Below are 72,089 nucleotides of genomic sequence, written 5' to 3'. Positions count from 1 at the left end.
AGAAATAGATTAGGGAATGAATCCCACTCATTTCTCTATCACTTGCTTAATGTGCTTCGCATCTTCCTTTTATTAATGTTTTAAAGAGTTGAAAAAGAAAAAGAATGCAAAAGGGAACTAGATTTAACATTCTAATCTATGTTATTCTAATCTACAAATGGCCCTAAGGTCGAGGATAACTATCCTATCTCAATTCCTCTTAACAAAGAAGGAAGAGTCTAAGGGAACATGGCAAGCAATAGTAAGGAGTAAGCAACATCAAAGCAAGAAATGAGAGGCTAAGCATGGAAACAAGAGAGAGAAGCCCCAAGTCAGTAGCAAAACAAGGGATTGAGTGTCCCAAATCAAATACAAAAGCATCACGGTATCATACAAAAATATCCACAAGAAGTTACCAAAGTATCGCATGCGTCGCTACTTACCAATTAGCGGACAAACATCAATTAATCAAAACAAAAACAAGTGAACACATGGTCTAGGCTTGAAGTCAGTAGCAAACTCATTCATTTAGTTCCAATACCCTATGTTAATCTATATTAGTCAATTAGCATGAAACAATACAAAACTCTAACCAAAACTAGACAACACTAGGTTAATACTAGCTAAACGGTTTCAAATTGCGAATGAAGTTAGAAACATGCAATCAAATGGCACAAGTCAGTAGCAAATAGCCTATACTAGATGCCTAAACAACCACAAAGTCATGCCAAGAAGTTCCATACAAAATTACGGGTCATTTGTACAAGTTACGGTGCAATCATCAACCAAAAACAAGTTATTTACATGTGCGAAAGAAAAATCGAGTAAAATGGGAAAACATGATTTAAAATTTTCAATTCCAGGTTTTAGGACCTCTAAACATCCCTAATTATATGTACAAAAAGGAACCAACATTATTGCATGAATGCATTTCAAATTGAGAGCACAAACGTCGCAATTGTCTAATGGAAACGCATGTTAATCGAATTAAACAAAGCTAACCAAATACCAATCAAAACAAAGAATTAGGAGTTCATTTTTCTTACACACCATCATGGGTTAGTCTACAGCAACCATACAAAAATTGGTGGTTAAATTCTGTTCCTAAAGTGTTAAACGAAATTAATTTGCAAAATCTATCAAAACCAAAAGAAACATGAACATACCAACGTAAATGATTTATTGAAGATGGCAAAACAATTTCTAAAAATATACAAAAAATATCACAATTATGTACACACATGAAACTATCTAAAACATATTTTTATTGGTTTTTTATTTCAATTAAAACTGGTTTATGAATCAAAAGTTAGAGGTAAAACAAAATTAAAACAAAACCTAAATCTGCCTAACAGGAGGGGTGTAGTAGCAAAATCTGGCATGAGCTAATCCTTTTATAAGTAGCGCTTGGGCCCAAATATAGGGGGGTGTCGAAAGCATAGCGCCTGGGCCCAGTCCACATTCAATCCATTCTCTTTTATTCCACATTTTTATTTCAATCAGTATGTGCAATTATTTTTATAATATGGTTTTATTACGTACCCGAAATAAGAATAACATAGCAACCTAATGTCAACTGGGCATAGAAAAATTAAATGAAGAGAAGACAAAAGAGTATATTCCTCCAATCACCACCTGCCACGACTTGCTTCCAATTATTTGAATACAGACAAAAGTGAAAAAGATATTTGCATGGACCAATTAACAAACAACACGTGCGCAACATGTGACTATTACGTGAAACAAACCTCATCGCCAGAGGGATTATTTACTCATCTTCTCCGGTGATACCCCTTGGCCGGAGATAAAAGAAAATTTCCAGAAACTAAAAAAACTCCAACATCATTCTCCTCGGCTTTTCACTCTCATTCCGGATCTAAACTCAATTGAGACAAAGAACACCCTCAAAGTCCTAACCGGAGAGGATAAGCTAAGCCTTAGGTCATCGGATTTTACAAGATCTAGCTTTAAACTATCCTGAACAACAAATTGCGATCCACAGCATTAAGATACAGCGATTTTGCTTCAGAAAACGTATGCATATACTTTCAGTTATGGGAATCAGAACTTGCACGAACAAAAAACAACAAAGATCCACAATACGAACCCTAACATGGCAACTGCAAGTCTACAACGCTTAGAAAGATTCAGAGATCACACCTGAGAGAATTTAACGTTTCCAGAAAGCTCCTCTACGCTCTGTTGTTCTTGACGTGAATAGCGATGATTCCAGTCGATGCGAACCGCTTCGTTTTGCTTTCTTTGATTATGGTGGTTGATAGTGATCGTTGGGAGTTGGTTAGATAATGGTGACGAATCGGTTATAGATGAAGGCAGTGGTTGTTGATCGGAGAAGATGGTTATCGGTGGAGGAGATTGATGAAGATGGTGAAGGTTGCAGCGGTGGTTCACGGTGGTTGCAGTAGAGGTAGGTGGTGGTTGAAGAAGGTAGCAGAGTTTGTTACAGTTTGTAACAACTCTTAGGGAGTGTGTGAGGGATGAGGGAATCGGAGAGAGAGGAGAGATATGGCTGTGAAAAAAAGTGGGAGGAATGGGAGTGTGTGAGGGATGAGGGAATCGGAGAGAGAGGAGAGATATGGCTGTGAAAAAAAGTGGGAGGAATGGGAGTGTGTGCTATAATTCGTGAAGGGTTTTGATTTATATAGTGGGGATGCATGGGTATTATGGTGGAGTCGCATGTAGGGTAGCATTTCTCTCACAAACTTAGTGAACAAGATTCTCCACTTGTAGCAAATTTCCAGTATGCTTTTTCACGTGGGCAATGACTGCATGGCTCAACTAGGCAAGGTTGGGAAATTCCCTTCTTTATACATGCATGCTGCAGTAACGAAATGATGTCAACGCCTCTTCCACATGAGCTCATTTGGACGCCTATATCTCTTGCAAATCTTCACCATTCAATCTGTTTTTGGGTTTATCCTAAAGAGGACATGAAGCTAAGGAATTTTCATGTTCACATCACCATGAACCTATGCTTACAAGGGTGATAATTATGGCCTTGGACATGATGAATCTACTGCATAGGACATGTACACACGTGACTTGGATTTTGGGCTTACTTTCATGGCAGAGATGTGACTTGCTCAGGGCATGATTTTGAGACTTTATAGTTTGCTCGTCACCCCACTAAAATCCATGATTTTCATCTCATTGGATAAAGGACATGGAGAGGAACAATTCAACCCCAAGATTGATCCCAATGGAGATTTATGGGCCTCTAAAAATGACTTTGAATTCAGCACGCCACATGTTTGGAAAAATGCCTGCGTGTGGCCTGGATTCTGGCCCTCGTCTTAGGCTGCGCATGACTTAGCGAGGAGATGACTTTAAGGCTTCCTATCTCATGCAATACATCATAAATTTCCGTAATTCTTTGATCAATGGATAGAATACATGGAGTAGGATAGAAGCATACCAATATTGCATTTCATGGGCCCTTGTGCTTCTCTATAATCACCTTCAAAGTTAACACGCCACGTGCTTGATTAATTGCTTGCTCGTGCCCCACATTTGTGCCCAACAACATGACTTGAACAAATGTGATTCTGAAAACTTCAAACCTCAATATCTCTTGATCCAAGCTTCAAATGGAAAACTTTCCAACTACAAATTTGTAGAGGGCTATGATTTGAACACTTTTGATGTTGAGCTTGTCTTAAAATTCTGTCGTTTTCCACATGATAATTGAACCTGAAGTCAGCTGCCCAGCCAATTGGGAATTCACTCAAAAATTCTTTAAGTGTAGAACTTTCCTCTTTTGGCAAGTTCCCATTTCACCTAAATTTCCAAATTTGGCAGTTTTGATTATTTCTTGATTTTTCTCATTTCTTTGACTTTCTTTGACCGATTTTCCACCAAAAGTAAATATTTGAATAATTCTTCTCATTTTGACCCAAAAGTCAACTATTCTGATTTTCTCTGATTATTGATGAAATTCCCGATTAAATTTTCTCCAGTCAAATCCAGTCAAACGAATACATCCACGTAGTCATTATGAGAAGCTTTTCACACATAGAAACCACTCCTTAATCAAATGTTGACCAGAAGGTCAAATGGTTGACTTTGGTCAAAGAAACCCTGATTTGGGAGACCAGATGATTTGCAAGCCAGTATCCTTCAACCAATGCCTTGAATTGAGATTGAGAAAACCCTAATCCAGGAGGGCTTCCTTGAACATAGAACCACATGATTATACCTCAGTCTCCTTATTCTCTGATCAAAATTTTTGTAACAGAGCTTTTCTTGCTAGCCTTTGAATAGCACCAATGATATGAATGCATGAGCGTGAGTTATGACCTAAGTGATGTATGTACATGAATGCAAAACCTAAGCCAGTTAGAAGTTATAAGGTAGGACAAATTTGGGGTATGACAGCTGCCCCTATTTAATCATCTTATACTCGAAGGTGAGATTGGCGCCAGCCTTTCGAACATTCGAAGTAGAAGAAGATTAAATACCGAAGACCTGAAATTTGTCCCGAGGAGATGGAGTGGTCTTTATTCTTTTATTTTTGTTTTGATATCTGCTGGGGAAAGAGAATTGTTTTTTTCTTTTTTCTGGTGGAAAAGTTACAGTGAGTAGTGGTCGAATGGTGATAGCTTGTAACGTAGCCCAGGGTGCCAATACAAGGTTCTCAAAGGAAATGTTTACTACATGGAAGTGGTCGGAGCAGAAGTATGTCTGGTGGGAAGGTAAGATAGACAAGTGTTTTTAAAGGGGATACAGACGAGTATCGACAGAATGACACATACGAGCATCAAAAGGGGGATACATACGAGTATCGAAAGAATGACACATACGAGCGTCAAAAGGAGATACAGACGAGTATCGAAAGAATGACACAGACGAGCATCAGAAGGAGATACAGACGAGTATCGAAAGAATGACACAGACGAGCGTCAAAAGGAGATACAGACGAGTATCGAAAGAATGACACAGACGAGCATCAGAAGGAGATACAGACGAGTATCGAAAGAATGACACATACGAGCGTCAAAAGGAATTACAGACGAGTATCGAAAGAATGACACAGACGAGCATCAAAAGGAGATACAGACGAGTATCGAAAGAATGACACATACGAGCGTCAAAAGGAGATACAGACGAGTATCGAAAGAATGACACATACGAGCGTCAAAAGGAGATACAGACGAGTATCGAAAGAATGACACAGACGAGCATCAGAAGGAGATACAGACGAGTATCGAAAGAATGACACATACGAGCATCAAAAGGAGATACAGACGAGTATCGAAAGAATGACACATACGAGCATCAAAAGGAAGATTTAGATTTATGATTTTGGGCTATTGGACCCACTGGGGATTGGGACTTGGATTTGAAAATGGTGTGCCTGGACGAGAGGCGGGGGACGCACAACACAGGGGTTGGATCTGAAAAAATTTCCCGTACGAGGGAAGGGATCACGGAGACTAGGGACGACTAGGCTCGGCAATAAAGTGACAGTAACCACGGGGGATTACGGGGATATTGATGCTGACGAAGCATAAGAGTTACATTGATCCCTCAGGCCAAAGGCGGGGTGTAACTCTTCAAGAGTGGCAATCGTTCGAATTGCCACACACCAAGTATGGTTTATTCAAACGATTGAAAAATGAGATGGGTTGAATGCCCATCCTCATTCGCACTCTAATATTCGCGGCACACGGGAAATAACCTCGGAGACAACGATTCTGACGAAGAAAGACATTGCACCCGATCCATATTGGGGAGACTTCTTTTGGGGTTGAGGACACCAGGTATTGGCACCATGGCTGGAGGAGATTTGTAATGGAGTAGCAGGTATCAAGTGAAGTTTATACAGATGACAACTTCTGTGGGGATGCGCCATTGGCTTGATTTAGCATTGATTTGTATTATCTGGCTTATGCTTTGTATGCATGTTTGAATTTTCTATGGCGTAATGATCCGCTTTGACGGATATGCTACGCTTTTGAGGATGCAATGTTATATGCAGTGAACACTATATGCAGGATGCCAAATAAAGGCGTTAGTGAGGTAGACACCAGGGAGAATCCCCTTAGTGTTAAGGACCATGTGGAGGTGCCAATAGATATTGGACTTTGACTTGTAAGGGCACACTCTTGCTGTTGCCTTCCAGAACGTAGAATGACTTCGGACTTCTCACCATGTGCCACTGCTTGGAAGATTTTCAACTTGAGGAGATTCCCTCAATTCACCATGTTGGGGAGTATCCGAATAAGGGCACCAGGTTGGAGAAATGGAACAACTCTCAGGAGAAATAAACTTCTATGCTTGGGGAGAGACCAAATTTCTAGGAGAAGTAAACTCCTATAGTCATGGAGCGACAAAAAACTCAGAATTGTGCCCCAAGCTTCGTGACTTATGGAGGAATTTTCCCCAAAGGATCCTTGGAGATATTTACCAAATCTCGACGTAACTGCCCCAGATTGGTTGAACTTAAGAGAGATTCCTCGACATGATTGCCCCAGATTGATCAAAGCTTGAGGAGATTTATCGACATGATTGCCCCAGATATGCTGAATTTGAGAGGTGAAACCTCGATTCAATTGCCCCTGATTAGGTACATCTTACTAGAATCCTCAAGCTTCCATTGTTTTGAAGTCAAACAAACATGAAAACAACTTTACCATGCTCAACGGAGTCTTCAAACTCTTCCCCTCAAGGTAATCAAGGGAAGCATTAACTGTTCATGCCCAACGGAGTTCTTTGGATAACTTGCCCCTTGATGGTCAACATTTGAGATGATTAGCTTTTCCTCCTCGGAGTTCTCAAGTCTCTTGTACTTTGACATGATCAAGTTACTCACTGATTCTCATCCTGAAATTTTTTGATGTTTAAGCAGATGTTTTGTATGCAAAAGAATGTTAATTCTAAGAATGATAATTCTAATGCAAAGCCTATGTTAGTCTTGAAGTTTTAAAACTTTTTATGAAATGAGGTTGCGACCTCTTGTGACCGAATCACTAGTTGACACAACCTCGATTTTTGTGTATGGAAGATAAAGCAAAAGTACGATACCAACATGGATATGAGTCTCGCTTCATTGAGAGTCAGTTAAACGCTATCTCTTGGGAGTGCGCTTTCAAAAATAAACCCTACTTCAATTAGGACTTTTAAGGGTTGTAATCTGGCCGGGTTCACGGTTTTTAGAAAACAAAGGATTTTTAGGCTCAAAATTATTTGTACCCACCCCCTTCGTGATGTTCTCCATTCCTATGTTCAGTTAACTCGACACGAGTGTTCATCCCTCACAAGGAATTTGAAATGGTTGAGGAATCAATGAGGTTCTTTGGATATGGCGGTCGCTCACCTTTTCTTTCATTTTTGGTGTCTGATCACACGACTTTGTTCTTGCTTGGCAATTTTATCGTCTTTTTTTCTTTTGCCATTTTCTTTTCATCTTTTTTTTTTATTTTCATTATTTTTTCGTCATTTTTTTTTTGCTCTCTTTTTTTTTGAACAAGTCGTGTGACCTCGCATAGTCTTTGATTTGTTGGAGGTGATTGCGACTGCCTCACTCCTTTGATTTGATGAAGGATTACCATTGTGGTATCGTCATCTCTCGATCTCTTGATGGAATAAGGATAATCGTTGCGGTTTTGACATTCCTCAACCTTTTGAAGGATAACCATTGTTGTATCCTTAGATGCATACCCTTTTGGTGAGTTTTGAACACTCGATCAAGTTAAATGAACACTACCCTGCCCCAGGGTTAAAATAAGGGTTTTTTATGATTAGAAAGGAAACTCCTACTCCCAGGCTCAAAGGGATTAACGAGGGTCTATCTCCCTTATATCTCCGGTGTTTGGGGATTTGAAACAATGCCTGTACATCCTCAGTAGGGTTTTTTATTCAAAAACACATGATTAGAGATTTTTGCATTTTTGTCTTTCATCATTCTCCCTCCGCTCTTTGCCTAAGCAAGGGATTAGTAAAGTTGGTATCGTAATGCCAAAAACATTTTATGAGTGATAACGAATGGGTGGCTTCAAGACAAACATAAACACTGTATTATGATTTTCATTCAGAAATTAACAAGTTTTTACATGTTAGCAATGCTTAAACAAACAATGAAATGTTACAAATGAGAATGCAATAAAGAAACTAAATGAATGTCGTTGTTGAGGAGACTTGACTCCGTCTGGACTTATTGCTCTCAAATACTTTCTGCAGTTCCTTCCAAACTCTTCAGATTACTTCAAAAGAAAACCTCAACAAGTCACCCATGAGTTGTAAACTTTTGCCTTGCTTTAAGGATTCGAGCAATGCGAGTGATGCAATGCTCAAGATAAGAGTACGTCTTGCTTATCCCTCGTGCGGGAGCCCCAAGCATGGACGTTGGAGAAGTATTCGCCTTCATAAAATGGAATAACCTTGCATCGTCATCAGATTGAGGGGATCTATTTGTGGTGAAGAAGACCCAAAACACGAATCTTAACCAACTGAAAGTCTGACAAACGAGGAAGCAACTGGGCACAAGGCAATCAATTTGTTTCTTATATTTTTCTCTCTGTTAACAAGCAAGGGCCACTGAGAAGGAAATCATGAGAAAAGGCAACTGAGATATGAAGTAGAACCTTGAGGATGAGAAGCATTATGAAGAACACTCTTGATTACCACACGGAAGAAGATTCTGACGAAGTCACATAGGAATTTGTAATGCTTTTAGGGATTCGAGCAATGCAAATATCGCAATGCTCAAGATAAGAGTACGTCTTGCTTATCCCTCGTGCGGGAGCCCCAAGCAACTTCCACACATGTACTAGGGAGGATTACCACTTTAGCTTCAATATCCAAACCATTCTAAATGAGCATGAATGACCTTTGCGGTTTTTTGACATCAGGCACAAACCAACAAAGTATGAATCAATGAAGTCACAACCTTTTATGGATTCCAAACTTTCTTCCAAGAGGTGGAAACTTTTGTCAATTATGTGAATGCTCCTTACCAAGAATAGGAATCTCAACATTATTTCCAATATTTTGATTCATAAGACCTTCTCATGGGTGAGATTAACATTTGCATTTGGCCTTTGAGGAACTTGTCTCAATTCTTCTTGTCAAAGAGAAAAGGCTTGAATAACCTCCATACATTGATTCATGTTAGTCCTCATTTCTGTTCTCATCTCCGTCAAAACCCCACGGAGTTGTTCCAATGTTAACTTTTGAGCACATAGCGGTAAGAAGCCAATTGTCTTGTTGATGTCAAAGTCTGAGTAGAAAAGGCCCCCACAAGCTTCTGGTAGAACCATGAAATGCATGATAGTATGAATGCATGTTTCATTTATGAGAGATCCTAAAGTCTTTTCACACACTTTGTTTTTCTTTTTTGGAATCAAAGCTTCTCTTTTTTTGTATAGAATATCTTTTCTTTTCTTTTTTGCTTTTCTATTTCCTTTTTCTTTTTCTCCTTTTTTTTTGGAAATAGACTTTAGGATCTTTCATAAATGGAGTGGACAAAGCAATGATGTTATGCAATGCAAAAGCATGGGATCAACGGTCCATATAATCTTAGTAACCACCGTACAATCCTCTGAATAACTGATACAGCTCAAATGTCACAGGATCAAAGGTCCGACACCTCTTTGAATACCAGGAAAACCAATAGTCACCAACAGAACAGAATAGTCACCAACAGAACAGAATAGTCACCAACGGTACCTGCCATGTATATCCCACCCCACTCACAGGTGTAGTCTAGGTCAAGGTAGGTCAATGGCTTCCAGCGTTATCAGTTCTCCTGAAACACCATCATTGTCGCAAATACATGCCAACAACGGTATCTCATTTGAACCTCGACTGGTCGTGGGTCTCATGATCGCAATCAACAGAACCTGACATTCTGTTGGCGTCATGACTATCCACTCTGTCCTAGGTATCCTATGTGTCACTCTGGCCTGGGTATTGGGCCTTTTACCTCATATAACATCCCACCCAACCTGCAAACAGTGAAAATATGTGGTCCCGAAGGGGATCCCAATCCAGTCCAGATGCATGCGGAAAATAAACATGATATGCAAGCGGGAAAGTAAACAGGATATGTGAAACATAAAATAAATACATAAAATAAATAAATGCACGTATAGACAAAACATAGCACACCCAGTAAATAAACAAACAAACGGATAGGCTAGGATCGACTCGCTAAGAATGGACCAGCACAGGTCTAGCAACATCCCCAGCAGAGTCGCCAGCTGTCGCACGCTCGCGAAAAATGAACAGAGTCGCCACCAATATATTTATCCCATAAGGGAAAGGAATATCAGAAAACCTAACAAAGGAAGGAACAGGGTCTTGCGACCAGAGAATCAAGGTACGGGAGTCGGTTACGCAAGGGGAAGGTGCTAGCACCCCTCACGCCCATCGTACTCGATGGTATCCACCTATGTTCGTTTCTATCTAAAGGGTGTATAACTATGTCTATATCTAAATGCGAAATGAATGCAAAATGTAGGGAAAATAAAGAATTGTACTCGCACGGGCCCTACCCCGCTGCCTACGTATCCTTTTCAGGAATCAGAGTTACCGTAGCTCGGCTAAAGATTTTCTGTTTGTTTTTGTGTTTTTTAGTTGGGCGGAGTTAACGTTCGCGCTCTTGCATAAGGGATCGACCTAGGATGCGTACAAGCGGAAATGACATTGCCCTTAGGTGCCAACGAGGCAAAAGAAAAATAAATGCTTGGTTTGTGTCTTTTAGGATAGATGAGTGATGAACAGTTCCCAATACCGGGCCACTCACCACTTTCTCTACTTTGCTTTAGTCTGAACCATTGTTAGATGTTTTAAAGTGTTTTTGGTTGTGTATTTTTTTAAGGGAATTTACTTCACGATTCGAATCACATAAAATGTATAATGATCGAGAAGCAGATTAGGGAATGAATCCCACTCACTTCCATCCCATTATGTAATGTTTGAGAAACAGATTAGAGAATGAATCTCACTCATTTCTCTCCCATTAATTAATGTTTGAGAAACAGATTAGGGAATGAATCCCACTCGTTTCTCTCCCATTAAGTAGTGACTGAGAAACAGATTAGGGAATGAATCCCACTCGTTTCTATGCCACTAAGCGATTGAGAAATAGATTAGGGAATGAATCCCACTCATTTCTCTATCACTTGCTTAATGTGCTTCGCATCTTCCTTTTATTAATGTTTTAAAGAGTTGAAAAAGAAAAAGAATGCAAAAGGGAACTAGATTTAACATTCTAATCTATGTTATTCTAATCTACAAATGGCCCTAAGGTCGAGGATAACTATCCTATCTCAATTCCTCTTAACAAAGAAGGAAGAGTCTAAGGGAACATGGCAAGCAATAGTAAGGAGTAAGCAACATCAAAGCAAGAAATGAGAGGCTAAGCATGGAAACAAGAGAGAGAAGCCCCAAGTCAGTAGCAAAACAAGGGATTGAGTGTCCCAAATCAAATACAAAAGCATCACGGTATCATACAAAAATATCCACAAGAAGTTACCAAAGTATCGCATGCGTCGCTACTTACCAATTAGCGGACAAACATCAATTAATCAAAACAAAAACAAGTGAACACATGGTCTAGGCTTGAAGTCAGTAGCAAACTCATTCATTTAGTTCCAATACCCTATGTTAATCTATATTAGTCAATTAGCATGAAACAATACAAAACTCTAACCAAAACTAGACAACACTAGGTTAATACTAGCTAAACGGTTTCAAATTGCGAATGAAGTTAGAAACATGCAATCAAATGGCACAAGTCAGTATCAAATAGCCTATACTAGATGCCTAAACAACCACAAAGTCATGCCAAGAAGTTCCATACAAAATTACGGGTCATTTGTACAAGTTACGGTGCAATCGTCAACCAAAAACAAGTTATTTACATGTGCGAAAGAAAAATCGAGTAAAATGGGAAAACATGATTTAAAATTTTCAATTCCAGGTTTTAGGACCTCTAAACATCCCTAATTATATGTACAAAAAGGAACCAACATTATTGCATGAATGCATTTCAAATTGAGAGCACAAACGTCGCAATTGTCTAATGGAAACGCATGTTAATCGAATTAAACAAAGCTAACCAAATACCAATCAAAACAAAGAATTAGGAGTTCATTTTTCTTACACACCATCATGGGTTAGTCTACAGCAACCATACAAAAATTGGTGGTTAAATTCTGTTCCTAAAGTGTTAAACGAAATTAATTTGCAAAATCTATCAAAACCAAAAGAAACATGAACATACCAACGTAAATGATTTATTGAAGATGGCAAAACAATTTCTAAAAATATACAAAAAATATCACAATTATGTACACACATGAAACTATCTAAAACATATTTTTATTGGTTTTTTATTTCAATTAAAACTGGTTTATGAATCAAAAGTTAGAGGTAAAACAAAATTAAAACAAAACCTAAATCTGCCTAACAGGAGGGGTGTAGTAGCAAAATCTGGCATGAGCTAATCCTTTTATAAGTAGCACTTGGGCCCAAATATAGGGGGGTGTCGAAAGCATAGCGCCTGGGCCCAGTCCACATTCAATCCATTCTCTTTTATTCCACATTTTTATTTCAATCAGTATGTGCAATTATTTTTATAATATGGTTTTATTACGTACCCGAAATAGGAATAACATAGAAACCTAATGTCAACTGGGCATAGAAAAATTAAATGAAGAGAAGACAAAAGAGTATATTCCTCCAATCACCACCTGCCACGACTTGCTTCCAATTATTTGAATACAGACAAAAGTGAAAAAGATATTTGCATGGACCAATTAACAAACAACACGTGCGCAACATGTGACTATTACGTGAAACAAACCTCATCGCCAGAGGGATTATTTACTCATCTTCTCCGGTGATACCCCTTGGCCGGAGATAAAAGAAAATTTCCAGAAACTAAAAAAACTCCAACATCATTCTCCTCGGCTTTTCACTCTCATTCCGGATCTAAACTCAATTGAGACAAAGAACACCCTCAAAGTCCTAACCGGAGAGGATAAGCTAAGCCTTAGGTCATCGGATTTTACAAGATCTAGCTTTAAACTATCCTGAACAACAAATTGCGATCCACAGCATTAAGATACAGCGATTCTGCTTCAGAAAACGTATGCATATACTTTCAGTTATGGGAATCAGAACTTGCACGAACAAAAAACAACAAAGATCCACAATACGAACCCTAACATGGCAACTGCAAGTCTACAACGCTTAGAAAGATTCAGAGATCACACCTGAGAGAATTTAACGTTTCCAGAAAGCTCCTCTACGCTCTATTGTTCTTGACGTGAATAGCGATGATTCCAGTCGATGCGAACCGCTTCGTTTTGCTTTCTTTGATTATGGTGGTTGATAGTGATCGTTGGGAGTTGGTTAGATAATGGTGACGAATCGGTTATAGATGAAGGCAGTGGTTGTTGATCGGAGAAGATGGTTATCGGTGGAGGAGATTGATGAAGATGGTGAAGGTTGCAGCGGTGGTTCACGGTGGTTGCAGTAGAGGTAGGTGGTGGTTGAAGAAGGTAGCAGAGTTTGTTACAGTTTGTAACAACTCTTAGGGAGTGTGTGAGGGATGAGGGAATCGGAGAGAGAGGAGAGATATGGCTGTGAAAAAAAGTGGGAGGAATGGGAGTGTGTGAGGGATGAGGGAATCGGAGAGAGAGGAGAGATATGGCTGTGAAAAAAAGTGGGAGGAATGGGAGTGTGTGCTATAATTCGTGAAGGGTTTTGATTTATATAGTGGGGATGCATGGGTATTATGGTGGAGTCGCATGTAGGGTAGCATTTCTCTCACAAACTTAGTGAACAAGATTCTCCACTTGTAGCAAATTTCCAGTATGCTTTTTCACGTGGGCAATGACTGCATGGCTCAACTAGGCAAGGTTGGGAAATTCCCTTCTTTATACATGCATGCTGCAGTAACGAAATGATGTCAACGCCTCTTCCACATGAGCTCATTTGGACGCCTATATCTCTTGCAAATCTTCACCATTCAATCTGTTTTTGGGTTTATCCTAAAGAGGACATGAAGCTAAGGAATTTTCATGTTCACATCACCATGAACCTATGCTTACAAGGGTGATAATTATGGCCTTGGACATGATGAATCTACTGCATAGGACATGTACACACGTGACTTGGATTTTGGGCTTACTTTCATGGCAGAGATGTGACTTGCTCAGGGCATGATTTTGAGACTTTATAGTTTGCTCGTCACCCCACTAAAATCCATGATTTTCATCTCATTGGATAAAGGACATGGCGAGGAACAATTCAACCCCAAGATTGATCCCAATGGAGATTTATGGGCCTCTAAAAATGACTTTGAATTCAGCACGCCACATGTTTGGAAAAATGCCTGCGTGTGGCCTGGATTCTGGCCCTCGTCTTAGGCTGCGCATGACTTAGCGAGGAGATGACTTTAAGGCTTCCTATCTCATGCAATACATCATAAATTTCCGTAATTCTTTGATCAATGGATAGAATACATGGAGTAGGATAGAAGCATACCAATATTGCATTTCATGGGCCCTTGTGCTTCTCTATAATCACCTTCAAAGTTAACACGCCACGTGCTTGATTAATTGCTTGCTCGTGCCCCACATTTGTGCCCAACAACATGACTTGAACAAATGTGATTCTGAAAACTTCAAACCTCAATATCTCTTGATCCAAGCTTCAAATGGAAAACTTTCCAACTACAAATTTGTAGAGGGCTATGATTTGAACACTTTTGATGTTGAGCTTGTCTTAAAATTCTGTCGTTTTCCACATGATAATTGAACCTGAAGTCAGCTGCCCAGCCAATTGGGAATTCACTCAAAAATTCTTTAAGTGTAGAACTTTCCTCTTTTGGCAAGTTCCCATTTCACCTAAATTTCCAAATTTGGCAGTTTTGATTATTTCTTGATTTTTCTCATTTCTTTGACTTTCTTTGACCGATTTTCCACCAAAAGTAAATATTTGAATAATTCTTCTCATTTTGACCCAAAAGTCAACTATTCTGATTTTCTCTGATTATTGATGAAATTCCCGATTAAATTTTCTCCAGTCAAATCCAGTCAAACGAATACATCCACGTAGTCAGTATGAGAAGCTTTTCACACATAGAAACCACTCCTTAATCAAATGTTGACCAGAAGGTCAAATGGTTGACTTTGGTCAAAGAAACCCTGATTTGGGAGACCAGATGATTTGCAAGCCAGTATCCTTCAACCAATGCCTTGAATTGAGATTGAGAAAACCCTAATCCAGGAGGGCTTCCTTGAACATAGAACCACATGATTATACCTCAGTCTCCTTATTCTCTGATCAAAATTCTTTGTAACAGAGCTTTTCTTGCTAGCCTTTGAATAGCACCAATGATATGAATGCATGAGTGTGAGTTATGATCTAAGTGATGTATGTACATGAATGCAAAACCTAAGCCAGTTAGAAGTTATAGGGTAGGACAAATTTGGGGTATGACAACTGTTACCAATAAGAAGTAACTTCTGCTACAATCAAGGTCTTCAACTCCTTAGTCTCCAAGAATATTTCCTTATTTAGAAACAATATAAAGCTGTATATTCTTCAAATATTATGATTGATTCTTTTGACCTTTTAAACATATAATGCCTTATATGGTTGCACATTATTCCCTTCAATATTCCGCATCTATTAAAAGCGAACTGAATCTCACTAATCCATCTCAGCAGGCGCGATGTCAAGAGCTATTCCATAGGACATGTTATTCCAAAACATGTTTCAACATTCCATAGGACATCTTCTTGCTGAACCTGTTTTATTCCTATGTTCTATTATCACTTTTTACATCCTATTCTACATTATATTATTGCTGCTATGATTTGTTTTACAAAAATTAATCCAATCTTAAAACCAAAGAACTTACAGACGATGCTTCCACACCTACCTTTTGGATTTGATTTGTGATTATTTTATTTGTTGATTGGTGAAGCCATTCGCGAAGATCTCTGGGTTTCTTGCATCTTGTTAGGCAAAAGCAACAAACTTTCCCCATTTTCTATTTTTTCTGTTTATCTCATTCTTGCATAGCTGGAAGTTCTAACTAGTAGGCATTGTTTTCTGGAAGTCCTACCTTGTAGGAAATTTATTTTTGTGCTTGTAATCGAGTCAATAAAGTGGGAAGGGCCCACAATCGGCCCCATATTTAAAGTCCATTGGTGTTTCTTAGCTCGCATTACATGTCGATTCTTTAAATAAATACTCCTCCTCTTTTCAATTGAGTCAAAAAAGTGGGAAGGACCCGTAATCGGCCCCCACAATTTTTCACCGTCTTCACGATATTTAGCTCGTGTCTCTTAGACGTTGACGCTTTGAGCCTTCACTCAACTTGCTCCCTTTATGCTTGAGCCAATTCTAGTGGAAAAGAGTCATCGACTCCCACGACAATCCATCTTGGATTCTTGTTTGCCTTTGAAGTGGTTACTTCTTTGTTTTCATTACTTGTTCAAGTAATTGATTGGTTGATTGTGAGATGTTCACCTCTTATCTTGGAAGTGTTCACTTCCCTTGTTTGTGTTGATGCCATGTTCCCTAAGGATTGTGATTCCACCTTGTTCAAGGTGAATCATATAGACATTCAGATGTTTATCCATGCATGTTAAAATTAGGTAGACTTCCCTCTTATCCCAAACTTTAGGTCCACAAGCATGACAACAAGTAGGATTGAGTTTCCCTTTTGATTAGTCTTTTGCATTCGTGCTTCTTTTGTAAGTTCAAGAGTGCGCATAAGAGGGGGGAGGGGGGGGGGTGAATTAGGACTTTGAAAATTTATCAATTTTTAGAAACAAGTTATTCTAATTTTTCTGGTTTATGGCGAGATTATGAAAGCAATAAAGTGCAGAAAAAATAAAGGACACAAGGATATATCCTGGTTCCCCTCACAATCCGAGAGTACTCCAGTCCCCTTTCAACATGAAAGAGATTTTACTATTGTTTGTGACTTGTACAAGACCCACACAAACACCAAGAACAATCCTCTTGGACTAAGAACAATCCTCTTGGATTTTACACTAAGTCCACTAAGAGAACAATCCTCTCAAAGTGACGTTCTTGCTTCCAACAATCCTAGACGGCGAGATACAACCAACCAAGTAGAACAAGAAAAATAATCCTTTCCTTGCTACTCTCTTGTTTCCAACAATCCTGGACAATAAGCAATTACAAAACACTTTTGGAAAATATTTCAGTAGTAAAGTTGATGAACATATATCAATCACTGGGATTGATCTTCTCTTCTAAACAAGCAATTTATAATGACAATATAGTGTTCAAGTGTTTTGTGAATGATGGAGAAATTTTTCTGAATTGAATATGAAACAATATGTAGAAAAATATCAATGAAAATTTAAGTATCAAAATACTTGTTTGAAAATGAATGAGAATATGACTCCTAATTGTAATGGAGGATTCTATTTTTAATTTGGATTTTCATGTATTTATAAGTGTACTATACCTCTATGAAACATGGTAAATTTTGAAACATTTTCATGAAGGTTTGCAATAGTTTAGAATAACAATGGTTCATGAAAGAACATAATTTTAAATTTAGTACAATACTTCTTAAGTAAGTTAAAATAATCACTTGACTTAACAAAATCGCAACATTTTTCAAATTTCAAATTTAAAAATACTGTTTCAGAACATTGTAAATTGTGGCGGTTTTTGTTCTGTTATGGTAGGTCAAAATGCCACAATTCACCAAAAACTGCATGCTTGAAAAAATTGAAAATTTGCCTAATTATTTGACCCAACCTAATGCAACATCTATTGATTTATTCAAGTCAATATATTATATTTGAAAGTGATTTAACATGGTTCAAACATGATTAAAAAAATATATTTGAAAGTGATTTTGAACACAAATGACCAATGCATGCAAGTGATTTTTTGGAGAATAATTTGAGCTCTAAAATTATCAATATAATTGCATGCTTGTACCTTTATCAATCAAGATCCATGCTTAGTCTTCAACTTTAATCTTGAAAAATTTGGTGCTATCTTTTGCTCATGATAAGACTTGGACACTTGAATTGAAACATTTTTCTTGAAGCTTTTTCCATACTTTTTGACATGATTATTTGACTTTCACTTTGTCTTCATCAAAACACATTGGATGGAGAGTATTGAATTCACATCTTTTTCTTTTCAACTCTCAAAACATCTAATAAATAACAATTAGAATTAAACCACTACAAGCCTTAAGGAATGGAAAGGAGTGGGCGGGTGTAGTTCCTAGGTCTACCAGGACCCGCTTCACACTCCAATCCCGTATTTGCACTTTGATCACCAATGGGTCATTTTCAAGCACTAATACACCCTCTGCATCCTTCCTGAAAAAGATAACGACTGTCGAGTCATCCTCCTTCTCCGCCACCGGCTCCTGGGAAACATGCATTACGGCCCAAGTATATCTCTTACTGTTTGAACTAGCCTCACATCCGCAGCAAAGCCGCCAGGGATGGTGTTAAGTGTATGACGGGTTACTCGAGCTTCACGTACCTCATCGGTTCCCTTGCCTTTTTTCTTGAAGGCTTTTCCGGGTTAGAGTCATCCCTAGAAGGACTCCTGCTGCCAGACTGTCCTCCAACGTTCTTCACGTAACAAAATAGTCGGCCCCTCTAAAATTCGCCGAAACTTAATCGTCCCATACCGCCTCAGAGAGTAGCTAGGGATCTAGAAGCTTCTCCTCCGCGTCCTCTCTCCCAGACTTTTTGCCTGCAAAATCTGGACGATATATTGCAGGGTCTCATTGTGGTGCCAAAAAGCCTCTACCAAGCCCAACAAATGTGCTAAGTCCGGTGGATCGCCTTCACTTGACATCACCTTACTGGTAATGCTAGTGATTTCTTAAAGGTTTTCTGGTGTGACCTTAGGAGAATTTTACCAAGGTCGCACGGTGGATGCCAAATGTTCTTGCTTAACACTAAAAAGTTAGCTTCCTCAAGGAGAGCTGCAAATGTATGGATATTTTGTGTCTGTTTTGCGTGTTTTCCAGATGCCTTTCCCATTCAGGCGGATGCCTTTATATAAGCCTTACACAACTCTTTATTTCCCCTTTAAGGGAGTGCCCTTCTGCGTCCCTATTCCATTCATGGCCCTGTAACGTTTGTTGTTGCCATAAACACGTGTAATTAAAGGCTACATAATGTATGACTCATCATTAAGCTGCAATTACAACCCTTGCTCTTCCCTGATCCGGCTACATATGGATTACCCTAACAGGACGAGCATATAATCGGCATTACCATCATTTTTCCGGGCTTGGACTACACCTTGGCTTGACAACTTCCAACTATCTATACCTGGCTTCATACCCGACCATGTATTGGCTAAGTAGTCGGACCCGGTCACTACCATCAGTCTCATATACCAACCTACCCCTTATTCTCGGTCCGAGTTCTCACCCCGGCCATGTAAAAATATTTTGGGGTGTACCCATGGATTTTTTTTAAAGTTCGCCCATATGGTAAGTGAAAAATACATATTAACCCTTTCGAATTATTGAGATAACTTTCATTTAAATTTATAATTCCGTTCAAGCGCTTCATTTTATATATGTTTAATTTTTTGATACACTTCAAAAAATACCTATAATTATTCAATAAAAGATTATTTTTATTGATTTCTAATTTGAATTGTGAATTTTTCTTGCATAAACAAAAGCAATATAAACAATTTGATAGTAACTAATTAAAATATAAATATTAAGTTGTTAATAAGTTGTTAATAAGTTGTTAAAAATATTTAAATCAACTTAATTATTTAATAATCATAAACCTTTTTTATGATTAATATTTTTTTTTTTTAAATTTAGCTCCTAACATGCACTCTTAGGGTACATATTAGCGTAGTAAAGCTAACATGTGCCCTAAGAGCACATGTTAAGAAACACATTTATAGAAAGTTTGTCTTGAAACAAAGAAAAAAAATTTAAATATAAATTTTTAATAAAAATATTATACAATTTCCAATATTTTTTTATATTTAGCTCTTAACATGTGTCCTTAAGGCATTTTTATATTTAGCTCTTAACATGTGCCCTTAGGAGCAGTGTTGTAAAAACCGGACCGGTTGGACCGGGAACCGGCCAGGTTCGCTTGGCGGATTGCCTGTGTCGTCGAATCGGAGGAAACCGGTGCGAACCGGTGTCAACCGAGAAAACCGGTGGTTTGTGCGGACCGGTGGTTCAATTGTTTTTATTTTTTTAAAATTTTCTTTCACTCAAAACGACGTCGTTTTGAGTTTTTTTAAATTTTTTAAAAAATATATTTTATTTCCAGCACACAGCCACACGCATACCCCTATCTTTGTTTCAATCTGCAGAGATAAGCCACACAACAGCCATACGAAGAACAACAACAACCGTCTGCTAAAATCTCTGCCGCCGGCCGCTTTCTTCCCCTCCACCGCGCCTCCACCATCAATCTTGCCGCACCACCGTATGTTTTCCCATTGTTGATTATCATATGTGTTAAAAAATTAGGGTTAGTTTAAATTGAAAATCTGTGTGTTTGTAGTACAGTAGTAGTTTTATTCAATGTCAATATTGTAGTAGTTTTATTCAATTTGTGTGTTTCTTGATCGAAGAAAGACATAGAAAAAATTTGGTAACCATCTTTGTTTTACTTTAAACAACTACTGTGAATCAATCTGATCGCAGTGAGAAACGATTTCTCCATGTTGCATGTTGGTCAAACAATGTATGGTCGATATAATTATTTGAGTGCTGTCTGTTGTTACGTGAGACAGTGGCTTGCACGTGCAGAGCAAATAAGAGTGGTTTTTATTTTTTCAGGTTTTATAATGCTAGGGCACTATTATTATTAGCTTGAGTTAATATGTTTTCATATTTGCTTTATGAATTTACTCTAAGCCAAATCACTTTACCTGTCATTGTTTTCTTCCCTTTATTTCATTTTCTTTTCATCCTATTTCCAGCCTTTATAAATTTAAATACTAACCATCTTGGTCTCTCTACTATAAGTGAGTAAACTTGGTAGTAGTTTTATTCAATGTTTATGTAAGGGACATGCTTGTTAAAACTTAAAAGATTGACATGCTTGCCGCACCACCGTGTGTTTATGTATTGATGTATTTACTGTTTTCATTTTCATATAAGGGACATGCTTGTTAAAACTTAAAAGATAACAATTGTTTAATCTGAAAATAATTGTTTATATAATAACGATGTGGGTTCTGCTAATTGTTATATAATTGTTTCACTTTTAAGGGACATAATTGTTTAATCCCTATGGTTATATAATTGTTTCATATAAGGGACATGTTTATGTAGGTTATGCTAAAGTCACTTTTAATTCATCACATGTTTATAATTTATGTAGGTTCTAGACAGAGGAGAAAAGACTGATAACCTTCATCACCGGGTTAGTATGTAGTTTATGTGTCAAATATTATTTTATTTATGTGTCAAATATTATTTTTAGAGTAGAAAAATATATCATTCATTATATTTTTAGCATATATCAATTAGTGTTTACAGGAATATGGCATCTTCTGAAACACCATCATCACAACCACCATCACAAGAAGCATCTTCAGCTCAAAGTTTAGTTCAAAATAATGTTAGAGGGAAGACTGGTATAGACTGATAGAGGGAAGACTGATTCAGCTCAAAGTTTAGTTCAAAATTATGATAGTAAGGACTTGCGATCTAAATTAACTGCTGAGATGACTTCATTAAAAAATTGTGAAGGTAGTTTTGGAAGGACAACAACAGTAGAAAACTGAGATGAAGTTTTGCCAGGTAAATTAAATGATAAACTTTAAGCATTTTAGTACAATGTCAATATGTATTTTAAAATGTTTTCTAATTTTTTTCACATGCATTATTCTAGATCAATGGTGGGACACTTATGGAACCGAAGCGCCGAATTTGCAAAAGCTGGCTATTCAAATTTTGAGTCAAACTTGTAGTGCATCTGGTTGTGAACGAAATTGGAATGTGTTTGAACACATTCATTCAAAAAAGAGAAATAGGTTGGAGCATCAAAAGCTTAACGATCTTGTTTATGTTCGTTACAATTTACAGCTACAAAATAGGTATTGCACTTATTATGCTTTATATGCTATTGTTTTGATACTTGATGACATGAATATTGGTACTATGGTTAAGAATATATGATACGGTTTTATAGTTAAGAAATATGCTGTTGTTTGTTTATTAAGAATGTATATTATTGTTAGATTTGTTAAGAATGTTTGATATTTCTATGTTTGACATTGCCGTTAATGATTTGTAGAACCAAGAAGAAACAAAATTATGATCCTATTAATTTTGAAACACTTGGTGATCATTCTAATTGGGTGTTGGAGGATTCACCACCATTCTTGACCATTGAGGAGGTGGAAGCACTACGCAAAGATCTTGCTAGTATGACAATCCAACCTATTTCAAATGATATTGGTATGGTATTAATTTTTGTGATTACAATTATATTATTTTAATTTCTTAAAATATGTCAATTTCTAAATTATTTAAATTGATGTTGTTATAGATGAATTAAATTTGGATGAGGTTGATGTTGAGGGAGATGCACCACTTAACTCCGGAGAAAACAACCAAAGTAATGATATCATTGATGGGGAAGATGTTGCAAATGCGATTGATTTTGTTGGAGATGGTTTTGATATCGAAGGAGATCCCAACATTGAGATAATTTTACCTCCTTGGAACTAAATTTAATAGATATTTGAGTGTTTTGGTTCTAAAGTACTCAATTAGTTTATGTTGCAATTAGACTTTGTAATATGTACTACTTTGTTATGTGTAATACTTATGTTTAAATTTGAACTAAATTTGTGATTTTTAAGTGCTGAGCAAACTATATTTGTGCTTTTTAAGAGCCTTAAACTATATGGATTATTAGTATTTTCAGCACCTAATGCACAACTTCTGAATTTGTAATTTTTAATTTGTAGATTATGTTGTTAATGGATCAACTTTTAAGTGCTAGTTAAAATTTTTTAGAGATTGAATGATCCGGTTCGACCGGTTTTATACCTATATAGTTTTATTATAATGACAAGTTTAATCCGGTTTGGTCATGCGGTTCGACCAGTGACCCAGTGGTTCGACCGATAAACCAGTGACCCAATACTCTCACCGATTTGATGACCGGTCCGGTTTTTAAAACACTGTTTAGGAGGACACAAGTAAACATTACCCCTAATGAACTTGATCGGTTTGTTTCACATAGTCGCAAAACCGGTCCGGTTTTTTCTATCCGGTTCACTCCCGTGCTGAAACCCATTCTATTCATCAAAATCTCTTTCCCCAATACTCCTTCATTCTAACTTTCCATTTCTGGTTAAGAGTTTCTCTTCGAATACCAAATCGGAACCACCACCACCACCATGTCGGTGAATCTCACCGCGAACGCCATTCCGGCGATAATCAGCGGCGACATCAACGCGAAACCGCTCGTTCAAATTCTCGAGATTACATCAGTCGTAAGCAACAAAAACTCTCAGCAGCAGCGGTACCGCGTTCTCCTCTCCGACGCCGTTTCATCGCACCACGCTATGCTCGCTGCTCAACTCAACGACCTAGTCACCACCGGACGTATCAAGAATGGCTCCATCGTTCAGCTTCTCGAATACATTTGCACTATTTTCCAGAATCGCAAGTATATTTTCCCCCTTTCATGTTAAGTTTTTTGCTGGATTAAGAAATTTATGTTGTTATGATCATGTTGAGATTGTTGGAATTTGAATTTTATGTGCATTTCAATTTTTAGGTTATTACAGTTTTAAACCTCATTTGTAACAACTAGTGTAAGAATTGGGATACAGAACCTTGTTGGTGAAATGTGATAGCTGAACTAAGTTTTAGTTTCTTGTGATGGAGGAATTAGGATTGTTGGAATTTGAATTTTATGTGGATTTCGCTGTTTAGGTCGTCGCAGTTTTAAACCTCATTTGTAACAATTAGTGTAAGAATTGGGATACAGAACCTTGTTGGTGAAATGTGATAGCTGAACTAAGTTTTAGTTTCTTGTGATGGAGGAATTAGGATTGTTGCCATTTGAATTTTTTGTGGATTTCGCTGTTTAGGTCGTCGCAGTTTTAAACCTAGAACATTGTAGAAGTTGCATTTGTGAGAATTAGGATATGGAACCTTATGAGTTTTTTTTTGTTTTGACAAAAGGATATGGAACCTTATGAGTTAAGTATTAGTTACCTGTGATAGTTGAACTTGAGTTGAGATTATTGGAATTTGAATTTTATGTGAATTTCAATTTTTAGGTTGTTCTAATTTGAAAACGAAAGCGTTCTAGAAGTTGCACTTGTAAGAAATAGTGTTAGAATTAGGATATAGAACCTCATTGATGAAATGTGATAGTTGAACTTAGTTTTAGTTTATTGTGATAGTTGAATATTATTGCAATTTAAATTTAATGTGAATATCACTCTGTCATTCCAATTTTCAACTTGAAATGTTATAGAAGATTTATTTATTTTATGTAAGTTTTTGCTTCACGTGTCTCTTCAGTGAATTATTAGTGTTAGAATTAGGTAATGCTACGTCGTTGATGAAATTTGAAATCCTAGTGTATGGATGTTAATGAGTTAAAATAATGTTACTGATGAATTATTAAAGAGTTAAAATCTTACAGAAGATACATTTATTTTATACAACTCTTGGCTTCATGTGTCTCTTCGGTAAACCATTGTGTTGATGAAATTGGAAATCCTAGCATATGTATGTTAGAGTTAAAAGAATGTTATTGATGAATTGTAGCATAATTCACTTTAGGCTTATTTTTATTCTGTACAATTGATTTATGTGTTTTTGTGTTTGTTTTTCCTTGCACAGGATTATTATGGTCCTCAACATGGAATCCATAATACCTGATTGTGAGATCATTGGAAGTCCAAAGCCATTTGTGGATTCAGAATTACCAGTTCAGAAAGCATTGCATGATAACACTGTGGGAAGTTCGGTCAACAACAACAATAACAATTATAATAATAATAGGAATATTTTGGCTACTCAAAATACTGGTAGTACTAATGTGCAGAATTTCAGGCCAACAATTCAACCTTCATACAAACCTCCCCCGGTTTACAAAGGCCGCGGTGCTGTTATGAAAAACGAGGCGCCGGCGCGAACAATACCGATAGCTGCTTTAAATCCATATCAAGGTAGGTGGGCAATCAGGGCAAGAGTTACTGCTAAAGGGGATTTGCGCCGGTATAACAATGCTCGTGGAGATGGAAAAGTCTTCTCGTTTGATCTCCTTGATTCTGATGGTGGTGAGATCCGCGTAACATGCTTTAATGCTATTGTTGACCGCTTCTATGAAACAATCGAGGTTGGCAAAGTTTACTTGATATCCAAAGGTAGCTTGAAACCTGCACAGAAGAATTTCAACCATTTGAAGAATGAATGGGAAATTATGCTGGATTTAAATTCCACAGTTGAGCTTTGCCCAGATGAGGACGGTTCGATACCTAAACAGCAATTCTCCTTCAGGCCTATCAGTGACATTGAGAATGTCGAAAGTAATGCTATCCTTGATGTTATTGGGGTTGTGACATCTGTGAATCCTTCAGTTCCCATCTTAAGGAAGAATGGATTGGAAACGCTGCGAAGGATTTTGAATCTGAAGGACAATTCTGGCAGAAGTGTTGAGCTAACACTTTGGGGTGAATTCTGCAACAGGGAAGGACAAAAGCTGCAAGAGATGGTAGATTCCGGTGTTTTCCCCATTTTGGCAGTAAAGGCTGGGAAGGTGAATGAATTCAGTGGAAAGTCTTTAGGCTCTATTTCCACTACTCAGCTTTTCATAAATCCAGATTTCCCTGAGGCTCAAAGCTTACGAGCCTGGTTTGATCAAGTCGGAAAAGATTCTGCTTCTCTGTCCATTTCTAAGGACATTACTCATGGAGGACTGAAGAATGAGATACGCAAAACTGTGTCTCAAATCAAAGACGAAGGTCTGGGGCGTTCAGACAAGCCGGACTGGATAACGATAAGGGCAGCCATAACATTCATGAAGACTGATACATTTTGTTACACAGCTTGCCCTTTGATGATTGGAGATAGACAGTGCAATAAGAAAGTGACAAGGTCAGGAGACACCAGATGGCAATGTGATAGATGCAACCAGGAATTCGAGGAATGCGATTATCGTTACCTTCTCCAAGCTCAAATTCAGGATCATACTGGATTAACTTGGGTAACAGCTTTCCAGGAAGCAGGGGAAGAGATTATGGGGTACCCAGCAAAAGAGCTGTATGCACTGAAGTATGAACAAGAGGACGAAGAAAGGTTTGGCGAGATAGTCAAGAGTAGACTCTTCAATCACTTTGTATTTAAGCTGAAAATCAAAGAGGAATTATATGGGGAAGAACAGAAGGTGAAGAGCACAGTAGTTAAGGCAGATAAGGTGAATTATTCTGCAGAGAGTAGGTACATGCTTGATTTGATTTCCAAGTTCTGTAGGAAGTAATTGTAGCTTGGTTTCAGCGTATTTTCTTGTAATGAGCCATATCTGTTGGCATTAGTGCACACGCTTTTACATAGAATATCTATAGGTACATGCTTGATTTGATTTCCAAGTTCTGTAGGAAGTAATTGTAGCTTGGTTTCAGCTTATTTTCTTGTAATGAGCCGTATCTGTTGGCATTAGCGCACACGCTTTACTTAGAATATTTACCCAAAAAACTGCAAGTGATTATTGATTACTACATCATCTGAGTAATCATACTACGTTTATATAACTATAATCTACTTAATATCTGACTCTTTTTTAATTTTCTGTCAGCTATGTTTATACTACTTCATATTTAATTTTCTGTCAGCTATGTTTATACTTCATATTTGAATATTACATTTTGTGAAGCTTCTGCTTAAGTGGAGCTCAAGACTCGAATATTAGTTTACAGAGAGTTCAATTCATTACTGAAGAACTTTACAGATACATATCATGATAGGAGGATCAAAAGGCTAGGGGCTAGGCAGCACAACAGAAAACTTTCAGCGTCGCTTGACAGGATCGAAATTGGATACAGCAACGACAGCACCAATGATAACTAGAACCACGGCTCCACCAGCCGCGATGCTGAGCAAGAAGTTCTTGAGAGAAGGTGAAACAGCTGCTTCAGCCACATCAGGAGCCATCATTGAAGCTGTCAATGCTGCTGCTGTGAGTCGTGTCACAACTTTTTCCTTCATGGAGGCCCTGACTTGAAATCTTCCACTGCGTTTTGACGTTGTTATAGCCTTTGAAGACCGTAGAGGCAATGGATTGAAGAATACCTCAGAGCTATTCACCACCCTCTTCTGGTAGGTGTATGTTAGTGGCATTGACATTGAAACTGCAGAAGTGGAAGCCATTTTTTCCTATAGGATCTTTCTTTTACTCTGCTAGATATTAACTTGCTCGAAGCTTAGTGTATAGTGAGGAAATGGGTTTGGTATGATTTTGAGTTTTGCTTTGAGTGGAAAGGTGAAGGAGGCAGGCATGGAATGAGAGGTGGAAAATTTCTGCATATTTGCATGCATCTGATGTGGCAGCTTCTCTATTGGAAATTGACGGATAAGGTTATCTCATTGGTTCAACCCACACCTATTCTATTGAGAGTTTATTCTGATTTCTGAGGTCGTTGATTGGGTCTTAGGGTGTTTAATTCTCAAGTTGCATTCTATTCTTTGTCCATAGAAGTATTTATGCTCTTTAGTGGGGTAGCAAATAACAGGTTCTGATTTTGAATGGTTTGGTTCAAATTGGGTATTTGTGGGCACCACTTAAAAAAAATAGAAAAAACTATAATCACAATGATATAATATATCCATATTATCTTTCACTGAAAAGTGTTACTGACTGAACACATGTATGTAGTATGTTCTTTTTTTCTGTAAAAAAGTCGGATTTTTTAAAGTTCTCTTCATTGAAAATAATTATATTTGAGAAGTATTGTATGTATTAAACACAAATATGCTAGATTAGAGTCTTTGCACCATTAATATCTATATAGTTCTTTTTTAAAATATAATATGAATAAGCATATTTGGTGAAATTCATCCAACTTCATTGATTGATTATGGAAAATACAAATTTTACATATAGAACAAGTAATATCTATGCTAACTATATTACACAAGCCTTTATTTGATTATAGACTCTAATTAACTCTAACTGTCATAACAGTCATAACAGAAAGTTAGTTATGGTGGTTAGCACTTCATCTCAAGTTTGGTTTTCCATGTTGTTTGCATCATAAAAAGCTATATCTTGTAACACCTTCTCACAAGTTGAACGTTGATAAATATCAAGCATCATTAACTTGGATAGTAATCGATTGAAAGGTTTAGGTAGTAAGGATTTGGTGAAGAAGTCTGCTAGCCGATCCTTTGATGTACATGGCAGTAATTTCATCAATTCTTTCAACATCTTCTCTCTTACAATATGACAATCAATTTTAAGATGTTTGGTTCTTTCATGAAACATCAAATTTACTGTAATGTGTAATACATTTTGGTTATCACAATACAACACTGGTGTCTTTATGCAGTCGACCTTCAAATCTTTGAACAAATATACAAGTCATTGGAGCTCACATGTAGCAGCAGGCAGAGCCCGATATTCTGCTTCACTTGATAATCTGGATACAATTAATTGTTTCTTGGTTCTCCATGATATGATAGATCTCCTAAGGAAGAAACACTCTCCTAAAATAGATCTTATAGTATCAGAGCATCCCACCCAATTAACATCAGAGTATCCATATAATTTGATCTGTGAATCTCTTGGTAAGAATATCCCTCTGCCAGAACATGATTTCAAATACCTCAAGACACGAGTAGCTGCATTGAAATGGTTCATTGTTGGAGCAGATATGAACTGACTCAATTGTTGAGTGCAGAAAGTTATGGAGGTCTAGATACAACAGTATAATCATTGATGACCTTACTGGATATGACACTAATCATTGAAAATGTTCAACACACTTCTCATAGAAGCCCATGATTCTTGGCAAAATATCATTATTATATTTATATCCTTTGCCTATATGACATGAGTTGGAATTAAGACCCCTCTACAAAGTTGCATCATATTGATGTTTCCTTTGTCTAGAGCTATGAAGATTGATTTACTAAACACGTCTTCAACAAGGAAAAAGAGAGGAGTGGGTAGTGGATCACCTTGCCCCTCCCCTCTAATACAGTTGAAAAAATTCACATATTTTCCATTGATTAAGATAGCTAAGTGTGTTGACTTGAGGATTTCATCTATCAACTACAGCTACAGAATGTGTTATTGAATCTGAATTGGTCTAGGAAATAATTAATGAAATTATAGTCTGAAGTGTCAAATGCTTTCTTCATATCAATCTTCAAAGCTACATTGCCAACATAGTTCTTTTTGAGCTTAAGGATTTAATATGCGTCTTTCAATTATGTTTTTTTTGGGTTTGTCAAGCTTAGGTCGAAGTTTGTTGCAAGTATACATTGAATGTCCAATTGATTGACAATCAATCAATAGAACTCATGCAATCTTCCTTTGATGGTCTGTTGCTTGGCGACATAGAGTTTGCTAGAAAATTCTATAGGCAAATTGGTTGTGGTAGGGTCATTTAATAATTAAAAAATTATTCAATATTTCTTAATAATTACACAAATAATTTAAATTAATTAATATTTAATAAACAATATTTATTTATATTTTGATGTGTGTGCATTAAAAAAAAAGCGGTGAGTATCCGTTTGAAAACTATTTTTTTAAGAATGATGTTTAAATGATGGGTTAGGATGAGTGGAATGTGTAACTCAAACTTAACCCTAACATTAGACCAAGCCAATTTTACAAACCTAAACCCAAACATAATCATATTTCTAGGATTATATATTATTACTTTTAAAACTTTTTTATCAATTTTTTAAGAATATTATGTGATATTTTTTTAACTAAATTTGAGGGAAATAAATATTACTATCTCACCCTCAAATTATAAATTATTTGAACTATTTTACACAAATTAAAAAATATACTAAGTTTTAAGAAAGATAAAATATGTATTGTTTTAAAAAAACTATTTTTTTATTAATATCCTAAGAAAGATAAATTAAAAAAATTAAGAGTAATAAATAATAATATATATAATAAAAAATTATTAATGTTTAATTAGTATTTGAAAAAGTAATTTATAATTTAAGACCAAGAATTTATCGATTTAATAATTTTTTTGAATAAAACCAAAACTATATTATAAATAAAAAAATGTACAAATCAGGAGATTAGGCCTGACCCAGCCAAAAAAAAAAATCAAAGAAAAAATATAAAATTAAAGGAAAAGAGAAAAAGAAAACCAAAAGCAAAAGGCAAATAAATATCGCACTGAATATCCTGAGACCTAAGGGATGATCTTGTCGATCCGCTACTAAAATCTCAAGTAAATTTAAAGTTTGGAAGATCAAACTCATCTTTGAAAAAATCTTCCTAGATAAAGAAAGGCAATATTTTTCACCACAAGAAGGAAACTATTGAATGACCATGATTAACCAATTTTTAGGCGTAACTCTTTTCCTCTTTATAAGTGTGAGAATATACCAGGTTTAGCTGAACCCTTTTGCAACTATACCATCTGTTTCGGAGATCCTAAAGAAATATTTCCTCTTTTGTAATGCATTGAATTGATACTTGAGAATCACACTCTAACCACACATGTTGTCACCCTATCTCACTGGCTTTCTTCAAATCAAACAATATTGAAGTAATTCCCACTCTTAAGAGATCCAACTCCTCTAAATTAACTGAAAAACCACCATGATGATCTGTAAAGATAGCTCATTCTTCCGATCCAATATCTATATGTGATAACTTTCATCCAACCCACCCTAGGTTTCTTCCAATACACTGAAATGATCTCCGAAGCCTTTCTATATCGTCTCACAATTATTAGAAGGTTATTAAGAATTGGATGTTCAATACTACTGTTTGCAATCCATCTTGTTGAAACATTGAAGTTGGTCTTAGTAAGGGCCAAAATATTACTTACCACCATACTTAGATGAATTAACATCCATAAAGCGATCCTCATTTCTTGCTATCCAAATCCGATGTACTGTATGAATCCAAGCTGTCGGGGTCATATCTTTAAATTTTGGATGTCATCCAAAGTTCACCACTCTGAACAAATCCTCCATAGTATTAGGTATTCTTATAATTTCGAAATATTTGACCACATTCTTCCAAATCTCAATCGCAAAGCGACATTCAAAGAATAAGTGATTGATATATTCTCTAAGATGTTCATAAAGGCTACACATTAAAGCAACGACACATCTCGTTTTCATCAAGTTTTTCTCACAATTTCTTATGATTAACCTCCAACATCGGAATCAAAGTACAATATATTTTATTGTAAAAATTTAAAAAATTTGCTATAACAAAGATAATCTATTCGTAAATAAAGGGTAATGTTAACATCTGACATAAGGGCACAAGTTAAAAACTAAATGTAGTAAGTTTGTTTTGGAAATTGTGCCATGATGTTAAAAGATTAAAACTAAATTTCTTATTATTTGTTTCAATATAAATTTTTTATTTATGGGTTTCTTAACATGTGCCATTGGGGCACAAGTTAGTCTATCCATATAACTAGTAACAAACTCGTGCATACGCACGAGTTATGATTTGGTACACACATTTGTTTACATAATACATTTATTTTAAATCAAAAACAAAATTTGAATTAAATTTTTTGGATCATAAATACCATTTTCATGTATAAAAATATTTAGATCAATAATAATTTTTTTCCCGTATGCAAATATTATTTATGTTTAAGTTTCATTTAGAAAAGTATCTGGATCAATATTAAATTTTCGTATTTAAAAATATTTAAATTAATAAAAGATTTTTTTCCGATACACCATTTTTGAATCAAAATTTTTTGGATAACAAATATCATTTTTCATATATAAAAATATATTTGATCATTAATAGGTTTTTCCCATATACAAATATTATTTATGTTTAGGTATCATTTACAAAAGTATCTGAATCAATTGTAAATTTTCGTATGTAAAAATATTTAGATCAATAATAGTTTTTTTCCCATATACCTTTTTGGAGTAAATTTTTTTTGGATCATAAATACCATTTATAAAAATATTTAGATAATCAATAGATTTTTCCCATACAAAATATTATTTATGTTTAAGTACGTTTACATAAAAATATTTAGATCAATAATAGTTTTTTCCCGTATACCTTTTTTGAATAATTTTTTTTTGGATTATAAATACTATTTTTCCATATAAAAATATTTAGATCAATAATAGATTTTTTTCCGTATACAATTTTTTTTTGTTTAGGTATCATTCACAAAAATATCTGAATCAATAGAATTTGATATTAATAATAGTAGTATTTTACAATTGAATAAGTAATACACTTTTTTCCTGTGGATATATATATATATATATATATATATATATATATATATATATATATATATATATATATATAAATACACTTTTCTCCTATTTACATTGATAACATATATTTGCGAAATGACATCAATAATAAATAATTTTTCTAATATTTAATTGTATAAATTTCAATAATGACATATATTAATATAATAATATTCTGAATCATATAAATTAAAGTTAATGATAAGTGACACACATTTTTGTATTTTATCCAATAACACACCTTTTCAAATTTATTTTTGAATTTACTTTAATTGGAATAATCTTTTTTAAACTAAAATTATTATTATTTTCTTAATAAATATTGTATCTTAAAAAAAAAATTTTCAAATTATATTTCTTCGTTATTAATATTTAATTACTAACGTTAATTTTTAAAAATTAAATACTATTTTAAATATAAATTAATGATCATAATAATCTTTTTATTAAAAAAATAATTTTTTGGAATTTTTTGATTAATAATTTATTTGAAATAATAATAATAAAGTAATAAAAAGTAAAAATTGAGTTGGAAAGTGAAAAATGAGTTGGAAAAAACCAAAAAAAAAAATCTTTTTCGCCAAATTATTATTTTAAAATAGTATTTTTGTGATTTTCAGAAAAACAATTTATTATATTATAGATAATTATTAAAATAACACTGACATAGAATTCACCATAAAGAAAAAATCACGGACAAAAAAAAAAAGTCTTCACTCAAGTTTTGTTAGTCAAACATACAGTGAATCAGATTCTCCAAATTCAAAAGTTTCAAACGTTGAAGAAACTGTAAGCTATCTTTTTATTCTCTTTCGGTTACAAACATACGATGATACAAAAATCATTGTTCAAAATCTAGAAAGTTGTCTACTTCTGATGGAAGAACAAAAAACCGTGAAAAACAACAAAACGACAAATAACGAGGTTGTTCTTCGAATTTCAAACAACCAAGAAATCAGAGATTTTGAACGCACCCATGTTGGTGAAACCAGTTCTCATTCTAAAGGGTCTCATGCAGAAGAAGAACTCACAGAGCTTGAGAATCTCAGAAGCAGTAATGACCAAGTTTCCACAACCACTTTCTTGGGTCGGTCTGAATTCTCAAAGCCAAAAGCTAGAATGGTGGAACCACCATTTCCAAAAGATGCAAACTTTGTAGCAGACAAGACTCAAATCAAGAGTTCCAATTCTCCAAACAAGAAGATTCTTCCAAGGGATGTTCCTGATGGAATTGGAACTGTCATTACTCCAAGAACTCCGTTGATTGGTACTCCAAAGAAAGGAGAAGAAGAAGAGGATGATGATGAGGAAGAAGAAGTTTACAAGACTGCAGAAATTGAAGTGAGTAAGAGATCTGGTAAGAAGATGAAACTAATGAATTGGATTGAGTTGTTTGCATTTGTTTTAATTTTAGGGTTTTTGATTGCAAGCTTAATGGTTCATAGATTGCAAGATAAGAAAATTTGGAGTTTAGAACTTTGGAAATGGTGTGTGCTTACATTAGTTATCATCTCTGGTAGATTAGTCACTAGTTGGTTTATGAATGTTCTGGTTTTCTTAATCGAAAGAAATTTCTTGTTTAAGAAGAAAGTCTTGTATTTTGTTTATGGTGTTAGGAAGAGTGTTCAAGCATTTATATGGTTGAGTTTGGTGCTTTTGGCATGGAGTTTAGTTTTTCATCATGGAGTTAAGAGAACAAGAAAAGTTACTAGGATTCTTGGTTACATCACAAAAGCACTTGGTTCTTTTGTTATTTCGGCCGCTATATGGTTGGCGAAGACTTTGTTGATTAAGCTATTGTCTTCGCATTTTCAGTCGACTAGGTTTTTTGATAGGGTTCAAGAATCGATTTTTCATCAGTATATTCTTAGGACTCTTTCTGGTCCTCCTTTGATGGAGATGGCGGAAATGGTGGGGAAGAGTTCGAGTAGGGGGCGGATTAGTTTCCAGACGTTGGTTAGAGATAATGAGAAGAAAGGGAAGAAAGAACAAGCGCAAGTTATTGATGTGGAGAAGCTTAAGAAAATGAAACAAAAGAAAGTTTCGGCTTGGACTATGAAAGGGTTGGTTGATGTCATTAGGAGTTCTGGATTATCTACCATTAGTTATACGCCGGAGAGTATCTATGAAGAAGAGAGTGATGCGAAAGATAGTGAAATTACTAGTGAGTGGGAAGCAAAGGCGGCGGCTTATCGGATTTTCAGGAATGTTGCTAAGCCAGGAAGCAAGTAAGACTGCTTAATCTATAAAATCTCCCAGCATTGTGATTTACATTCATTTTCTTTGGAATTGTTTAATGTTGTCACTAACCATTGAATTCATTAGGTACATTGAGAAGGAAGATCTATTGCGGTTTATGAAAATCGAAGAAGTGGAAAATTTGCTTCCACTATTTGAAGGAGCAGTTGAGACTGGAAGAATTAAGAGGAAGTCTCTCAAGAACTGGCTGGTAAAGTAGCTTGATATTTATATTACATCATATTTGATCACAAGGTCTAGAAACTATGTAGCACCGGCATTTCAGGCTAAAGGTGTGACTGAGTGTCTAACTATTTGTGTCAGTGTCGGGCTCCAGATATATATTCAATCTGAAGTTATTGCTCAGTTAAATGTTACAATCACAATATTGCTCACATATATCATTCATGTTTGTAGGTGAAAGTCTACCTAGAACGCCAATCACTTGTACATTCACTAAACGATGCCAAAACAGCTGTTGATGAATTGAATAACATTGCTTCTGCAATTGTCCTTGTTTTGGCCATCATTGTGTTGTTGCTTGTGATGGGATTCTTAACAACCCAAGTTCTTGTCTTCATTTCATCACAGCTTTTACTTGTGGCGTTTGTGTTTGGCAACACAGCTAAGACAGTATTTGAAGCTATTATATTTGTTTTCGTGATGCATCCGTTTGATGTCGGGGATCGTTGTGTCATCGATGGTGTTCAGGTAGTCTTCAATTCCCAATATTATGGTTTTAGAAACCACCAATTACGGTTGCAGATTGCAATTTGAAACTATAACTTTATAACTTTAGTATAACAGCTCAAGAAGTACCGAATTGACACATTTTTATTACATATATACTTCACAGATGATTGTAGAAGAGATGAACATATTGACTACAATATTTTTGAGATACGACAATGAAAAGATATTCTATCCGAATTCAGTTCTTGCAACCAAGCCAATCAGTAACTTCTACCGGAGTCCAGAAATGAGTGATTCTGTTGAATTTTCTGTTGATGTTTCAACTTCAATACAAAGCATTGGAGCTTTAAAAGCTAGAATAAAAGAGTAAGTTTATACTAACAATGTTTTTGCAACAGACACAGACACGCAATTTTTCTGAGGTGTCGGTACTACAGAGATTTCTATCGCTAACAATGTGATATATAAGCACTAAAAGTCATATGAATTTTTTATTTGAACTTAATGTTGACATTTTTGTTTAACATTTTCAGATACTTGGAGAGTAGGCCACAACATTGGCGTCCAAACCATAGTGTATTGGTTAAGGATATTGAGAATGTGAACAAGATGAAAATGGTTCTTTACGTTACTCACACAATAAACTTTCAGAATTCCAGCGACAGGAACAACAGAAGATCTGAATTAGTTCTCGAGTTAAAGAGAATTTTTGAAGATCTTGATATTAAATATAATTTGCTGCCACAAGAAGTTCGTCTCAGTCATGTAAGATCACAAGACCATAAAGCACAGACAGTTTGATTAGTTAACTTGAGCGACAAGAAACATAGAAATAAAGAAAGGAGGAACAATCCATATTTAAATCAGTGTTAGCAAAATTAGTTAACTTATCGGCTATTTTATTTTGGACCTTTTTCTATCATTAAATATCAATAAGTAAATATGTTCTGCAGCAGTCAACTATTCGTATTTTATTTCTCCATTCACGTGACTCATTCATTGTAATATCGCTTTCTTTCCTTACTTGAAAAGTAACATGTTGTGTCATGTTTTTGTACTATTGTGGAATTTAGCTACATTCAACTGGTAAATTGCATTAAAAAAAGCCAAGTTGTCAATTGCTTAAAGAACTGTTGGGGATAAGAGTTGAGAGGAAGAGAAGAAAAGAGTGATTGAGAAGTATATGTGAGAGAATGAAAAGATGATTATTATTCATTGATCAAGAAGATAGGAGTTATTTATACACTAGGTTGTTACTTGTTCAACCTCTAACTAACAGAAACTAACAGAATTAGGTATACAAACTGATTCTAACTAACTCCTACTAACATAGCTTGAATTAAACTCACCATAGCTTTTTAATTCAAGCTATTAAGTGCTATGACTCCAAGTTCTTTTCTCAATTTTGTGAATCGTAATCTTTTAATGACTTTGGTGAACACATTAGCGACTTATTCTTTTGTTGAACACTACATCACTTTAAGATTTTGTTGGACACATTAGCATTATTGTGGGTAAGTTCTATGATTTTTGTAATTGACATAATTTTTGCTAAAACATGGTTCTTAATTGATGTTGAACAAAATGTTGTAACATCTTGTTCTGCTGTGATAACAGGTTCAACTGTTATGTGTTTTTGACAGATATTCGGCCATATGTTGTGACATCCTACACCAGAATATAAACCGTAAAAGATTTGGTTGAAAAATATGAGAATCTGGAATATTCAGATAATCACTACAGGCGCAGGTAGGGGTGGACAAAATAAATGGAACCGAGCGTAACCGTCCGACCCCATGCAAACCGAATGGATTCGGTCGGATCAACTTCGGGTCTCGGGTCCAGCGGGTGGCTTGTTCGGCTTTTATTGGTTAATAGCGGTTCGGTTCGGTTGGGCCAAATCAACCCAACGGAAACCGAATCCGACCGCAGATGATGTTATTTGTATTGTTGTTAACACTGGGCTGGACTGCGTAAAACTTGAAGCCCAGTATACATATCCATTAGATTAACCTAGCTATATATATCATCCTTAGTAACTTAGTAAGCAAACCCTAGCCGTTTCCAAATACAACTACTGGCTCTGTTTTTCTCTCCGATTCAGAAACTCAACAAGGTAGTATATCTGTTTGGTTCCTTTCTTCTCTATCTCATATCATTGATAATTAATTTTGAATGTATTTTTACTACCTTTCTCTCCTTGATTTCCACAGTCTAACCAATATTTCGTTTTCACTCTTGAAGATTCAGTATCCAGAAGATCTAATTACTTATTGTGAGATGAAGAATATGAACTTAATTTCAAGATGAAGAGGTTGTTAGAGAGAAACCACTGTAACTTTTAACCAAGGTATATGACTCTTGTTTTTTATTTTTGAATCTGAAATATTAAATTGATATTCTTTAATATGTGAGATATTAGCCTCAGAAGAAACTGTAAATCTCTTATTTAATTTTTTAATGTAGACCTGTGAACTTCTGAGCTAATAATCTTTTAAAAATGTTTCAATCTACTATCTACTATCTACTATCTACTATCTACTATCTACCATATACTAGAAAATTGACCAAAGTGACTATTGTGTCCTTTCCTCAAAATTAAATTGCACTGCAAAAAGGACATTATAGTAATTAACAAATAAACAATTTACTTTTGAGTTTATGTTCACAAGTGTTTGAATGTCATTGGTCCAATTTGAAAAACTTCCTCACGAGTCACAATATACTACTTTCTCTTTTCTCTCTCTTTTCCCTCACCGTACTAATTTCTCTTTTCCCTTTCTCTTTTCTCTCTGTATTCTCTTCTCTCGCAAACCCTAAATCATGGTGCCGTGAAAATCCAACCTGAAACAGACACAACTCTTCGTCTTCCCCCTTTCTCTCTCTCTGTTCCTCCGTCAAACCCTAGCACCCCCGTCATCTTTTTTCCTCCGTGAAACCCACAAATCGATCGTGAACGAAAGCTAAAGCACATCGAGAAAACAAAAAGTAAACAGACCAGAAGAAAGAAACAAGTAAGCAACAAATCTTTTCAAAGGATTTACATGATGCAGAGTATTAATGGTCTTCATCCATGAAAATAATCATTTCAAGGTTCTTTTTCTTCTATTTTTGTTTTAATCTACTTTTTTTTCTACTATTTAAATTTGAAAATTGAAATCTTTTCTGATTTTTTCAATTTTCATGGTTGTTGTCACAATTGAATTTACGATTCTTACATCTTTTAAGCTTGAGGAATAAATGTGAATATGTTAACTTTGATTTTGAAGGATGTATTGTTCGTGGATAATGGTGACCCATGGAATCCAAAGCCGGAAACTAAGTCCAAGGTGATGTCCACGTTTAAAGCTGTTCACAGGGTTTTGAAAAAAGATGGCATATTTATCTCAATAACTTTTGGCCAGGTTTGAAGAATGAACTATTTGTCTTATGTCTTATGTTTTATATAATGTTTAGGTAAACAAATTTCATTGTGTGTGATAGGGTTATGAATTTACTGTGACAAAATTCTTACGGATCATTATCAAGTTGTTACCTGGTATTGTTATCGCATCTACTTTTTGCTATATAGAGTTTTCTAATAATATAGATTACAGGTTTTTGTTCCAGTTTTGCTAGGGAATGTTGCAATAGTGGATGGAGAGTTAGAAAACAAAAGCATTTGGAGATGGAAAACTGAAAGAGCACATCACTGCAAAGTCTGGTGTGATGATTAAGAAGATTGGTGATGACACTGAATTCATCATTTTGGCAAGTGATGGTTTGTGGAAGGTATACAAGGAAAGTAGTGACTTTATATTAAGAAAGATGAATAATTTGGTTCTATTCAATGCATAAATTAATTTCATATTTTACTGATTACCATTTATCAGATTTTCAATGTTTACTAGATTTTTTCTGTTTTGCCTTCACTTGGTTCTATTCAATGCATAAATTAATTTCATGCTTTGATCTTATGCATTATTCTCCTTAATCTTAAATAGTGGACTTGAAATATGGCGTATAGAGAATCTTAATCCAATATTTGTCCCAAACTCCTCTTATGGAAAAAATTTCACTGGGGATTCCTATGTGATCTTAAAGTTAACCCATATTTTCCAAGTATGTTATACAATAGTTTCGTACAATGCTAACCTGCTTTTTTAGGAAGCTTTATTTTCTGGTGATGTTCTCAGAATGATAAAATCACAACATTAATATGTGAAGACTTGTGAAATTGATTTCATTTTTCTTTGGCAAACATTCATCGCGTAACTTTTGTACATTCTTCTGTTTGTTACAGAGTGCATCCTCGGTTTAAATTGATGATAAACTGTATTTACCAAACACACTATCCTCTATTGGTCATATATGAACACGAGTTTAGCTATAAGACATTATCTTCTTAGTTCGGATCATTTTTTTAAGGAAACATTCATTATGAAATCTCTTTAGTTCAATATATTATTCTACATTTAGTAGTAGTAGTAGTTATATCCATCCTTTTAGAAGAAATATGGATATATAAATCCTAGATTTGTTTATTGATATGTTGTCTCTTTTACAGATATGTTGGAGAAAATATTATAAGGCTTCACCGTATTGAAATCCTTGCCCTCATCGCATGACTGTGTAAAAAATTTTACACTCACAGTGCACTACCTTTAAGCTCTTTAATGATACGGGACACTACCCGTTAGATCCAAGTAAAAAAAACCATAAATATATCTTTTAATGATGAGATGGTTATTGACTTATAGACCGTCTGTGTCAATGTTTTTCCATGTCTAAATTATTCATTAACTTTAATTCTATTTTAAATAGATAATTTAAGATATAAATGTTTTTACCCGTGCGGGAGCACGGGTCTCTTACTAGTTTTAATTAAAAATTAGTATTTTTTGCTTGTCTGGTTTCACAATAATTTTGATGTTTATTTAATCAAATCTATACTATTTTATAGTTTTCCTTATTCCTTATAATTAAAAGCTGTTTCTTAAGTATTGATTTCTTTCTCTTTGAAACCATTGTTCAGATAACACTATTGCAGCTGGTTTTGTTCTATCCATCAGAGATTTTGCTGCTGGTTTTGTTCTATCCATCAGAGAAACAAGTTGGGGATTAGGAGTCATACATACTGGGCTTTGAATTTGCTTGAGCTTTGAATTTGTTTGAGTAACCATGGACAGTGTTAAATTCATACTCTATAGAATCATTAAAATGTTATAAATGGATTAAAAATCATGATTATAGAATCATTAAAATGTTATAAACCTATGAGTCGTTTAATTGTAAATTTTTGATTTATTTAACTTCAATAATGACTCTATCAGAAATAAAATAAAAGATTAAAAAAATCTCAATATTTATTTTGGACACAATTTTGAAAGAATAAAAAAGTTTAAATAAACGGATTATGATGGTGTTATAATGGTCCATGTAAGGCCCAATTCGTAATAAAGAAAGACCCAATTCGTAATAAAGAAAATTGTAAAAAAAAACTGTTTAAAATTCAAAAGTCCGAAATTAACCGATGTGTATAACCGAACCGACTTAGACCGGACCCGAAAAAACCGAACATTGAGCCGGTCGGGAATTGGGTTCATCATTTCCACCCGTGGGTTGGTCCGGTTTGAGGTTTTAGGCCCGGACCCGAACCGAACCGAACCGATGTCCAGCCCTAGGCGCAGGCAATCAAGGAATGATTAGGACAAATGCAGATTAGTCTCTGTTTTTAGAAAAAGAATCTTTGAGATTTCTTTTGGAAAACTAAGATTTGATTTGATTTGATTTGTTCCTAATTTGTGAAAAGATCTTGCAGCTGTTTTCAGAAAAGAGAAGATTGAATTCTGATTAAAGTCCAATCCCATTATGCAAGTATCTATAAAAAGGAACTTGGGAAATCTAGCTTGTCAAGCATTCACACAAGGAAAACCGTGGATGCAATAAGGGTTGTTGTTTTAGGAGTCTTCTGATACATTGAGGTGGATATGTGTTCTCACTCTTGAAGCTTTTAAGCAAGAGAGTTGAGTGGTTTTCTTGATCAAAGCTTTTAAGCTAAATCAAGTATTGTTCTTAGTTAGGATGCTTAACTAAGTATTTTTTTATTGGAAATGTGATCTTTCTACTTGGGTTCCCTTGGTCAAAGGGTGTCTGGCTGTTTTATCACTGCAGTGATTGGAAGTGGGATGACGATTTCTCAGGTCTAAATGTTGACTTCTAGGCAGAAGTAGCGATGGGTAGTAATTAGGCGAGAAGTTGTAAATTAGGGCTGTTTAGCTTTGAACCAATACTACTAATAGTGGACTTCCTTCCTGGCTTGGTAGCCCCCAGATTAGGTGTTGTTTGCACTGAATTGGGCTAACAATTCATTGTCTTATTGATCATTTTATCATTTACTTTCAATTTTGATAAGTGGGCTGTAAGTCGATAGATGTTATAACATATGTATTGATATTGTGTGTTGTTAGGACATCTGTTATAAGTGCTAGAATTTCATTGTGGATTAGTGATTGTATGAACTCTTGCTATATTTTTCAATATATAGAGGACAAAAACAACTTCTAATGAGAAACCATTAAAGAGGGGAGTAGGCTCCTGCGAGAACGATAGAGATGAACCACTATATATCCCGATGTACTCTCTCTCTCTCTCTCTCTCTCTCTCTCTCTCTCTCTCTCTCTCTCTCTCTCTCTCTCTCTCTCTCTCTCTCTCTCTCTCCCTCTCATTCTTGCATTTTAATTTTCTTAGGATATTGTATGCTTAGGTTATCAATTCTTAGCGTAGTTTATCGTTCATTTCAGTTGGTAGCGATTTATTACGTGATGTTAGGTTTCGTTAGAATTGGTAGCTAATTGAGCTTTAGTTTTGATTGACATTTGGAAAACTAGTGATGTCAGAATCCTATATTAATTGAATAATTGTATAAAACACATCTCATGTAATATAAAATTACTCAATTAATCATCGTCTTTAAACAATCTGTTAGATTTGTAAATGGTGTATTTTTAAACGTGGTTGAATTCCAATACAAGCATAAGATCTCTATTTTTGCTTTAAGACTTCCGTACATTTTTGTAAAGCCTCTGATATTCTATTAATAAAGGTCTATCCTCCCCATCTATGTTAGAAAAAGATTGGTTCTGCAGTACGTCTCTGAGTTTTGATGATAACAATGTGTATGTTGGTATGAACAATTTTGTTATACTAATGTTTGTTTTGTTGAGTACTTAACAAACAGGTTATGATTCTGATGAAAAGGTGTGGCTAAAACATCATAAGCCACCAGGTTATGTTTCCGCACTACACACGTTCTGATAAAGAGTAGCAAGCACTTCAGAAGCAGGAGCATCTGAAGTTATCACTCCGTTACGAAATCTGAAAAACTAGTTCTAAAGACTAAGTGCTGAAAGACTCTGAAGACATGGTTTTGAAGACTCTAAAGACTTGAAGCTCTGAAGACTCAAGTTTTTGAAGACAAAGGATTTTGAAGACCAAGTGCTGAAGACTCTGAAGATGTGACTCTGAAGACTCTAAAGACTTGACGTTCTGAAGAATTCAAAGCCTATTCTCTTTTCTTCCAACTCATGCCGTGAGCCTCTAAATTTCAAGAAGGAAAGAATATAACGTTACTATGTAGTACGAGGTATAAGGTACAAACAAATGTTTTGTTCCACTACCAAGAAAGGATGGATGTTGTGTACTATCTTGTCTCCCACTATGATCAAGCCGCCAAACTTCTGGAAGATCCATAACTGCCTTCCAACGGATATATTATTGTATTGGCTATATAAGGGCTTGAAGACCCAAAGAAGAACCTGTCAATTCACGATCATATTCAGTTTGTATAGACTGTTAATAAATTCATATTTATTTTAGTCTTGGATATGAAAAATCAAAGTTTACATCTAGCTTGTGTAGAAGCATTTTATTGTAAACAAACCCTGATCAAAGGTTGCTTGATTATTCCTTGAGCGATCGAGTGAAGGTCAGTAATCTCGAGAAGTCTAGGACTAGAAAGTCTTAGAGGTTGTTAGTCACAGGGGTGTGTAATACACTGGGAGAACTGACTTTTTTGAAATGTTGCGGATAGCAAGAGTCGCTACCGACTTTTATTTTATCCAATTGGAAAGGCAAAAAGAACAGGAAAGACCTTTTAAAAGACTTTGAGTTCGGGGGGGTAGGTTATACAAAGGGAAGGTGTAAGCACCCTTTGTATCAATGGTTATCCATGGGCTCTTAATTGCTTAGCTCACTTTTGTTTTCAAAATGTTTGAAGTGTAGTGTGTGAATAGTAAAAACTTTGTTAAGGAGAGCTTGTAAATAAGCGTAGCCTTGTTTTTGAAAGTATTTGAAAAGATAGTGTAAAAAAAGATTTGTGAATTTAAATCAGAGCAAGCAATTAGTAGCAACTACCCTAATTTTGAGATTTCTGTTCTTTAAGCTTTTCAGTTTGTAAGGGCTATTCCATACCATAAGGAGGGCAGGTAGTCCTTTCATTGGATTTGAAAAAGGTCATCGGAATTATCGTTCGCCATAAGACTGTCCCTACCATAAAGAGGGCAGGTAGTCTCAGGGAAGGATATAATAGTCATCTTTAGGCAACCAGTGAGGATACCTTAGCATTCGAAAGGGACGATCATCATTTAACCGAGGCAACATCGAAGGACAAGATTGATGATGATAATGAACTAAGGGCAAAATTGCTAAGGCATCCTCGTATTCGAGGGACTTGACTATTTTTTAGAATTGAAAGGCAACAGGAAACAAGAGAGATTACCCTAAAGGTGTGTGCGTGTGCAATCAATCATGTGGTTAATTCAGATATTTTATCTTGTAAATTAGTGAGATAAATCCATTTTAACAAGGCTTGCACTCCCTAGGATTACTAACCACATCAGAAAATAAAACAGAATTAAATGTCCTACGCTATTACAATAAACATCTGTAAGGCAGAAAATTAAAGGCAGGAAAATAAAACCCTAAGCTATTACATGGCTTTGGGGCAGTTACAATAAAATGAACAGATCAAAAATTAAAATGGTTACAACCTCGAAGCAGATACAAAATTATGAATAACTTAGGCAAACAATAAAAAGGCAAGGCGAAAGGCAAACCTTGAACGGGGAAAAGTTAACCATGGTTAATAAAAGAAACAGGTTAAAAAACCTAGACTAGGGTTTGTACTAATTATCTTGATCAAAGCCCTTAATTAATTAATTAATTAATTATTAGTTAGGAACCTAATTAATTAAAAACCTTAGTCCTGATTAAATTAACCTAAAATTAATTAACCTAATTCTAATTAATTATCCTAAAATTACTAATTAAATTAATTATCTAATTATCCTAAAATTAAAAATCTAATCAAAATTACTAACTAAAATTATTAATTACTTACTCTAATTGATTTAAATTAATTACCAAATAAAAAAAATTTAATTTTATTAAAAAGAGTTTTATTATCTTTATATATATAAAAAAATTAATTTTAAAAAAAAGTTTTTTTTTAGTTAAGTAAAAAAAATAAAGAAAACTATTAAAATCAAAATAAAAGAAAATAATTAAAAAAAACCTGGCGCAGGGATCCTGAGTGGCATGCTTGTGAGGTTCCATGGTGGAACGCATCTTCAGATGCATCAGATCAAAGGCTGGGGCAATCGAACGGTGAGGGAACGAGAGATTATCGTGCATACACATAAGAGAAGAGTACCAGCCACTTTTGTTCAGATCCAGTCAGCGCGTGGGGCCCCTGCGTCATGAGTAGCCAATCAAAAAAAGAGAGATGCATGTGGACTGTTGACCGTTCAATGATGATGCGCGAATACGTCACATGTGCCCTCGCCTGGTCAAATAGCTCGCAGTGGCACTGGAGTCAAACTCTGGTCACCTTCTCCAACGAGGCTGAACGTCAAACCTGCAAAAATCTGAAAATCGAAACTCAAGATTAAGGCTACCCCCCCTAAATTGGGGTATGCGAATCGATTGGTGCCATTAGTTTGTTATGAAAGTGCCTGTAACAGCCGATACGAAGGGCCAGAAACCTTATGCCCTAACAATGGCCAACATCCGTTCCTGCGTCAAATCTCAACAGCGAAGGTTCCAAACAGTTTTAAACACGATCATGAGCAATTATATACATGTATAAACCGATTAGAATGCATTTTACTGAGAGTTTTAAAATAAAAAAGATGTACAAACCAAGGTGCTTCGTGTGGGGTTCTTTCACGTGCTTTGTGCTTCAGTGAAGGCAGGGGAAAACTCCTGGGACCTTCAGGATTTGACTGAGACGATAGGTTTTGCTTGATAACAACTGGAATGCAAAATCTTGGATTGCACCTTCTTTTGAACTTTTTACAACTTTTGAAGCCTTCTCCTCTCCAATCTTTTTCGTGCCCTACTTTGTGATATTGTTTTGCTATTTATGGGTAAGATTTTTAGGTCAACAATTTGGAGAAAAATCCATGATTGGCAAGGTTTGAGATTTGATTTGAATTAAGTCCAAAACTTCTATTTGTGCACCATATTTTTCTATCTTCAAACCAAAACGAATTTTAACATTTAAATTAGATATTCTGCTCATGATTTGATTGGAAAATTAATCTTTGTGCATTCCTTGGAATATCTCCATTATTTATTTAATTTAAATTGAATTTAATTGAATATAATTCAATATAAAAGAAATAAAAATAATAGGAAATAAAATAATAGACTTAGGGACCTTTAAAGAGCCCATAATCATGTTTAGAAACTCAAACTTAGGCCCATTGATTCCAAAGTCCAAAATTGGTCAATTAGGGTTTTATGCAATTCTCGAAAATTGACCAACTTGTGCAAGACATAACTCATTCAATTTTTATTATATGAAGATGATCTAGGACTTTCTAGAAAGCCCAAGATGTCCTCTACAAGCCACTTTGGAACCTTTTTTGAATTTGAATATTTTTGTCTTGATGATATGGCTCCTCACAAAAAATATCTTTTTGCGAGCTTCTAGAAGGACCTGTAATGTTCTGGCTCATATATCCCAAATGAAGCATTTTTGACCTTGCCTTTAGAGAGGAAAAGTTGTAAGGAATTCAATTTCCTTCAACATAGGCTTTGGTTGAGAAATTTCTGATGTTCCATGTGAGAGTTATGGCTGGTCAAAGTTCAGTTGACTTTAGGTCAAAAAACCCTAATTTAGAAACTTTGAGTTATGTTGATTTCTGAACATTCCTTGATGAATCATGATCAACCCTTGATCAAATGATGAACGTTACTTCAAAATATTGATGTTGACCAAAAATCAAGAATTTTGAGTGTATTTTGACCACAGTTGACTTTTAGGTCAAATCAGTCGACTGTTGACCATTTGAGCTGTTTTGTGAATCAAAGCTTGAAATATAGTGGGCAAATTTTGGGTTATGACAGGGTGCCTGTGCGGATTTTAGTCATAGGGGTTGCTTGTGCAAGGTTGTTAGTCACAGGGGTTGCTTGTGCATTGTAGTTAGTCACCCGCGGTAGCTTGTGCAAGGTTAGTCATCGGCAGTTATCCATGTGATTGTAATCAGTTTGGTTATAGTGGATTAAGTCCTTGATTGAGAGAGGCGAAATCCTCTCGGAAGGGTGGAATAGACTAGCTTGATATTTGTCAAGTGAACCAGTATAAAAATATTGCGTTCTTTCTTTCTTTCCTGCATCTTCTTGTTATTATCAATAGTAGAAAGTTTGTTGTTTTAAAAAAGGGGATTGTTTTGTTAAAAGCACTATGTTTTAAAAACCATATTCAAATTCCCTTTCTAGTGTTTTTCACACCTTCACTCTAAACTGCTTCTCAACTCCATATTCTTACTCAACATAATTGGCCAAACCTCTTATACCATAACACAACTTTATCTCGATGTGATGTTGCAGCAAGACACCATAGTTTTGAGTTTTGGATACCACTACTACGAATAAGCTATTTTACCTCAATAGCATAAGGGTTATTACCTCAATTTTCTAGGTGGTGTAACAAAGGGTGTCGTGGTAAGTCTCAACCTTTCCCCTTGGTTAAAAGAAAACCAAGAAAAAAAAGGTTGAATTTGTAGTGGGTTTGATCTCTAGCAACTGCATATACATTTTTTTAAATCACCCTACTTTATCTCTCAGTTGTTATAATACTCAAAGGGAATATATATATATATATATATGTGGTTTAAATGTATTTTTGGTCCTTGTAAGTTAGCGAGTTTTTGATTTTCGTCCCTGTAAGTTTTTTTTGTCTGAGTCCCTATATTTCACATTCGCATTCGTTTTAGTCCCTAAAATCAAAATCCGCAGAAAAATTCACAGGAAAATCCGTAGGAAAGCTGCAGATTTTTCTCCGGATTTTGGCTTTAGGGACTAAACCGCAAGCAAAAAGTAAGATATAGGAACTCATACCAACAAAAAAAACTTATAGGGACAAAAATCAAAAACTCGCTAACTTATAGAGATAAAAAATGCATTTAAGCATATATATATATATATATATATATATATATATATATATATATATATATATATATATATATATATATATATATATATATATATATAAAACATCTCGTTTTAATAAAATAAAAGTTTTTTATTTTACATTTTTATGATATCAAACTATAAGTATAAATTGAAATTCTGGAACTTGCAAATAGATGCTAAAACTGATGTCCTAACACTAAAACACAATGTCAAGATAGACTTTAAGACATCATCTACTGACACAAAACTTTTACCAAATCAATTATTATGAAGAAGTAAATAGCAGAAGGTAAAAAATAAAATCAATTGTTAACCCAGTTTGGTACAATTCACGTACTCTAGGGGCTACCAAGCCAGGAAGGAAACCATTATGATAGTATTAGTTCAAACCTAAACAATCCTAATTTACAACTTATCTCCTAATCACTACCTTGTGCAACTTCTACCTAGGACACCATTAGATATGAGATCCCCCTTTCACTTCCCTCAATCAAACCCATGTGATTGTTAAAAGCAAAAATAATTAATAGAAGACATACTTCCAATTATACAGATTACACTCTTGCTTAAAAGCTCATGAGTGATACACAATGCAGAATGGAAAATCAGTCAAACTCTACGTATCAGAAGATACATGAGTGACATACACAAACACAAAGTACTCTAAAAGGACTCCCAAACCCTAAGACTCTTGAAACAATATTAATCCTTATTTTCTTCGTCGTGTATTGCCTAAGGTTTTGTCTTCTAATTCTTTAAGCCAGTATAATCATTGGGCTTGGATATTCAATCTGGCTATAACCTTCAGCAAATCAAATCAAATTAAATCATATCAAATCTAATCAAATCTTCAAACGCAAGGAAGATGGTTTTAATCAAATCTAGTCTAATCAAATCAATCAAGCAAATCAAATATTTTGTATCTCTTCTGCTTTGAAACAAATCTTCAGAAAAATTCAATCTTCAATGTGTGGCTTGATCCACAAATAATAAATCAAATCTTCTGGAACATTTGCAACTGATATTCCAGAATTAGAAACATCACAGGCTACAATGTCATAGCAGCATGTTTGCGGCATCTTGTCCAACATCTTGTTTTACCAAAAATGCAGCCAAAAAACCAAACCCTAACAATCTCCCTGTAACACACAAAATCTAACCCCACAATTAATATGGAAATCAGAGTGCACAAATCTCAAAGGCAACAACATATTCGAGGCGTCATATTTATCGACTCAAAACACATGCAACATAAAAGCTCATTAATATAGATACATAACACATATCCACGGAAGGAATCACAATTAAATAGTCATTCAAGTCAAACAACCTTAAAACATCGCAGCTGAATTCATAAACTCTTAAACTTCAAAACATAACATGTTTGTCAACATAACAACGACTAAACAGAATGTCTCCACAAGACAACAACAAAATCCAACTAAACATAACAACATAAGTCAAAGCAAACGACAATTCCCCCGAGTGCTAAGTATCAGAGCATAGACACAACGACTTGAGCTATAAGATAAACGGATACTCCACGTCGTTACCTGCACGTTACAAACAAAGGGTAACTTTCAAACAGAAGGGGTGAGATATCAAACAATATAAAGAAACATATGATAATATTCAAAGTAAGGAAGGATCATACATAGTTCACCACTTCTGAACTTACAATAACTTACAACAACTTTCATCACAATCGCGACATTATTAGTCATTCTCAACAACATAATCAATTTCACAACTAAACATCAACACATCACAACATTCATGTCACAATCACAACGAATCAAATGCAACTCAATATGCAACTTCATGTTATGCGTATTCATGTGGTACCATTTGGAGTAAACTCCCAACTTAAAAATTTGTCGTTCGGGCCAACTTAAACATTTCCATGTAGGCCAACTTAAACAATTGCCATTTAGGCCAACTCAAACAATGCAATGGATGCGACTCAATAATGCACATCCACAATCACAACTTAAACAACATAAACAACATAAACAACATAAACCACATTGACTAAACAACATCAACTCAATGTCGAATTTCAACGACAACAACAACATCAACGACATCATATTATTCATAGTAATTCATCGTGTCTCAACCACATCCTTACAGTATACAACTTACACAATATTCAACTTTGCAAAAATATCATCAATCGACAACATACAATTTCAAGAAAAGATTCCAGAAAGGTTTTCCAAAGGTTATCAATCATTTCCAATAGATAGGCATTGATTAAAGCTTCACGGAGGTTTAAACAACAGCGATAAAAGGTCTGCGTAACCACACTTCCACCACCCAAAACCATTCTCAAACAACAATTAAAGGTATATACAATCAATATCTAACATCATTCATCAACAACCATCATCTAAAACATGATTTCAAGCACAATTTCATGGAAATCCAACATAAACCCTAAGATTCTAGAACACACATTCAAGGTTACTACACATACAATCTAACCCATCCTAAACATCATCATACAACCCTTTATCATGAAATAATCTCACCCTTACATTGGGTTTGGATTGAAGACAACTCTATCTTCAATAGGAAACCTAGCTTTCTCCTCTTCTCTTCTTTCTTTCTCCAAAAGAACTTTAACTTTTTGTTCCATTCAATCTTCTTATTTTGTTAAACCCTTACAAATTCTCAAATTGCTAATGGGCTCTAATTAGTGTTACAACAAGAAATGTTCTGATCAATATTCTTAGTTTTGATGATAACATTATATATGAATTTTGTATAAGAGAATGTGGTACTCTAATTATTCACGTTTTCTATTTCAGGAAAAGTATAAAAGAGTATGCACAAAATCAACGCTCAGAGGCTCTGAACCAGAAGTTCTGGAGTGCTTCATCAGAACATGGTCTGGCAGACATCACAAGATGGTTATGTAGAATTAGAACATGATCTGGAAAGCATCAGAAGATGGCATTCAGAAGTAAAGCTCTGAAGATCTGATGGTATCACGCTCAAAGCACTTCTAAAGTCTGAAGACAGAAGTTGCATCTGCACCAAAAGCTGAAGACTCTGATATTCAAACGTTCATTCTACATATTCTGAGTCCAGAAGAAAGTATAAGATGAAAAGGCTATAACGTCAAATCTCTGACTGACAAAAAGAACGTTAGAAGCTACAAAAGGCAAAGTCAGTAAAAGCAATGGAAGCATGGCTCGAGGTAGTTGACAAAAGAGTGCAACATTAAATGCAGCAGTGTACTATTCACGCAAAGCATTAAATGCTCCCAACGGTCACATTTCCTCCACGCCTATATATAGAAGTTCTGATTCAGAAGCAGCTAACAACTCTTGCACAAAAGAACCAAAACGCTGTCAAACTGAAATCAAACAAAAGAAAAGAAGAACTTCATCTTCAACCTCACAACTTTGTAATATCTTAGTGAGTGTTAGATCTTAAACTAAAGAGAAAAATAACTTTGTGAGTATAGCTTATTAAGAAGCTTTTGAATCTCTTGTAACATTTATTTTACATTGATTGTAAAAGGATTTCCTAGAGTGATCAAGTTGTGATCAGAATACTCTAGAAGACTTAGAGGGTATCTAAGTGGAGAACCATTGTAATCAGTTTGATTAGTGGATTAAATCCTCAGTTGAGGTAAATCACCTTGTCAGGGGTGGACTGGAGTAGTTTAGTTAACAACGAACCAGGATAAAAATAATTGTGTTATTTATTTTTATCTACCATTTTGAGAAAGAACCCTTATTCAATCCCCCCTTTCTATGTGTTTTTCACTCCTTCAATTGGTATCAGAGCGCCGGTTCCAGGTGCAAACACTTAACCGTGTTAGAGAAAAGATTCAGGAGAAAAACACAAAATATGGTTGAAAGAACTACTTATAATCCTCCTCCTGAGCAAAAAAATGGTAACAATGGAAGCAGTAGCTTCAATGGTTACAATAGACCACCAGTCTTTGATGGTGAAAACTTTGAATACTGGAAAGATAGACTTGAAAGTTACTTTCTATGTCAAGATGGTGATCTATGAGATTTAGTGTTGGATGGTTACAGACATCCTGCGAATGCTCGTGGAGTCAAGATTACAAGACAAGCTATGAGTGATGACCAAAAAAAAAAGAATTCAAGAATCATCACAAATCAAGAACTATATTGTTAAATGCTATCTCACATGCTGAGTATGCCAAGAATCTGAATGAGGTGTCTCTTGAAGAGCTAATAAGTTCCTTGAGGAGTCATGAGATTGAGCTAGATGCAAATGAGCCTCAAAAGAAAGGTAAGTCTATTGCTTTAAAATCTAAAAATAAACACTGTGCTAACGCTTTTCAGGCAGAAGAAGAAGAATTTGACCAGTTAGAGTCAGAAGAAGAAGAAGATGAATTATCTCTCTTATCCAGAAGGGTGAATCAACTATGGAAGAGCAAGCAGAGAAGATTCAAGAACTTCAAGAGACCTGAAAAGGGAGAATCTTCTGAACGTAGAAGATCTAGCAAGAAGAAGGTACTGTGCTATGAATGCAAAGAACCTGGACACTACAAGAATGAAAATTCAAAGCTTCAAAGGGAAAAGCCCAAAAAGAAGTTTGAAAAGAAGAAAGGCATGATGGCTACATGGGATGACTCTGATTCATCTGATCAAGAGTCAGACTCTGAAGATGAGCAAGCCAACATGGCACTCATGGCAATAGTTGACGCTGGTGAAGAGTCTACTTCTGATTTAGACTCTGATGAGGTATTTTCTGAACTCACTAGAGATGATTTAGTTTCTAGCTTATCAGAACTTTTGGAAGTCAAAAGTCAACTTAGTATCAAATACAAAAAGCTCAAAAAGCTCTTTGAATATGAAACTAAGAGACTTGAAATAGAAAACTCTGAACTAAAGGAAAAAGTTTTAAAATTAATTAAAAATGCTAAAACATCTTCAAGTTTAGAAAAGTCTATTCCAAGCACTAACAATATTCTGAAAGAATATGACTTGAGCTTCAGAAAGTTCTTATCTAGAGGTATAGGCAGAAGTCAGCTAGCCTCTATGACTTATGGTGTAAGTGGAAACAAGATAATAGGTATAGGCTTTGAGGGAGAAACCCCATATAAACTTGAACCTGTTGATGAGATGATTATCAATTACAAACCTTTGTATGAACAGTTCAAGTATGGTCACTCTCATGATATCAAACACACATCACACTCTAAGAGTTTCCATATTACACACAAAAAGAAATATGCTGTTGCTCATTCTGGTAAATCTTATGTGAAATCTCAATTCAATCAGAACTTGAGAAGGACTAACCCCAAAAGACCCAAAAGAATGTGGGTACCTAAGGATAAGATAATTCCTGTTGCAGATCTCCTTCACAGCTCAAAAGAAAAACATGTCATGGTACCTGGACTTTGGGTGCTCACGTCACATGACGGGAAGAAGGTCTATGTTCCAAAGTTTGGAACTTAAATCTGCTGGAGAAGTAAAGTTTGGAGGGAATCAGAAAGGCAAAAATCATTGGCTCAGGAACCATATGTATTGGTAATTCTCCCTCTATAACTAATGTTCTTTTAGTAGATGGATTAGCTCATAACTTATTGTCCATAAGTCAATTAAGTGACAATGGTTATGACATAATCTTTAATCAAAAGTCTTGTAAAGCTATTAGTCAGAAGGATGGCTCAATCCTATTTATAGGCAAGAGAAAGAACAACATTTATAAGATTGATCTTTCGGATCTTAAGAACCAAAAGGTTACTTGCCTTATGTCTGTTAACGAAGAGCAGTGGGTCTGGCACAGAAGATTGGGTCATGCTAGTTTGAGAAAGATCTCTCAGATTAACAAGCTCAATCTGGTCAGAGGACTCCCTAATCTGAAATATAAATCAGATGCTCTTTGTGAAGCATGTCATAAAGGTAAGTTTTCAAAACCTGCGTTTAAATATAAAAATGTTGTCTCTTCCTCTAGGCCTTTAGAACTTCTGCACATTGATCTTTTTGGCCCAGTCAAAACAGCATCAATCAGAGGCAAGAAATATGGATTGGTCATTGTAGACGACTATAGCATATGGACTTGGGTAAAGTTCTTAAAACACAAGGATGAGTCACATTCTGTGTTCTTTGACTTCTGTAATCAGATCCAATCTGAAAAGGAATGTAAAATCATAAAAGTCAAAAGTGATCATGGTGGTGAATTTGAGAATAGATTCTTTGAAATTTATTTCAGAGAAAATGGTATTGCCCATGATTTCTCTTGTCCTAGAACTCCACAACAAAATGGAGTTGTAGAACGAAAGAATAGGACTCTACAAGAAATGGCCAGAACCATGATCAATGAGACTAATATGGCTAAGCATTTCTGGGCAGAAGCAATTAACACAACTTGTTATATTCACAATAGAATCTCCATAAGACCTATTCTAAATAAGACTCCTTATGAATTGTGGAAGAACAGAAAGCCCAACATTTCATATTTCCATCCATTTGGGTGTGTTTGTTATATTCTGAATACTAAAGATCATCTGAACAAGTTTGATTCCAAAGCTTAGAAGTGTTTTATACTTGGATATTCTGAACGCTCTAAAGGCTACATAGTATACAATACTGAAACTCTGGTAGTTGAGGAATCAATCAATATCAGATTTGATGATAAGCTTAGCATTGAAAAACAAAAGTAGTTTGAGAATTTTGCAGATATAGATATCTCTAACTCAGATCATGAAGAACCCAAGGGAAATGATGATGCAGAAGATCAAGTTGCAGCGTCTTTAGAGAATCTCAGAATATCTGAAGAGCAAACACTCAGAAGATCTTCTAGACTCAACTCTGCTCATCCAAAAGATGTTATTATTGGAGAGAAAGATGATCCCATCAGAACAAGAGCATTCCTGAAGAACAATGCAGAATGTCAATTTGGTTTAGTGTATTTGATTGAGCCAACTTCCGTTGATCAAGCTCTGGAAGATGCTGACCAGATAATTGCTATGCAAGAAGAGTTGAATCAGTTTACAAGGAATGATGTTTGGGATTTGGTTCCAAGACCTAAAGGATTCAATACCATTGGAACAAAATGGGTTTTCAAAAACAAGCTGAGTGAGAAAGGTGAAGTCATCAGAAACAAAGCCAGACTGGTTTCTCAGGGCTATAGTCAGCAAGAAGGTATTGACTATACATAAACCTTTGCACCAGTGGCCAGGTTAGAATCTATTAGATTGTTAATTTCATTTTCCACTCAGAATAACATCACTCTGTATCATATGGATGTTAAGAATGCCTTTTTAAATGGTTATATAGATGAAGAAGTTTATGTCCACCATCCTCCTGGTTTTGAAGACTCTAAGTCTCCAGAACATGTTTTTAAATTAAAGAAATCATTATACGGTTTGAAGCAAGCTCCCAGAGCTTGGTATGAAAGATTAAGTTCTTTCCTTCTGGATAATGGTTTCACAAGAGGAAAAGTAGACACAAGTCTCTTCTGTAAAACCTTTAAAAAGGATATGCTAATTTGTCAAAATTATGTTGATGATATTATTTTTGGAACATCTAATGCTACACTTGGAAAGGAGTTTGCTAAGTGTATGCAGGCAGCATTTGAGATGAGCATGATGGGAGAACTAAAGTACTTCCTAGGCATTCAGATCAATCAAACTTCTGAAGGAACTTATGTTCATCTGACTAAGTATGTCAAAGAGCTTCTAAAGAAGTTTAATCTATCTGAAAGCAAAGAAGCAAATACTCCAATGCATCCAACTTGCGTATTAGGTTAGGATGAGGTAAGTAAGAAGGTTGATCAGAAGATCTACAGAGGTAAGATAGGATCTCTTCTCTATCTGACCGCTTCTAGACCTGATATTTTATTCAGTGTATGCTTGTGTGCTAGATTCCAATCAGATCCTAGAGAATCTCACTTAACTGTTGTTAAGAGAATTCTTAGGTATCTGAAAGGTACTACTAATGTTGGTTTAGTCTACAGAAGATCTGAAGAATACAACTTAGTAGGATATTGTGATGCTGATTACGCTGGAGATAGAGTTGAAAGGAAAAGTACTTCTGGAAGCTGTCAGTTTCTGGGAAGTCATCTGATCTCTTGGTACAGAAGGAAGCAAGCCACAATTTCCCTCTCTACAACAGAAGCAGAATATGTTGCTGCTGCTGAATGTAGTACACAGATGCTCTGGATGAAGAGTCAACTAGCAGATTATCAGATATATGAGAGTAACATTCTTATCTTCTGTGATAATACTTCTGCTATTTGTTTATCTAAGAATCCTATCTTACATTCCAAAGCTAAACATACTGAGATCAAACATCACTTCATTAGGGACTATGTTCAGAAGGGTGTTCTTTCTTTAAACTTTGTGGATACAAAACATCAGTGGGCTGATATTTTTAAAAAACCCCTTGCTGAAGATAGGTTTAAGTTCATTCTGAAGAACATCAATATGGATTTATGCCCAGAATGAAAGGATGAGAAGATCTGATATATGGATTAGACTGAAAATGTTTATTTATTTTCTTATCAGATGTTTTGTCTTTGTATAATCATTTAGACACTCTGATTCTGTTATTTCTAACGTTTCACATGTCTGAGCATGATATAGAACTTCTGTTAAAGCAAAATAGTTGTCACCAGCTATTCCAGATGATGACCACGTGTTCATTCTGAAAGGACAAGCATGCGTGCAGTTAATGAGACACCGCCCTAGGTAACTGTGCAAATCTTTTCAAATCTCACGCTTCTCCACTAACGTCTTTCAACATTAAATGTAAATGATTTAGTTTCTGTAACCGTTGCATTCAGAATCTCATTGCATTTTGTTTTCACGTCCGTGTCTATATAAACACATATCATATTCATTTTCACTCTTTTCACTCCTTCATCAATCATTCGTTATATGCATTTTTGTCTCCTCTTCTCTCTTCATAAAAACCCTAAAAGCAAGAAACCCATAAATCTCAAGCATTCTTCAATGGCTTCTTCATCAAAATCTCCTCAAAAGGAAATCACCCAATTCATTTTGAACCAATTCTAAACCCTAAACCCCTAAATGTTATCTTCCCACCAATTCCATCAGAAAATATCTTCTCCACTAATCAACCAACCTCCTCTATTCCTAAACCAATCTCACCAATTGCTGACCCCTCATCACCATCCACATTTTCTGATCCACTCGTTGCAGTCATTGACTCTGACAACGAAGCAGAATCTTCACCCCCTCCATCCTCTTCAAACACTTCTTCTTTGTTTGATAGAGTCTCTGAACCTTATTTCATCTCTCAACCAGAATCTCCAATCATTCGTTTCAAAATTAACCCTCCTAAACCTTTTGTTGATATACGTTTTGAATTATTAAAATATAAGGTCAGAACAAGGTTAGATTATCTGAAGGTTGCCCATGACTCCAAGCTTGATCACGTGGCTGCTGAAAAGCTCTGGACGACTTTTCTTGAAATTGAGCAAGCAGAGTTTCTGGACCTCCAAAAGGATTGCCTTGCTGCTGCTCCTGGTCCTGCTGGACTTGCTTTGGAGTATATTGCTGGCATATACTCTCATCCTATTTCTGACTGGAAGCCTCTGGAAGAAGCTCCCTTCATTGATGAAATGGAAGTGGATAATCCTTTGCCTCTGGTTGTCTGGAAGCCTTATCCATATTCAGTTCTGACTGGAGACTTTAAGACTTCGTTTGACTGGTTCCGGGAGAACCCTCTAGAAGAGTATCCTGATTTGGTGTATCCTCAGATTGAGTATCCTCCAAAAGAAGACCCTGCTGAAGAAGAGCAACAAGTTGTTGAAGAGCAGCAGGCTGAAGAGATTCCTGTTGAAGAGGAACCAATTGCTGAAAATCAGATGATTCCAGCTTCTGATGTTCCTACTTCTTCAGCAGGTCCTTCTACTTCTGTTTTTATGGAAACTCTGAAGGAACTCCAAGTGAACCAAGCTTTAGTGTTCAGTCGTCTGTACAAACAAGATGAAACCAACAAAGAATTCAGAACTTGGATGTAGAGACAGGAAGAATCCTCCAAGAAGCCAGATGAAGACACTACTGAGATTAAGAACCTTCTGGCAGCTTTAGCCTCTAAGCTTAACCAGTCGTAGTCTGTGTCTTGTGTCTTAGTTGTTTTTCTTTGTTTTTGCATCTGTTTTGTTGCATCTGCTTTGTACTCTCTCTTATGATTAATCAATGAAATATATTTTCTTTCTTCACTCTGTGTGTCTTTCATCTAAATCTTTTATACTTTTTGATGTTATGACAAAAAGGGGGAGAAACGTGCTAATTAAATTGAATTGATTTATAATATCAGTTGCTGGGCTTAAGTCTCAATATTCCTAACAATTATATTGCAAGTCTTTTGTCTCTGATAGTTTTGCAGGAATGTGATACTCTGAACAAGCTCAATATGGGGAGAAGAGAATATGGGGAGAAGCATATCTGGAGAAAATCTCTCAAAGAGTTGAAGCAATCAAGCTTAATGTTCTGATACATAAAGTTTCAAGCTCTGATACAAGCTATGCTTTAAAGTGCTCTGATACAAACCTTGCTCTGATTGCTTTGATACAAGAAGTTTCAAGATCAGAAAGAAGCTATGCTCTAATACAAGAAGCTATGAAGCCCTGAAACAAGCAAGCCTTCTTGATGCTCTGATAAAGCCAAGTGCTCTCAAAGAGAAATTCAAAGCTCTGAAGCTGTCCAATGGAAGCTCTGAATTATCTGAAATTTAAAGTTCAACGTGAAAGTCTCGACTGAAATGGAAAAATACTCATGGAAGTCTTTTATTTACAAAATCTTCTAGTATTAATTTCAGGGGGAGATTGTTAATCTCAGGGGGAGACATATTCACACACTCTAATTAATATTCTTTATGCTATATCTGCGTATTGTCTTTTTCATCTGATATGCTGGATACAAATTCATATCAATTCTGTATGTTTTTGTCATCATCAAAAAGGGGGAGATTGTTAGAACAAGAAATATTCTGATCAATATTCTTAGTTTTGATGATAACATTATATATGAATTTTGTATAAGAGAATATGGTACTCTAATTATTCACGTTTTCCATTTCAGGAAAAGTATAAAAGAGTATGCACAAAATCAACGCTCAGAGGCTTTGACCTAGAAGATGGTTCTGTAGAATTAGAACATGATCTGGAAAGCATAAGAAGATGGCAGTCAGAAGTAAAGCTCTGAAGATCTGATGGTATCACGCTCAAAGCACTTCTAAAGTCTGAAGACAGAAGTTGCATCTGCACCAAAAGCTGAAGACTCTGATATTCAAACGTTCATTCTACATATTCTGAGTCCCGAAGAAAGTACAAGATGAAAAGGCTATAACATCAAATCTCTGACTGACAAAAAGAATGTTAGAAGCTACAAAAGGCAAAGTCAGTAAAAGTAGTGGAAGCATGGCTCGAGGTAGTTGACAAAAGAGTGAAACATTAAATGAAGCAGTGTACTATTCACGCAAAGCATTAAATGCTCCCAACAGTCACATTTCCTCCACGCCTATATATAGAAGTTTTGATTCAGAAGCAGCTAACAACTCTTGCACAAAAGAACCAAAACGCTGTCAAACTGAAATCAAACAAAAGAAAAGAAGAACTTCATCTTCAACCTCACAACTTTGTAATATCTTAGTGAGTGTTAGATCTTAAACCTAAGAGAAAAATCACTTTGTGATTATAGCTTATTAAGAAGCATTTGAATCTCTTGTAAGATTTATTTTACATTTATTGCAAAAGGATTTCCTAGAGTGATCAAGTTGTGATCATAATTCTCTATAAGACTTAGAGGGTATCTAAGTGGAGAACCATTGTAATCAGTTTGATTAGTGGATTAAATCCTCAGTTGAGGTAAATCACTTTGTCGGGGGTGGACTGGAGTAGTTTAGTTAACAACGAACCAGGATAAAAATAATTGTGTTATTTATTTTTATTTACCATTTTGAGAAAGAACCCTTATTCAATCGCCCCTTTCTAAGTGTTTTTCACTCCTTCAGTTAGCGCCTCTTAATTACTAACACCAACTTATGCCCAATAACTACTAACCTCACTAACTTATGTCATTTACTAATAGTTCCCAATAAATAACACTAAATCACTTAAAGATATAATTAACACATAATCAAATAAATAATTCACATAACATTCAATCAAATAAAGCACGTAAATAAAACGGTCGTTACACTCCTCCTTTGGCAATATTTTGGCTAAAACAATCTTTGCCCAAAACATCCAAAAAGAAAAAACTTGGAGAGATACACAAAAACATTATTTCAAATATTTTCATAATGCACAAACAAAAATATGAACTACACCAGTTTACACAAATAGAGGCAACAAAATCATTCAAAGTTATATGCAACAACATCATACAGAGAGATCCATCCTTACACGCATATGGAGAGTTGACATTCTCCTTCAAGTTCCAGAGACCAGACATTATGACCTCCTGTCTAACATCACAGAACCATAAATATAGTACACATGCACTATGCTCCCCATGTCACATTACTCCCATTGTGTTATGGAGCCAAAACTCCCCCTCAAGGGTACGAATCATGAACTCTCCAAGTTCACACAGAAGTAGCAGCAACTCCCCCTCAAGGGTACAAATCATGAACTCTCCAAGTTCACGCCAAAGTAGTAGAAACATCCGTAAGCACAACACAAATCAAGCATGATAGACAGTCAAGTTCCCCTAAATAGTCGCCACCTATTCTACCAGGGCGAATAGGAAACCCTACGCAGTTAAGAGAATCTGGGTAAGATTATTATAATCGGGTCAAGGGAAGGTGTTAGGCACCCTTAATCATTTCCTAAGGTTTTGAATGGAGAGGCGGAGGTTTATGGCTAAAATTATAAAGGTTTAATAGTTAAGGAAAATAAATCGGGAAAAAATGAGATTTATGAGGAAGGGGACTCGCCTTGTTACCAAGTTCCTACATACCTCCTTATGGAGGATCAGAGTCAACGTAGTTCGGGACAGGGTTGTACATCTTAGAATTTGATATGAAGTGGTTTGAAGGTATTTTGAGTTACCTTATCGTAATTTTGAAAAGCCAACTTCGCAAGACATTTTGAATTACCTTATCATAGTTTTGAAAATCTCAGTATTGAAGAGATGAGTTTTGAATGTTTTAAATGGCGTACAACCCTGATTTAATATGTTACCGTTAGTTGCGATGATCAATAAGTTTGATCACCATAGTTAACAGATTGAATGAAGGATTAATAACCATTCTAATCGATAGATTCAATTATCACGAATAGCAAATGAATGTATCTTAAATGATTATTAATTTATCGTTATCCCTCATAATCAATAGATTTGATTATTACACGATAACGAATTGAGTATGCTAATCATTGTAACCAATAGATTTGGTTAAAATCATTTAGCAAAATAAATGAGTTTTATTATTTTATTTTTCACCAATGCGACTATTAGATATAATCGGATCGAAGAGAAGGATTAATGTTTTTGCCAAATGGCTAATGTGATTGGGCAAACCCTAATACCTTGGTAATCTTTCTAGGCTTTTTTTTTATGATTTTTAACAATTAAAATTAATTAAATCAATTAAGTCGAATAGTCGAAATAATCGAATAAATCGAGAAAAATCCTAACCCTAGTCATTAACCTAATCCTAATTTATATTCTAACCTTAATTAAAATAAATTAATCGAATTAAAATATAATTAATTAATATTAATCTAAATAAGTAAATAATAGAATAAAAAATAAAAATATAGAAAACCTGGCAATCATCCTGTGTGGCGCATTGATGAGTGAGCATGGTGAGCCTTCAGCCTCGTGCGCGTTAGATATGGATCTGAGCACGATCCAGTGGTTGATAACGAGGGTGCATGATGGTCCTATTTTGGTCGTGAGCGCTGGATCCACGAGTGACTTAGAACCAAATGTTTTTTGCAAAAATTATGTGTCTCCCGCAGGTTTCGAACTGACGCTTTGGAGTATGCACACTCCTTCATCTGGCCAACTGCGCTGGAGTTGTTAGTTATAACTATAATGAAACGAATGTTATATAATAAAAAACAAAAAAAATTTTGAATTGCAAGAATTTACGCGCCCTAGCCCCTTCTTCTTCTTCGTTCGTTTTTCAGAAATAACAGAATCTTTGCCTACGGTGGTTTTTGCCGTGGCCAAAAGTTCCCACCCTCCAAACCTGCAAAACCACGCAAATCAAAGCAAACTAATGATCCAGATCAGTCGTAGACGACACCACGAATTCAACGGACCCCTTAATTTGGCCTGAAATTGTCTCTAACCAGAAGCCCCAATTTCGACCTTAAAAAACCTAGCCATGGCGAATCACACCATCTGCGATGAAACTCCAATCGAAAGGTACTAGAGGCTTTCAAACAAAGTTCTAAACACAATCTCATGTTCAAGATTAGTTTATAATGCGTATATGAATGAATTCGGATTTAATTTTTTTAGAGCAAACCGTGACTTATGAGACGATATTCAGCGTGTCTTGGTCGATGATGGAGATTGGTTTTCACTCAGAAAACTCCAGGGAATCGATTTAGATGTTTGGTTTGGCTCAAATCGAGCTGTATCTCCAAGAACGGTTTAGATTTTTTTTTGTTTTGAGATAACTCGGTTAATGCCTTTTCTCCTGATTCTTCCGCCCCCCCAAAAAATCCCCTGCACCTGCAATCCTTACATATATATATGGCATTAGTTTAGGTTAACAAAATTGAGATGAATCTTTACATTTATCATGGAGGGATTTGATTTGCAAATCATGTAAAAACTCCCTTATTTGGTCCAGATTTTGCCAGAGATTCAACTTCACGTTACTTGCAGCATAGTTGGGACCTCAAACAGAGCTTAAGTCCAAGCCCGTGTATTTTAACTAATTTATTTCATATTTTATCTAATTATTCTTTGAATTTTATGAATAAAAATAAAAAATAAATTAATAAATGGGAAATAAAATCATGACAAAACATGAATGAACTTAGAGGGCCCATATGAGGCCATACACATGTAGGGATGTTCAAATAAACCGGTTATTGGATTTATCCATATCCATATCCATAACCGGTTATTAAAAACCGGTTAATTATCAATATGGTTTTAACCAAATCCATATTTTGGATATATTATTAATATGATTTTAACCAAATCCATATTTTGGATAACCATATCCAACATAAAAATCGAGTTTTATTGAAAAATCGAGTTTTTTTTTTAAATACGAAAAAATCGAGTTGGTTGGAAATACGAATAAATTCAATTTTTTGGAAAGACAAAAAATTGAGGTTTTCTAAAATAAATATTAAATCGAGTTTTTTTTCGGAAAAAAAAATGAAAAATTGAGTTTTCGGAAACACGAAGAATTGAGTTTTTCAGAAATATGAAAGAACGAGTTTTTTTGGAAAAAAATGAAAAATCGAGTTTTGTTTGAAAAAAAAACAAAATAATCAAGTTTTTTTGAAAAATCAAAAAAATCTAGTTTTTTCGTAAACACAAAAAAATTGAGTTTTTTTCGGAAACACGAAAAAATCGAGTTTTTTTTTCTCCGTAAAAACAAAAAATCGAGTATTTTGAAAAAACAAAAAATTCGAGTTTTTTTGAAAAATCGTGTCTTTAGAAAATATGAAAAGTCGATTTTCCAAAAAAAATAATATTTTAATAACTTAATTTAAAATTAAATTTTTAAAATAAAAATTTTAAATTTAAAACCGGTTATAAAATTTGGTCATGGATATCCGGTTTATAACCGATTTTAAGAAAATAAATCCGGTTATGAAAATTGGTTTTAAAATCCGGTTATACCAAATGGATAATATATGGATATGAATTGGTTATGGATAAAAACCGTCCATGAGCATCCCTATACACATGTTTAGATATTAAAATTTAAGCCCATTAGCCCAAATTTACAAGTTTTCTCAATTTGGTCCCTATGGATTTTTTCAAAATCGAGTAACTTGCACCATTCATAACTTGCTCAATTTTCAACATTTTTAGGTGTTCTTGGACTTTTTGGAAAGCTTAAATAGTCTTCTAAGCACTCCTTTGGGTTTCATCTCTATTGGAGTTTCCATGCTCATGTTATGGGCTTTTGAAAAAGATGACCTTTTAATGACCTTTTTTGGAGGACCTGTAATGTATTGGACCATATCTCTTGAATGAAGCATTTTTGGTCTTGGCATGTGAGAGACAAAGTTGTAAAGAACCCAATTTCCTTCAGAATAGGCTTTGGTTGGGAAATTTTTGATACTCCATGTGAAAGTTATGACCAGTCAAAGTTGAGTTGACTTTTCCTATAAAAAAACCCTAATTTGAACCTTTCGACTTTGTTCATTTCTGAGTTTTTATTAATGGATCATGATCAACCTTTGATCAAATGATGGATATAGCCTCAAATACTTGATGTTGACCAAAAGTCTTGAAGTTTGATTGTATTTTGACTATAATTGATTTTTGGGCCAACCTAGTCGACTGTGGATCATCTAAGCATTTGAATGAGCAATCCTTGGAATTGAAGCTTGAATTTTGACATGGAGATGCTTTGAAACATATGAGACAACTTGAGATCCATTTGAGGCCTTAGGAATTCATACCCCTTTGATGAAATGCCAACCCTAGTTTTGATTATGAGGAACTTTGACTGATAGAACCCTGAGTGCTCTTGGGCGATTGAAGAACCTTTGATTGAATATAATGAAGGATAGAAAAACACTTAGAAAGGGGGGGTTTGAATAAGTGTAGCTTTAAAACTTGTAAGATAAAAACAGTTTGCACAATGATTTTTATCCTGGTTCATTGTTAACTAAACTACTCCAGTCCACCCCCTTGGAGTGATTTACCTCACCTGAGGATTTAATCCACTAATCACACGAGATTACAATGGTTTTCCACTTAGACAACTTCTAAGTCTTCTAGAGTATACTGATCACAACCTGATCACTCTAGGAACAATCTGCTTAGATACCCTATAAGACTTTCTAGAGTATTCTGATCAACAACTTGATCACTCTAGTTCTTACAACTTAATGTAAACAAATTCCAAGAGTTACAATGCTTCTAATAATGCTATTATCACAACTGTGATTTTCTCTTAAGTTTAAGCTTAATCTCACTAATATATTACAACAGCAATGTAGTGAGTTTGATGAAGTTTGAGAGCTTTTAATTTGAACAGCGTTTCAGCAAGTTGGTTCAGAGTTCGTGATTTGTTACATAGCTTCTCATCAGAACTTCATATTTATAGGCGTTTGAGAAGATGACCGTTGGGAGCATTTAATGCTTTGCGTATTCCGTACAACATTGCATTTAATGTTTCACTCTTTTGTCAACTACCTCGAGCCTTGCTTTCACTGTGTCTACTGACGTTGCCTTTAATAGCTTTCAACATTCCTTTTGTCAGTCAGCGTAGCCTGCCATCTAGTACTTGCTTCTGATCTGATGTTTGTGTGAACAACGTTTGAATATCATCAGAGTCAAACAGCTTGGTGCAGAGCATCTTCTTGTCTTCTGACCTTGAAGTGCTTCTGAGCGTGATACCATGAGAACTTCAGTGCTTCTGCTTCTGATCTCAAGTCCTTCTGATGCTTCCATAGACCATGTTCTGATTCTGCTTGACCATCTTCTGATGTCTTGCCAGACCATGTTCTGATGTTGCATGCTGAACCTTCTGAGTCAGTGCTTCTTGCGCTGATTTTGTGCATACTCTTTATATAATTCCGGAAATGGAAATTGCATAGTATTAGAGTACCACATTATCTCATACAAAATTCATATACATTGTTATCATCAAAACTAAGAATATTGATCAGAACAAATCTTGTTCTAACAATCTCCTCCTTTTTGATGATGACAAAAACATATATAAATGATATGAATTTGCGATCAGAATATCAGACCTCTAAAGACAATTACACAGCTATAGCATAAGCATATAAACATAGTGTGTGAATATGTCTCCCCCTGAGATTAACAATCTCCCCCTGAGATAAATAATCTCCCCCTGAAATAAATACTGGAAGAATTTTATAAATAAAGGACTTCCCTGAGTATTTTCCATTTTAGTTGAGACGATCACATATGCTTAGATCTTCAGAACATTCATAGCTTCTGATTCTTGCTTCCATAGGACAGCTTCAGAGCTTGAATTTCTTCTTGAATCATTTGCATGCTAGATTGTATCATAACATTGTTTAATGTACCAGAGCATCATTAGAGCATCTCTACATCCTGAAATGTTACAGAATAAACTAAACGACAACAGTCAGAGCATGAATGAATCAGAACATAAAATATGTATCAGAACATATAATATGTATCAGAGCAAAAACAATAATGTTTCAGAGCATATTTAGAACTAAAACATGCATCAGAACATATAAGGAGAAAAATGTGTTAGAGCATATTCTATCATCAGAATATCAGAACATTCTTCCTTCTTGCTTCTGATCTTGAAGCTTTACAGCACTCAGCTTGCTTCAATTTCCATGAGCTTGATTCCATACAGAATTGCTTTTCCTCATGTCTTTGCTTCTCATGTTGAGCTATTAAGAAGATCTTCACTTCCTGCAAAACACTCAAAGACACAGAAACTTGCAATTTCTTGTTAGAAATGTGGAGACTTTCTCCCAGCAACTGATAATATAAATCAGATCATTTATCACATTTTTCCCCCTTTTTGTCATAACATCAAAAAACATAAAAGATTCAAATGAAAAGCAAACAATATGAGAGAAGGAAGGATAATTTTCATTGATTAGCAAAGGAGAATCATCAGAAAATACAAAAGAGGATGCATAGAAGACAGATGTAAGAAACAAGGAGAAACTACTAAGACACAAAGACTAAGACGACCCTAGCTTAGACATAATCTTGGCCAGCATGTCATGAATCCCAGCATTGCTCTCAGTCTGCCTCTCCATGAAAGTGCGGAACTCAGCATTGGTAGTATCTTGCGCGTCCATGCGAGAAGATAGTTCAGCTTGGTTCTTCTGAATAACCTCTAGAGTCTTCACCAGAATAGAGGGTTCACTAGAAGAAGCTTCACAACTTCTGTTCAGAGGGACAACATTCTGAACCGCAGCTTCCATAGCCAGATCATCACCTTGATGTTCCTCAATAGGAATAGTCCCAGCAGGATGATCTTCAGCATCAGCTTCTTCCATAGAAGCATCTCCTTCATATTCTGCAGCAGGAAGATCAGAATCTCCATTCTCAAGAGCTTGAAGAATGGCAGCAAGATTCCTTGGAGCAGAAGGACCTTCAACTTCTGGCGGGTCAACAACCTCTGGAATGACCAAATTGGGGTCTTCCTCAGAAGGATTTTCCCTCAGAAAGTCAAACAAGGACTTGAAGTCTCCAGTCAGAACTGGATACTTAGGTCTCCATACCACAATATCCCTGCAAGGGTTAGCTTCCATTTCCGCAGCAATTCGTGCTTCTACAAGTTCATTAGTGAATTCCTTCTCTTCAAAGATATATCTCCCTCCAAGACGACTGAACCAAAAATCTTCATAGGGTCTCAGAATTCCACAAGGTCGTGGAGCAAGTTCTACACAAATTTCCTGAAGTTCTTCAAAATAAGCACCTGCTTTTCTTCGGAAGATTCTCCCGAACTTTCGCATAGCAACATCATTTAATTCAGCATGCTCAACTATCCTGAGAGTATCAAAAACTCTTCTGATGTTCCTCTTTACCATTTCATAGATTACACCAATAGGGTATGCTCGGCGGGATTTTATTTTGGTTATGGGGGAATCTGGGTTTAGGACAGAATAGGGTTGAGGCTCTCTATCCAAACGAAAAGATGATTCTGCTTCATTCTCAGAATCTAACACTACCATCTCAGCTTCAGGACGAGGCTTGGGTGTGTAATTGCAATCACGGAGCAATTGCTCATGTGATGCAGAATCTGGAATATCTGATACAGCAGAATCATTTTGAGAGGTGGAAGGAATGGGTTCATAGTTTGCATGAGGTGGAGGTTGAGAAGTGGATATATTTGTGTGAGGTGGAAAGAGAGTTTGAAGGGGTGGTATATCAAGGACAGGGTTTTCAAGGGCCTGGTCAGAAGCAAGGTTGGTTGAGGGTGGAGATGAAGGAATGGGAACATTTGTGATGGGTGAAAGAGGAGGAGTAAGAGTTTTGGTTACAGGAGAAGAAGGAGGTGTGAGAACATGGATGATTATGGGTGATTCTGATGGGGCTTTTTCTGGTTGATTTACTGGTTTAGGTGTTTGAGCAACAACTATTGGTGCAACTTCTGAACGTAAAGCAGGAACAGAATCAGGTTCAGAGAGATGTATACCTTTGGACACCTTCTGAACATCTTCAAACACAGCCTTCAGCTTCCTCTGCTTCTTACTCTTCTGCTCTTCCACAATCTTTGCCTTTCCAAGAGAAATTTCTCTTCTTCTGGCAGATTTCAGTCTCTCATTCTCATTATCAGCAACCTTCTGACCTTCAACTACTTGAGTTGTTGGTCCTTGAATAGTTCCTTCTGGATGATTTACAGCTTCTGCTTCTTCTTCTTCATCCGAATTATTAATGATTAATTTTCTTTTTCTTGTCTCCTTCTTTTCAACAGCCTTTTCACTTTCCACATTCTTATTTTTCATATTTCTCTTTTTCTTCTTCTTCTTCTCAGCAGTCTCTTTTTCATTTTTCTTATTTGCAACAGAAACAACCTGAACTCCTTCAGCAACATCTTCTTCTTGAGCAGCTTTCTCAACAATAGTAGCAGCAGCTACACTATGGACTACCTTCTCCTGGTTATCAGAAGGATGATCAAATTTTCTTTTTGTCCTTCTTTCTGTCTTGACAACCGCTTCAGGGGCAGCTTCTGAAACTTCTTCTGAAGCAGCAGGCCTGGAAGTGGAAACTTTCTTGCGACCACCCTTAGCAGGAGCAACTTTGCCTTCTTCTTCTTTGAGTGAGTTCAGATAGATAGTTCTGACTTCTGGCAGCTCACTTCTGAAGAAAGACTCAAAGTCAGCAAGAACAGGATCTCTTCTGCTTCTTGCTCCAGGAAGAGGTTGAGGGGTTTGAACAACAACATCAATAACACTCATCTTTCTCAAAGTGAGAGCATTCAAGCAACTTCCAGTATTAACAACAAGATCTTTGATTGTCCCTTGAGCTTCCAGGTCCTCAACAATCTTGGAATGAACCAGAAGATTTGTAATAATTCTTCCAAAAGGAATAATAGTACACTTCTTCTTTCTGAAAGCATTTCTGGAATCCCTCACAGCATTCCACATGTGGTTGAAGATTATGTAGATAACATCAACCTTCTTCTGAGTGGCAATGCAATACAGAATGTATTTCTGCTCATTGTTGACAAAATCTGCAGAATGGGTTGCTTTCCTGTGATAAAAACACCCCAGAAGAATCTTGGTCCAGATTTTGTAGAGATCCTTCATGCCCTTGACACGATCAGTTTTCTTCACATCTTTATAGAGAGTAGCCAATACTTCATCCCATTCAGCCCTTAGATCAATTTCATGAGCACCCTCAGGGTTTCTTAGATCAAACATCATTCTCAGGATGTTTTCAGTAACAACTACAAACTTCCCATGGACAAAGGACAGAATAGATTTAGGAGCAACAACAGCATGCACCCAAAATTCCTTTACAAGATCTGGGTAAACCGGTCCACAGATCTCAGCAAATAAAGAGGTCCATCCTTGAAAGATGATATCTTCTTTAAGATGATACCCATGTTCTTCAAGACTGTCAAAGTCTACCATAAGTTCACCGATAACTTCTAACTCCTTTTTGGGAATAGAGCAGGAGATAACTGGAACAAGTTCCTGATCTTCTTCTTGAAGATGGAGAGGAGCAGATGAACCGGCGTTGCGAGATGATGAGGCAGCCATTGAAACAATACTGAGATTGCAAGAACAAATTCTAGGTTTGCGCTTAGGGTTAGAGAAAAGGGCAAAGAGGTTACAAAAATGCATGCACAAGGAGAGAGAGAATGGGAGAGAAAAAGATAAACGTTATGATTTGAAATGTATTTATAGAGACGGATTTGAAAAAGAATGCAATAAAATTATGAGAATGAACAGTTACAGAATCAAATGAAATCAACTGCATTAAATGATGAGTGACGTTAGGTGAGAGAACATGGTAACTGAAATGATTTACACAGTTACCTAGGGCGGCGTCCCATCAGATTCACTCACGCTTTTACCATTCGTTCAAACACGTGTTCACCATCAGAAACACTTGATGACAGATGTGTTGCATTGCATTTGCTTCTGATGATGAATAGAACTTTTCATCTTCTGATTCTGGTCACTGATTCTGACTACCATTCTTTAGAAATGATCTAGTTCTGATAGGATCATCTTTCTTTCCAAGGATCACATCTTCTGAGTGAGCTGAGGTGAGTCTAGAAGATCTTATGAATGTTGGCTCTTCATAAATTCTGAGATTCTCTAAAGATGCAGCAACTTGATCTTCTGATTCTTTGCTTCTGAGATTTTCAGCTTCTGAAACTTTGCTTCTTGGTTCTACAGCTTCTGATATATCAATATCTATATCTGCAAAATTCTCAAACTGCTTTGGCTTTTCAAGACCAAGCTTATCATCAAATCTGATATTGATTGATTCTTCAACTACCAAAGTTTCAGTATTGTATACTCTGCAGCCTTTAGAGCGTTCAGAATATCCAAGAAGGAAACATTTTTGTGCCTTAGAATCAAACTTACCAAGATGATCTTTAGATTCAGAATGAAACAAACACATCTAAAAGGATGAAAATATGAAATGTTGGGCTTTCTGTTCTTCCACAATTCATAAGGAGTCTTATTTAGAATAGGTCTTATAGAGATTCTATTCTGAATATAACATGCAGTGTTTATTGCTTCTGCCTAGAAGTGCTTAGCCATATTGGTTTCATTGATCATGGTTCTGGCCATTTCTTGTAGAGTCCTATTGTTTCGCTCTACAACTCCATTTTGCTTTGGAGTTCTAGGGCAAGAGAAATCATGGGCAATACCATTTTCTTTGAAGAACTCCTCAAAGAATCTGTTCTCAAATTCACCACCATGATCACTTCTGACCTTTATGATTTTGCACTCCTTCTCAGATTGAATCTGAGTGCAGAATTCAAAGAACACTGAATGAGACTCATCCTTGTGTTTTAAGAACTTTACCCATGTCCAGCGGCTATAATCATCTACGATGACTAATCCATATTTCTTCCCTCTGACAGATGCTGTTTTGACTGGTCCAAACAGATCAATGTGCATAAGTTCTAACGGCCTTGAGGAAGAGACAACATTCTTAGATTTGAATGCAGGTCTAGAGAACTTGCCCTTCTGACATGCTTCACAAAGAGCATCTGATTTGTATTTCAGATTTGGGAGTCCTCTGACCAGATTTAGTTTGTTAATCTGAGAAATCTTTCTCAAACTAGCATGTCCTAATCTTCTGTGCTAGACCCATTGCTCTTCAGAAACACACATAAGGCAAGTCACCTTCTTCTTCTCAAGCTCTGAAAGATCAATCTTATAAATGTTGTTCTTTCTCTTGCCTGTAAATAGGATTGAGCCATCCTCCTGACTTACAGCCTTGCAAGACTTTTGATTGAAGATTATGTCATAACCATTGTCACTTAATTGACTTATGGACAATAAGTTATGCGCTAATCCTTCTACAAGAAGTACATTAGTTATGGAAGGAGAGTTACCAATACTTATGGTTCCAGAGCCAATAATCTTGCCCTTCTGATCTCCTCCAAACTTGACTTCTCCACCAGACTTAAGCACCAGGTCTTGGAACATCGACCTTCTTCCCGTCATGTGTTGCGAGCACCCAGAGTCCAGGTACCATGACATTTTATGCTTTGTCTTCTTTGCTGTTAAGGATATCTGCAACAGAAATTATCTTCTCCTTAGGTTACCACAATTTCTTGGGTCCTTTCTTGTTAGTTTTCCTCAAGTTCTTATTGAACTTGGGTTTAGCATTATAAGTAACAGGAGGAACAACATGATATTCTTTAGGTTTGGCAGCATGATATTTTTTAGGTTGTGTCACTTGCTTTTTGGTGTGTGTAGTGTTAAAGCTTTTGACATGTGAAGTTAGCCTAATATCATGTGAGTGGCCATATATGAACTGATCATACAATGGCTTGTATGTGATTTTCAAATCATCAACAGGTTCAAATTTGTGTGAGGTATCACCCTCATAGCCAAAACCAAACCTTTTGTTTCCAGAAACACCATATATCATAGAAGCAAGATGACT

At 35.7% G+C, this 72,089-nt stretch overlaps 3 protein-coding genes and 1 long non-coding RNA gene across 5 annotated transcripts; 3 read left to right on the top strand and 1 right to left on the bottom strand.

The window, feature by feature from the left end:
• Positions 1–23,311: 23,311 nt before the first annotated feature.
• Positions 23,312–26,772, top strand: LOC131595022 (replication protein A 70 kDa DNA-binding subunit A-like). The gene is made up of 2 exons (XM_058867242.1): positions 23,312–23,657; positions 24,848–26,772. Exons 1-2 carry the CDS (start codon positions 23,386–23,388, stop codon positions 26,484–26,486), a joined length of 1,911 nt encoding a protein of 636 aa, XP_058723225.1. The 5' UTR covers positions 23,312–23,385; the 3' UTR covers positions 26,487–26,772.
• Positions 26,773–26,911: 139 nt separating this feature from the next.
• LOC131595023 (uncharacterized) lies at positions 26,912–27,661 on the bottom strand. Its single transcript, XM_058867243.1, has one exon. The coding sequence runs from the start codon at positions 27,371–27,373 to the stop codon at positions 27,014–27,016; it is 360 nt and encodes a 119-aa protein (XP_058723226.1). The 5' UTR covers positions 27,374–27,661; the 3' UTR covers positions 26,912–27,013.
• A 5,529-nt stretch (positions 27,662–33,190) lies between these two features.
• Positions 33,191–36,520, top strand: LOC131595021 (mechanosensitive ion channel protein 10-like). Its single transcript, XM_058867241.1, has 5 exons — positions 33,191–34,686; positions 34,784–34,907; positions 35,114–35,407; positions 35,553–35,755; positions 35,923–36,520. The coding sequence occupies exons 1-5, from the start codon at positions 33,335–33,337 to the stop codon at positions 36,188–36,190; spliced, it is 2,241 nt and encodes a 746-aa protein (XP_058723224.1). The 5' UTR covers positions 33,191–33,334; the 3' UTR covers positions 36,191–36,520.
• A 1,729-nt stretch (positions 36,521–38,249) lies between these two features.
• LOC131599401 (uncharacterized) lies at positions 38,250–39,473 on the top strand. Of its 2 annotated transcripts, none has more exons than XR_009282742.1 (4): positions 38,250–38,403; positions 38,659–38,793; positions 39,008–39,160; positions 39,373–39,473. It is a non-coding gene; the product is annotated as an uncharacterized LOC131599401 (long non-coding RNA). The 2 variants fall into 2 exon arrangements; XR_009282741.1 differs by having other exon boundaries at positions 38,391–38,482.
• Positions 39,474–72,089: the final 32,616 nt, after the last annotated feature.

This window comes from Vicia villosa, linkage group LG4 (genome assembly GCF_029867415.1).
Source record: "Vicia villosa cultivar HV-30 ecotype Madison, WI linkage group LG4, Vvil1.0, whole genome shotgun sequence".
Lineage (NCBI taxonomy): Eukaryota > Viridiplantae > Streptophyta > Magnoliopsida > Fabales > Fabaceae > Vicia > Vicia villosa.
Note: the sequence above shows the minus strand (reverse complement) of the source record. Positions and strands in the feature narration are given on the sequence as shown.

Coding starts and splice junctions, on each gene's coding strand:
- LOC131595021 (XM_058867241.1), top strand. CDS start 33,335: ATGGAAGAACAAAAAACCGTGAAAAACAACAAAACGACAAATAACGAG. Junction 34,908..35,113: donor AGTCTCTCAAGAACTGGCTG/GTAAAGTAGCTT, acceptor TCATGTTTGTAG/GTGAAAGTCTACCTAGAACG. Junction 35,756..35,922: donor TTAAAAGCTAGAATAAAAGA/GTAAGTTTATAC, acceptor TAACATTTTCAG/ATACTTGGAGAGTAGGCCAC.
- LOC131595022 (XM_058867242.1), top strand. CDS start 23,386: ATGTCGGTGAATCTCACCGCGAACGCCATTCCGGCGATAATCAGCGGC. Junction 23,658..24,847: donor ACTATTTTCCAGAATCGCAA/GTATATTTTCCC, acceptor TTCCTTGCACAG/GATTATTATGGTCCTCAACA.
- LOC131595023 (XM_058867243.1), bottom strand. CDS start 27,373: ATGGCTTCCACTTCTGCAGTTTCAATGTCAATGCCACTAACATACACC.